We start from the raw sequence: 72,089 nt of genomic DNA on the forward strand, positions 1-72,089 counted from the left end.
TGAATAGATGATGAACTAATTATAAAATGAGATGACAAAAAAAAAAATTAGATGTAAGATCTTAAATAGTTATATTGTAGCTCTAGATATAATTTTTGCATCAAAATATAATAATTATAATTAATATGTAATTAAATGTAGTTGTCATTGGAATTAATTGAAGTGCATTATAAAAATAGAAACAACAAAATCTGAAATAAAATCGATTGCATTGGAAGCTAGCAAAATCTAAAGAGCACTAAAACGAAATTCGAAGCAAGCCCAATCTAGAGCAAAATCTGCATGCATGCATAATGCAACCTGGGAACTAGACAATATAACTGTTAAATGTAAATATTAAATAATAAATCTATTCTTTAATTAATAATGGGCCCCAATAAAATTGAGGCCCTAGGCATAGGCCTTAATGGCCTATGCCTTAAGCCGGACCTGTAACAAACAATAGACATTATATCACTATCACTAATGCACTGCTATCATTGTCGTTGCAATTTCATTTGTCCATGCTTGTCCCTACTCAGCTACTCATTATCTTATATATATTGTAACAACTACTTGATAATTTTTACACGTTATAACACTTAATTGATAATTACCACAATAGTGATGAATGATGGGGCACACCTATTTAATATTTAATTTGGGATGTCTTTTTTAATTTTTAATTTTTAATTTTTTTTCTTTTTTTTTTTTTTGATGTCTGGGTCATGATTCGGTTTCTATCGGATGGGTCGGTTCGAACTATCGACCCGTCGATGCCTCGGAACGGGACAGAGTACAGGACAAGAGCAGAGCATCGGACTGGCAGACGCGCGTCAGCGAAAAACACTCCGCAAAGCGTTGGAACCAACGCAACACGACGGTGAAAACGTCAAAATACTGGCCGTGTCGAGCGGCGGAGCCACCAACGGGTGGCCATCTGGATCGCCTCGGTCGCTCCGCTGACCGACCTTCTTCCCATCGTCCGATCTGCTTCCAAGGATCTAGAGATGGACTCGTGATGCGAGCACGCGACAGAGAAGAACGGACGCGAAGCGAAGGCAGGAGTCGAGAGCCACGATCACAATGAGGATAAGCCTAGCCTCTGTTCCGCCGGATACGGGAGTCGGAGAGGCGATCCGGTTCTTCGCCGGTGAAGGCTCAGTGGGGAATGTCATGACATGGTGGGAAGATGTCGACGGCTCGGTGAAGGGGCAGCGGGATGTCTTCTACGCGCTCTGCGCTTCCTACGCCCTTGTTAGCCTCGTCGCTCTGGTATCTATTATTCCTCCTCCCTTCCTCGAATTTTGGACCTTAAAAATCTAGTAGTTTTTGCGTCTTAAATTTGCATTGGTGCTCGATAATTTGTCTTCAAATTGTGCTTTTTGCCACTCCAAAATAGAATTGTTCACGGTCGGAATTTGCTAAAATCTCAAAGAGGACGAACATTTCTTGTCTGAACAAGGTAGTAGTCCATTGTGAGATGTCAATGTCATCATGAAGAGAGAAATCTAAAGATCGTTCACAAGCTTTGATTTTGGATTATGATGCTTGTTTTATGTTTGTGTAAATGTGCATTCAGTAGTAAAGTTATTACACGTTCCCTAGTAACGTTAGAATGAATTTTATATGTTCGTGTTGTTTAATGTTGAAATGCCCCTAGAATCTTCTTAGTAAAACTCATGGTGCTCATTCCTTGATGCATAAAAGGAAAAGGCTGATAAGCTCTTACTTATGTATGGACTTGGCCATGGTTGCGAAATAACACCTTACAACATCTACGTGGGGTCGGTTATATGAAGCCTTCTATGTCTTTGAACTTACCCTCCTACTATATCTTTATTTATATTTAAATGAACTTGTTTTTTTATTACTAACTAAGTTTTTTTTTCTCCCCCTTCCTCTATTAATGGAAAGTGTAAATGCGTATATATGAGGCAAAATGTATAATGTTGATCAAGGATAGCTACTCATGTCTAGTAGATATCCAAGCACTAATATACATGCATTTATATTTTTTTTAAGGATACTCTCTACATCAATTCTGACACCCTTAAACATGCTATAGTTCCTTGTCATCCATACATAGTAAATTATGGATGACATGGTAAGGTGTCATGCCTTCACTCAGCTGTTGGTCCCTCAATAGTGTTGTATACTCTCACATCGCCTAATGTCTAAGTACGTGTTCATACCATCTTAAACGTGTTTCTCGGAGTTTTCCCTCAATAGGTGCAATCCCGACTATCTCTCTAATATTATCGTTTCATATCTTGTTCATCCTCATATATCCATGCATTCACCTTAACATCCTCATCTTTGCGATTCATCATTTGCTTGTGTGCTTGCTTAATAACCCAACACTCAGCAACATATAATATATCAAGTCTAACTGCCATTTTATAAAACTTCCCTTTAAGTTTTAAATGTGCTTTATGTCAGAAAGAACACTTGGCATCATCCTCCATTTTAACCATCATGCTTATATCCTATGTAAAACATCTCTATTAACCTCGTCATCCCTTTGCAAAAACTATCCTAGATACTTGAAGGTTATAGCTAACTCGTCATTTTCTATCTTAACATTTTCTTTGGTTCGTCTAATACTATTAAATTTAAATTACATATATTTCGTCTTTACTTTACTAAACTTAAAACTTTTTACTCCAGTGTTTTCCACCAAGAATCGAGCTTAGAATTTACTTCTTCACGTATCTCTTCGGCCAAAACAATGTCATTTGTTAATAACATGTACCATGGTAACATCTTTTGAATGTGTCCAATGAGTTCATCCATGACTAGTGTAAAAAAATATGAACTTTGATCCTTGATGTAACCTTATCTTTACATAAAACGCTTCAGGCGAGAGTTTTTACTCTTATCATTATATTGCCATACATATCCTTAATTTCAATATATGCTTTGTTAACTCCTTTCTTTTCTAGAATTCTCCATATAATATCTTTCAGGTCTCTATCATGAACTTTTTTTAGTCAATGAATATCATATGTAAGCCTTGCTTCTTTTCTCAATATTTTTGAATTAGTTGTTTGAAAAGATATATAGCTTATATCATTAATCTTTCAGGTATATCATGATTTTCAGTCATCTTTGTCTCCTTTCTAAATGTTTTTTCTATCACTCTTTTCTAAAATTTTATTGCATGATCTATTAGCTTAATGCCCTTGTAATTTGTACAATTTTGTAATTTATTTTTATATAAGAGAACTAGAATACTTACCTAGGTATTTTCTTTGTTTTAAAATCAGGTTGAATAAAGCCATCCAATGTGATGCTTCCCTTGGCACTTATATACCTTTATTAGAATATCATTCATTCAACTGTGTTCCCATTTTGCATCCATTTGACACTTATTCTACTTATGAAGTTTGAATTCTTCGATCAAAATTAAAATTTCTGTACTCCTTTGACCTTCTTAAGTTTCCTTTAATGCATCTTATTCAGGTAAGATCCTTTGCTTTCATCTCTCTCACTTTGGTTATTCTATAAGTGTTCTTTTTTCTAACACTTATTTCTTTCTTATGTGTGAAGTTGTCCATACAAGCATTTGAAAGTTTCATTTTTTGCTTCGCCCATTGCTTTCTTAACCTCTTTCTTGGCTATTATTACATACATTTTAAAGTTTTTTTTTTGGCAAATATACAATAAATAGGTTTGTTTTTCCATTACTTGCTCTTGAACTTCCTCATGCCACTACTAAAATTATTTATATAATAGTGCTCATTCTCTTGACTCGCCAAGTACACTCTTAGCCATCATTTTTAAATTTGATGTCATCTTATGTCATGTCGTAGACGAGTCGCTATCTATTTCTCCTAATATTTGTGTTTCTATCCTCTCTTTAAAGATATTTTATTTTCCATCTTTTAACTTCTACCACTTGATCACAGGAGCCATGCACGTTTTCCTTCTACTGATATTATACTTAGGGTGGGTATCTAACATCACTAACCTATGTTAAGTGGTTAAGTTTTCTTTGTAAAAAAATTTATCTCTCGTCTTAACCATAAGAAAGTTAATTTGTGACTTATTGTTCCTACTTTTAAACGTAACTAATTGTTCTTCTTTCTTCTTGAAAACGTATTAGCTATTATAAGTTCATATGTTATCGTGGAATCTAATATAGTTTTGTCTTCTTTGTGTCTTAGTCCAAGATCTTGGCTCGCATGTACTGTATTGTATTTCGTATTTCTTGCTCCTATATGTTTATTTAGATCTCTTATAAAAACGGCCCATTTGTCGAAATATTTTGTATTATTACATTTAGGTCTTCCCAAAATTTATATTTAATGTCTTTGTCTAATCTTACTTAAGATGTATATATGCTAATTAGATTAATAGTTTTTTTTGCTACGACTACATGGAGAGCAATAATCCTATCTCCACTCTTAACTATAATTATTTCGTCCCTTGATGAATTATTTACAATAATACCTAGTTCATTTCTCATTTTACTCTTTCTTGTATATTATAACTTAAAATCTAAATTTTCTATCATCTTTGTATTCTACCTTACTCATTTTGTCTCTTGTAAGCATAAAACCTTAATTCTTTTTCTAATCAACGTATCTAGTACCTTCATTGTTTTAACAGTGAGTCTAAATCTAAGACAATCGATATTCCTATAATGTGTGTCCTTATCCAACATAGGGCGTGAGGGCTCTTTCCTACACTACACCCAAGTCTTTTTGGGGAATAGTCTAGCACTATCATAATAGTTTGACAAACATAATATTTGTTTTCTTTTTTACATTGACTACCAACCTAACGCAACTCTCTTTTATGGCTATGACAGAGTTATTCAACATCGGCAAAGTTTCATAATTGACACATTAATTGTTCAAAATCGATGGTTCAAAAATCTTAACCTTTAACTTTAATCGTTAAGCCAGTTATGGTTCAGTTCATAGCTGTCAATTATGGTTTAGGTCATGGTTCACTGTTAGTTACACCATGGTTCACTGTTGGTTACAATTATTACTAGACCTTTATATATTTTTTTAAAAGGTTATGCAGAATAAAACATAACCAAATGTTGTTTGGTTCAATCATAGGTAATACTATAATCTAATTTGATATTTACTATATTACTGAAATGCCCCATTTTTTTTTTTTATGAACGTCCCGAATCATAAATGCACTTACAACCATAACATACTCTCGATTTAACTGAGATACTTGGATAGTCCTTAAAACATTTAACTACTAGCCATACTAAGTACTGGTCATATAGTTCCAGAATTTATTTTACAAAAGAAATCATCCAATTGATGCAGAAATTAAACTGGAAGATCTTCGGATTGTACTGTCGTTGTCCTAAGCTGGCCCACTTGTCAACGCCTCCTGCCTCATTCATCTCATTACCTTAAATAGTTAAATCTGTGAGTCGAGAGACTCAGCATATTCAAACCATATTATGCATTAATTAGTTCTTATATCCATGTGTCCTATCGAGTAACCTATACTAACTAATTTATCCTCTAGCTAATTGTTTTGCATAAACATAAGGAGAGCATAATCGTGAACATACTCCTGCCAAACATATATGTTATCATACTTTTCACCCCACATAAATCATTGTATAGATAAAGCATAACATAGCAAAATATAATCTTAAGCATTACTAATGCAAAGATCTAAAACCTAACAAGAGCATAACATAATCAAGAACAAAATTAGGAAGCATGGAGCATTAACTTACTTTACATAAAGAAAAACATATACATAACTTAATAAGGGACGAACATAACGTAGGTGTGGTAACCATCATTAGAGCCTGTTCATTTGGTCCATGATCATGTAATTAATTGCGCAACAAGCATATGCCTTATGATACAACTCACACTAGTCGAAACCAATGCGTTTCACCATCATTCATTTTTGGAAAGACCCTTCCCGGAGCTCATCCCGAGGCACCAATCCCATATTGTTACCACACATGCACGTATTCCTCTACTTTTCCATATAACTCTTTCATATTATACATCGCAAGTATACATGCATGGTTCTTAAATTGTCTTTGTAAAGAGTACTACTTATAATTTCACTTGGTATCAGTTACACATTGGAACCACATTACACATGCATATTATCATCAATTTCATAACATACATGTCCTTAAAATAACGAACTAATCTAACATACTAAGTTATCAAAACATAATTGAGTGCATATATTAAACCCCAAAAGTCCGAAACACATAGAATTAACATATGACTCATTAAGTTAACATGATGAAGAGAAAGAAGAAACATGGGCATAACTAGATCCAACATCCTAATTCCCTAACATTAACATGTGACTCATTAGTCAGCATAATAAGAAGCAAAAATAAACAAAGGTATAACAAAATCCAATTCCAAAAATTTACATATATCTTAAGCACCAGATGGTTAGTTTCATGGCAACTTAACCCCTAATATCCAAACCTACACATGCCACAAAGTAATCATCAACTTGGGTTCAACTTTATGGTATCAAAATTTCTAGGAGCTAGCATGGTATCAACTTCTGAGTAATAAAAGAGCATGAGGTCTTATACAATCCAAACCCTATAAATCTATAAAAGCTAATATGGTATCATCTCCTTAACACAAACATTCAACCAAAACTGAAACTTATATAGGGTACCTAAACATACCTGAACTTGAAGAACTAAAATAAAACAAGACGTGGGAAAACATGGAACAACGGTAGCGCAACATCATAATGAATAAGACCCTCTAAATAGAATTTAGAACTACTCCCATAAATTTGAAATTTACAAGTTTAATACTTAGAATTAAGCATAGATCTTCTAAGGGAAGACAACTAGAAGCATGGCCAAATTGTAATGCAACATTCATATTCATAACTCTTAAAATAGAATTTAAAACTCACCACAACAAAGCCAAAAGTAGCAAGGTCACAGCATAATTCAAGATTCGATAGTCAGTGGTATAAAAATCATATAAAATTCATCTTTGATCCGAAAAGGGTTCTGTAAATTGGTGATGAAAGCTAACTAAATTTCTTACATTTCAACAGAATATACCAAAGTGAAATTCATTCACCCATTGAGGCTAATTTACACCACAATAAAACTAAAAGCAGCAGGGTCACGACATAATTCCAGATTCGTCAGCCAGTGGTATAAAAATCATATGAAATTCATCTTTGATCTGAAAAGAGTTCCGTAAATTGGTAATGAAAGCTAACTAAATTTCCTACATTTCAACAAAAGATACCGAAGTGAAATTTGTTCACCCATAGAGGCTAATTTACACCACAACAAAACCAAAAGCAGTAGGGTCACGACATAATTCCAGATTCGTCAGTGGTATAAAAATCATATAAAATTCATCTTTGATCCGAAAAGGGTTCCGCAATATGGTAATGAAAGCTAACTAAATTTCTTACATTTCAACAGAAGACATCGAAGTGAAATTCGTTCACCTATTAAGGCTAATTTACACCACAATAGAACCAAAAACAATAGGGTCACGACATAATTCCAGATTCGTCAGTCAGTGGTAAAAAAATTATATGAAATTCATCTTTGATCCGAAAAGGGTTTTGTAAATTAATAATGAAAGCTAACTAAATTTCCTACATAAGATACCGAAGTGAAATTCGTTCACTCATGCAGGCTAATTTACACCACAACAGAACCAAACCTAACAAACTATAAAATCCGAAACTTCACAAGACTTAGAAGCTAAATAAAATAATAACATGGTTGAGAACATGCCTTTAAATCTTAGCTACCAACCCCTCCTTTAGTTGTCTTCGCTTGGAGCTCTAGAACCGATGGAGTTGGGTGAGGGAGGGTTTAGGGCCGGCGGAACAAGTGACGACAGTTGTGCATGCAGAGATGAGCAACATTGGTAGGGTTCGATTACATGGTCAGAACTTGGAGAGCTTGTGTCACATGTGGAAGAGAGCTGTCAGAGGGCATTCAATGGGGAGCCACAATTGCATGAATGACCAATCATGCAGATGGAGAGCACACAAAGGCGACAATCATGCATATGGAGTCACATGTAGAATGCTCCAAGGTATAGAGACAACAAGACGTGTGAGGCAGGGAAGGGTGATAATGAATGAAATTCATTTGGGAGTGTTGCCGCGATGATCAGCTCGAAGAAGAGGTTTATGGTGTCGGCTTTGGTACCATATGTTGAAGGAAATGTTGTTCCCAATTCTCGGTACCAATATATGTGTGTTATTAATGATTATGAAGCATTACAAATATATTATTAAAAGCAATGCTCAGATGTCCATTTATTTCAGTATCATTAATACTTAACTGTTCATTTAAAATCTTAGTTGGGTAGAAAATAAAGTAAAATTAAATTAAGAGTTATACTGAGAATTTGATTTGCATGGAAAAGTCCACGGAGCTGTTAATCCTAGTGAGTGTCAATAACCCCAAAAATCTGTTGATTTCTATAGGAAATTTAGTCTCAATGTATTAAAATTCTTGGCAATTTGTCCCTTGGTTCTGTCCTTTGTTTCATAAATGTATTCCATAACTAGCTTGACATCACCATCAATAAGTCAAAGTACTTTCACAAAAAGAGTTGTGCATTTTATATAAAACTTCATTGATTTCCTATATCTCTGATCACAGCACGATACCTTACACTTTCCTCTTCATAACAAACTTTTAGCAATTAATTAAGAAGCAAAGGTCGATCTAATTACAATTTTTATCTCCACCAATTTTGTATTTAGTCCAAGGTATATTAGAGCAAAGCTCATTCTTGTAACATTTGCTAATTCACCTCCTTAAGCAATCTTCTAGACAACTTGAGGATCAAAGTGTAGCAATGAAAAACATTGTGATTCACCTTGCCCTTGTAGTAATATAAAAAATTTAGTTTTTTCACCAATGTTAGCAAGAATCAGATCTAGATAGTGTGCAGCACAAAAAAGGGCTCTTTACCAAATTGAATGTCAAGACATTGCCATAAGTATTTCTGCATATATCACGCAGTACTTATTTTTCTTCAAGTTTATGAATTATTGTTAGCAACCATGAATAGCTTCTTTGTTGTTTCTCATGTTACATAAAAATTGTATAAATTGATTTCTCACATCTTTTGGAACTTTTGAAGGTGCAACTTCTTCTTGTTCTAGCTAGATTCTTACATTCCAATCTTGTTAGTTTCCTTGATCACTTTTTTTGCAGTGTTTTCGACTGACTTCACTCTTCTTTACCTCTTTGGAGACATTCTGTGAACAATATCTCAAAACCAGAGTCAAAGAATGAACAAAAAACACTAAAAATGATTTAAATCAATGGAGCTGCTAGTGTACAGTAGGTCTGCAATAAACAAAAAAAGAAAAAGATTCCTTGGACTTTCATAATCAATGCATTATACTAAGATACAATGTGTCATCAAATACAAATCTATAACCATCATTTACTTTTAAAACATAAAGATATAGGTTCTTTAATTAGTTACAATGGAAAAAAAAATATTTTAAAAAAATATGAAATCCAATATGAGAATAATTAAAGAAATAAAATACCATATTTGTTAATTTAAAACATATAAAATAATGAGATAAAATCTTGATAGATTTCAATATTTTACAACATCGAGGATGGAGATGCCCCATGAGACCTGAATAAAACTAAAAACGTAATTGAATTCAATAAACAATGCAAAAGACAATAAAATTTAGAAGCATACACAAAACAAGGATGTCTCACCCATCACTAGAAGTTTCACCGAGCTTTATTCAGGTTGAGCATGGATAGTGTCTCTGTCAACTTAGTTGAAACTAGGCTGGGCATGGTCCGAAACTATGCTACCCCATGCCTGGCATGGGCCACATGGGTTGTGCATGGGTTTGGCCTGCCAAGTTGTGATTTTAATAGTAAAATATAAAATTATAAAATATCAATAAATAATAAAATAATAGTTTTTAAATACTTTCTAAAAGATTAAAACTAATGCAATAAGATCATAAATCTTTAAAACTATTTTAAGAATAAAAAGGGTAATATGTAAAATTCCTTATTCATGGGGTGGTTGGTCTGATGTGCATGTCATACTCCTCTACCCAACATAATTGTGTTGTGCGGCTAGAAGAGTTGTCTTTGACATGACCCACAGACTTTGTTACAACCAATCTCCTACTATGTCATGCACGACCATGGTCGACTTAACCCCTTTTACATCTCTACCCATAACCACATTGGTGCCTTAATGGACGTGCTTAATTGAGGAAGGTCATTAGGCTATGAATAAAATTTCTTTAATCTCTATGAGGACATGCTTAAAAGAGGACATGCTAGTCTCTTTAGTGCAGGTCACCAACATCCTGTTAATGTTTATTATGGACGAGGATTAAGGGGCATCATATGCTATAGTTTCTCAAAGAGTCGAAGACGATTAAGGAAGAAGTCTAGAAAATAGTTGCTCAAAGGGACTAATAGTTGAATGTGAACTATCATGTTAAGGAGAAAGAAACAACAATGCTTTTTTAATCCTTGAAAACCCTATGAGTAATTTTTTCCATTGTGGATCAGTTAAATTCTGATTTTTACACTTCATGAATCGCAAATACAGCGGTTTGTATTGAGTTGGTCCAGTTTGTATCGAATTGGATTGATACTTATCCTACTCTAACTCATCCATGTGGCTTGAAATATTCACGTTCGAATCGAATCACGTGATTCCAATCAATCAATGTATGTATTGAACAATTAAGAAGCAATAGTGTTTTTAATGTAGTTTTTTTTTTATTTCAAACAACTTTTCCCCCAAATTTCTCATGTTGTATCATAAAGAATTTATACAAATGTGGTTCAACATAAATTTGGTGTATTAAATAACTTAATATTTTTTACCTTAGTTTATCATGTTATATCATTTAAGTTGTTTAATGATTTTACATTGTTATATTGCATGCTTAAATTGAATGATTTTATGTGGAATTATGAATTGGAGGAATTGAATAATTGTTGATCATTTTTATCAATATAAATATTTTTTTGTATTTCTTTAATACAAACTAGATGTGCATATATATCCCACATTACGTATGTGCTAATACTTGGTCAAATGAACTTTCAAACACCTTTTAAAGCTTTCTTGCTATTCAGATCTCGTGTATTTTGTATCTATTTTATTCACTAAACTATATTCATCATAGTAGATTTTGCTTATACTTACCTTGCATAGTGTGTCATCGGATTATCATGACCAACGGAGACACTAGAAATATGGCTATTTGCTCGAGTCCATATAACGTAGACTTGCCCCCGGGCCGAGTCCGAACCCCGACTAGCCAAGCTGTTTATGGTTCAATGGTCCAATTCGTGAACTTGCGGTTCAACTATTTTTTTTTATTTCATTTATAGATGAATGTTTTTAATAAATTAAAAAGAATGGTATTGGTGGGGCATTAAACCTCGGTCTTCTCTTACAAGGTGAAGTATTCTAACCAACTAGACTACATTAAATTGATATTCATATGTATTAGTTAATTATTTAATAACTAACTATAATTTTCTTTTACAAGAGTAAAAAGTAAATATTTTTTTTAACGGTTGAGATTATTTGACGTTTTTTTATCAAGGATTACGATTTAGTTATTGGTGCAGCGGAAGCGATTCGGATCGCTGGAGGGGAGGCGTGAATAGCGACCTGCAAATAAAACCAATCTATTTTTCTTGCTAAAGATCTAGCGAGGACACACATTAATTAGATAATAACACAAACATAATAAAACCGGCCGAATTTACTTGGTTACAACCCTCGGGTTGTAAGTCCAAGACTATGAAAAGCTCCTCTAAGATCTCGTCGAAAATGACTTGGAGACAGAGAAACCTCTTACACCTATTGAGCACAAAGGAAATAACAGAACTGAAAGACAATGTATTCGAATGTGTGTTATTTTTGTTCTTCGAGCTTCATTTCTATTTATAGTCTTCATCTCGATCTAATCGTTTGTTGATCTGTCACTCTTCGATCGACTGTAGGCTTCCTTGGTCACCTGTATTCGTCATAACTTGATCCATCCTGGCAATGGTCCTCTGACAGTTCTAGATGACTCTTCGCTCTACCGTCCCTTGGAGGCTCTGCGGTCGCTTGGAGGCTTGCTGACGTGGACTTCGTCCTGATTCGTTCAGCAACGCCTCCTGCTGATGTGGCGATGATACCCGATCGCCTGAGAGCTTACAGTCTCTTGGAAATGGTCAATCTTAGACTTGACAATTTTGCTTTGTTTCAGTCACCTTGCTCAGTCTTCCTTCCGACTCTCGTACCTCGGATACACCGAGTCTTTCCATCTCTCGCTCATGTATCCTTCTCGTTTCGTCGGAGTACTCTTTTGCAGCTCATTGTGCCTCAGATGCACAGAGCCGACGACTCCTTTCTCATGTCATCCTTCTTGCTTGCGTCTTCTGCCCCGATTTGTTGTCTCCGATGTTCCTTAGCCATCGGGTACCTGTATGTTCTCCTAAGTCCCTACACACTTAGATATACAAATTAAAACACAATAAGACCTAACTTAAACTTATTTGACAACACATCAAAACACAACTAAGGGTTCTAATATTAGTATCCATTATTCTCTAAATTCTATAAATAAGGAGTTCATTTCATTATTTCCACACCACCTTCATTAACAATCAAAAGAAATCTAGCTAATGACTCATTAACAACGCCACTTCATAAGGTAAAAGGGTAAAAGGTAAGAGAACTACGAGGGCTTTGATTCCCCTTTACCCTAAAGGACTACGTAGACAACTTAAATAAGTAGAAGTTTTTTTTTATGAATTTACAATTTTATTTTTTTTAATATAATAATCTTGAATCGTGACAAACCGTGCATGAACCGTAAACTGTGGTGAACCGTGCACGAACTGTGAACTATAACTGCCTTAGACAGTTAAAGTTAAGGGTTAACCCCCGGAACCGTCGAACCGGCGGCTCCGGGCCGTCGAACCGGTGGTTCCGGACCGTCGAACCGGCGGTTCCGGACCGTCGAACCGGCGGTCGGATCTAATATAACGTACACTCAACCAAGGTAAAAAATCCATAAATTTTCTCTCTTTTCCAAGTGTCCCTTGGTTAGTGCGTGCGGAAGTAGCAAAACAGAAGAAATGGAACTTACAGTAAATCGTGATCTCTCTGTGGGAATTGCTGGCCATGCAGTCCTTGTAAGAGATTATGACTATGTTAAATAAACTGAATTTGTTCAGCAAGATTATCCAATTCAGAATCTCGTGTTTGAGTGGGATGGCCACTTAGCATAGCCAACAGCATCAACTGAAACTAGTATATGCCATCAAATAGCTGATAGCAGCATGTCACAGTGGATTTTGACTCAGATTCAACTCACACCAACTAAGGTTATGATTCTGATTGTTAACTGTAAGAATTACTCAAATTTCCACTACTACCCCTTAGAACTATTTCTCTTGTCTCCTACCTCTTCATTCTTTGGTTCATAATTGGATCCAAAAGTCAGGCTATTGAATACATCCAACAATTGTGGTATTTGCCAGACTACAACTCATTTTGTCTTGCTTAGTTTTGTTTGCCTTTCTCGAAGTGCCTTTAGCCTCAATTTTTCTCAGATATTTCATTCTATGATTTTGTGTCCCCACAGATACAACTAATAAGGATTCAGTTGAGAGTACCAGGGACTGGATGGACGACTCAGAAAGTCTTCCACCTCATGAATTTTGTTGTGAGTGGATGTATGTCTACTTTTCAACAATCCGAGTGTTCACCTCCCCCTTAATTGTTATTTCATGCATTAACTATACTCATAATTTTGCAGTGCGTGCAGTTCTATTTGGTCTCTACCAAGATGTGTTTCTAATCAAATCTAAGGTAAGTTGTTTCTTCTGGAATATAAGGCTTCTAACCCTATGGTACAGAAGCGAGAAGATTATATTTCTCACAGATGATGCATTAGTGTTTAGTTTAACTAAAGATATTTTTATTTGGTTTGGTTAAAGAAATTTGGAATTGGCTTTTGTTATTGTGTGTGGTGATGCAATAATAATGTCCGAGAGTGGTTCATATTGGTGAGGTGATTATTTTGTATCCCTTTATTGTTATAAATGATAGTCTTGTCTGTTCAAACACTTCATGTTGCAGTATTTTCTCTATTATTTTTAATGATGCAGTGGTTAAAGAAATCAAGCTTGTTGATTGTTATGTTATGTGTAATTGTTCTTCACTCAAAGGCCTTGAAACAAGTTTCTGCTGGAACTTTCTATTAATAATTTACTAAATTAAAATTCCAAGCACAATTTTTTTTTAATTGAGTTTCATCATATTTAGACTTACTATTCTATTTACTTTTTGTGGTATAATTGAAGCTCAGGCTCTTGAAATGGCACTTCTAGACCTTCCCAGCCTGTTGTTTTTTTCAACTTACACTTTACTTGTGCTGTTTTGGGCAGAGATATACTATCAGGTAGTTTTATCATAATTCATACACTAGAATCGTCACCCTTCTTTTGATTACCATTTGAACTTACAGATTCTCTCTCTGTGTTTCAGGCTAGAAACCTTCCAATTAATAACCTTAGACGTTCATATCTGATAATAAATGGCGCTGTGTACATAATACAGGTGAACTAACATAGCCATGATCAACATGTGCTAAAAATTAAAGAGTCGAGTTTTTTTTTTCAATCTATTTTATTGCAGATCTGCATTTGGGCATATGTACAAATAAGTCGTAAGCCAGTGTTGATGGAAGTTGCCAAACTCTTCTTATCAGGTTTTCAAATGAAATAAATTTATATGTATAATTTGCTTGCTATTAAATCTTAATTACTGAATATATTTATGCTTTTGATCTGCATATTTGCTTGCTTTCTCTGGTTTTAAAATGGGAAAAATCAAACTGGAATTTATCTTTGTAGCTTTCCGGTGCTCTTGTTTTGAAATGATTGAATTTGTTTGGGTTTCCTTATCTTTTGCAGTTGTTTCTTTCCTTGCTGCTCTTGCATTTCTGATTTATGGTGGAAGGTAATGATTCTTGTAAACATATTTCTAGTTAAATAATAGAAATTAAATCATCAAGTTCTACACTTAGATTTATTGGATTTATTATTAAAGTTTGGGTGCTAAACTTGAAATTATCTTTCTTGCTTTTTGTAAGGTTATTCATTATGCTGAGACGCTTCCCAATTGAATCCAAGGGTCGTCAAAAGAAGTTGAATGAGGTATCTTGAGAACACAATCTTTCTAAAAATCTCTTTTATTCTAATGGTTTTCCATAATTTGGGCTCCCTACAAGAATTCTGCAATCTCTTCTGCCCTTTTAGTAGTGGGTCTAAGTTGTACTAAATAAATTATTTTAATTTTTAAAATTGTAATTTCTATCTGTTTTGTTCCCTATTTTTTTAAAAAAATCAAGTCTTAACTTCCAATGGCAATTACATTGTTCTATGCTATTTGTTCCTTTTGTTACTGAGATTAGTCGTACATGAGGGCATTATTGTACAGACAACATTCCGATGTAATATAAATTTGCAATGATCTGAAGCTAGCCAAATAGATAAAAAGGAGAAAAAGAGTGCATTATTAATTGATAAAGGATTTACTTCTTACCAGGATTTGAAAATTTACCAATTGTGATACCCAAAGAAAATGTAATGCATGCGGAAGCATTGAATAAACAAATCATATTAACACAATAACAATTAATATGGTTAGAAGACCTCATTCCTAAGATGCATCTGAAGTGTCACTCTTCAATCAAATAAGCCTCTACAATTCGAGAATAACATGTCACAAGGATAAAATCTTTACCAATACCAAGATTTCCACAAACTCACAAGTATGACCCAAACAAGAGATTTAATTGGAACTCATAATTTCCCCTAAGGGATTAACTAAAGGAGAGAAAAGATTATCAAAAAGTCGATAGAGTTGAAGTCTTGAAATTCTTGTCCAAGATCTTGGATATATTTTGGGTACTTCTGCAAAGAAGCACAACAATTAGCTTAAGTATGTTGAATGTTAAGTCTTGGTAGCTGAAACATTTCTAAAGGGTTGTATAAGTAATGGCTCAACATTCACAGTTAAAAGCTGAAAGTGACAGGTACAACCAACAGACTACCTAATTTAGTTGACTGGATTCTCAAAATATGAAAGTTAAGAGTCAGCGATCACAGCTTCAATTTCTTCTAGTTGACTGCTTATATCATTCCAAGTAACTAGAAATCCTTACCAATGGACTATTGCTCAAATATAAACATTCTATTTCATAAGCTCACCTAAGGTCTAGGACTTGAGTGGATCAACAAGCATAATTTGAGAACACCTAACATCGTTGTAATGACAACATCAATACATTCTAACCCGAAAAAACCGAATATTACAACATATCAATCCAATACAAGGGTTCATATGTCTTCGATTCTTTCTCTAAGTTTGATGACCGTCCACGACAAGTTCAAAGATATAGTTCCTCACTCAATCCATGATGTCCATTATCTAAGTTCATTGTATAAGCTTGATCTGAAGAGGATCCTTAGCGCAATGGTAAAGTTATTGTTGTGTGACTTAAAGGTCATGTCGAGTTTTGGAAACAGCCTCTTGCAAAGCAAGGTAAGACTGCGTACAATAGACCCTTCCCCGGGACCCTACATTGGCGAGAGCTTCGTGCACCGGGCTGGCCTTTTATTATATAAGCTTGATCTCCAATCTCCAACTCGCATGATACTTTGTACACTTGATGTATATTATCAAATACTCAACTTAGTCATATTGACAAACCATTAAAACACCGTGAAAGGACCTGATGAACTGCCTGTTTATCTTTTGTAGTTTAGGTGACTAACATTCAATAGGTTCCTATTTTCTTATCTTTTGTAGGAAAAGACTTGATGGTCTACCTCTTTATGTCAGTATCAGTCTCTCTGATGCATTACATTTCTTATTTAATTGCTGAGCAGTTCCAGACACATTTGATTTAAATACCGTCCCTATTGACTGCAAATTTTCAAGCCAGATCACAATGTGAGCTGCTCCCTTGGAGGGCAGCTCCTTCCTATGAACAAGATACTAAGATTGAGAAAAATGCAGAAGACTCATTCTTCACTGCTTTTCCAATTTCTATTTAGACTAGATAGCCTTGTTGGGCCGGACTTTTGCTTCGATTTCCTCCTATGGCTTATAGGAATTCTGCAAGATAGAGTAATTACTTTAATGATTTGTGATTAAGTTAAATTGTGTGCAACTAATCTTCAATTTGGAGAATGTTGGACTCACTTTTTTTTTAATAAATGTTGTTCGTAGGTTGGGTCCGTTACAGCAATATGTTGCACATGTTTCTTGATAAGATGCTTTGTGGTAAAAGATATCCTTCAAACTTTGCTTATTTTTTACGCAACTTTTCTCACAATTGTCTTACCAAGTAAAGCACAGAATTCTTTGTAAAAATGGATTTATAAATATGGAGTAACCTCGAAGAATGTAACCAATTCTAAGAGGGTGGCCGCAGCCGCAAAATTCTGATTATGTCCATATTGAACTTGCCAGGTTTCTCTTTCTGTGTTTGACCATGATGCTGACCTTGATGTCCTCGATCATCCCGTCTTCAACTTCATCTATTACATGGTAACTCTCTTTGCGACTTGAGTTTTTTGTGCAAATAACTGTTTTGATGGTTAGTATTATCTGTTGCATCTTTCAGTTGGTTGAGATTTTCCCATGTGCTCTTGTTCTTTTTATCCTCCGGAAGCTCCCCCCAAAGCGATTTTCTGGTGCTTACAATCCTATAAACTGAAGCTCCGCAAGATTTGTAACGATTTTGCCGATCACCCTTATTACCGCCTCAAAATAATTTGTTGTAATTTATTTGTTTGGAATTAGTCTGACATGTTCTTCACCTGTATTACAAAGCCCTGGTACAGTATATTTGCAAATAATTGAGTTATTAAGAGTGAAGGTACGAAGGAACCCTCGCTATGGTGAAACATCAAGAGGATTAGGGTTTTGCTGATCAGCCCAAAGGGTTACTCCCTCTTAAACTGTTTGCTTATTTGGTGCTGGTTATTTTTGAAGTTTTTATTATTATTTTACCCCAATGAGGGATGTTTCTTTTTATTTTGCTCTTGTTCCCAAGTAGATGCAAAACTTGTTTTGATGGAGTATATTGTTGTATTACAGTTTCTCAGACTATCCTTTGGTTCCTAAGATCATATTTACCCTTGCATTGATGTGTCAACTGCTGATGTTGATGTTTAGTCTGGCAAATACTTCAATCACACAGTTGATCGGCTCGCCTAGCTAAATTAGGTTGACCAAGAAACCAGCCTCTAGGCTCAATTGTCCTGTCTAACCTATTTTGGCCATCCCAATTATATGTTTCATTTGACTTATTAGATATAAATTATAAAGCTTTTATATACCTTGGTTGTTTGTAGCATGATTAATCATTGCCCAACTGTTATAATATTTTTTTTATTTGACAAATTTATATAGTTATTATTATTTTTGTACAAAGCCATGGAAAATTTTGCAAAATCATGTTTCTAATCTAACTTTAAAATCATTGTTACAAATAAGTTAGGTAGGTTATATTGAAGGTGTTAATGTAGTAAAACTCAAGCTTCAAAAATAAATTAAAGGTGTTTTGTATCAAGTAGTAGAATTTAGGTCTTCAACAAAAAGTGGGTTTTTTTTTAATTTTTTTTTAATAAACATAGAAATAAAGTGCTCATTTCTACTAAAGATGCTGCATATAAAATAAATATAGAAACAGTTTTTTTTTTCTGAAAAACATCTTATTAGAGAGAAAGAAACAATTTGATGGATGTGATAAAATGATGAATCTTTTAAAATTATTTATTCCCCCTGTACAGTTGATCATGTCATTGTTTTATTTTAAAATTAATTAGAATAATTTAAGATATAAGAGGATAATTATGATTTCTTATATCAGATAGAAAATTAAAATTGCTTAGTGATTGATTATAATTTAAAATAAATTTATTCAAATCTAAAAATAAATAAATTTTTTATATTTTAAAATTTTGATAGAAATAATGAATTAGAAATCAAATGATTAACTTTATTAAAAACTTTAAAATTAAAATCAATAAAAATTAATTTTCATTCAACTATGTCTAAAAATTATAAACAACAATTTTATAAGATAAAAATAAATCAATATAAAAATTTAAATTAGTAATTTTGTATCTCAAAAAAAAAAAATTTTAAAAATCTATTTTGTTATTTTAATAAAAAATAATAATTAAGATACCTATTTTTTTTAGATTGAAAGTGGTTAAGACAGTCCTGGTTAGCGTGTTTCCAACGGAAGAAAAAAAAAAAAAACTTAAACACCTCCTAACTTCCGCAATGTGAAAAAAAAACAAGATGTCTGAGAGAAATTGCCAGTAGAACGATCCATCACTTTACAACTTCCATGGAACCATCCTTCCGAGGCGCACTTGAAATACAGAGATTCACAGCACAAGTTTCCAAGTATCCATCACTTATAGGTATTTGAGCATATCGTGTGGGGAATGCAAGAAATGCAAAACATGTAAGGATTAGAAAAGAAAAGGAGATAAGAGCCTTGTTTTTACCTGTGTCCTCTTGCACTTGCTCTTCACAAATTTTTTACCAGGGTTAGTCATTTAAGGTATCAACTATTTCTAGAGCAACTGAATATCTCTGTTGGATGAAGAGGGTAAAGACCACAAATGATAAAAGAAAAGGTCGGATGTTTGTAATGACCTCGATGTGCAGCTTCCAAGGAAGTGCTTGCAGTCTATGAGACAGTCTGACCCTTCATCCAGGACTTCGACTCAATTGCTTGGGCATTGCTAGCATCGAAACATAGACCAAAAAAAACATCAGACTTGACCTGCAAATGACAAGTTTGAGCTGGACGTCTGAAAGAATGTTCAGAATATCGTATATAAAGAATTAAATTTCCCTGTGTGCAGATAGCAGCTGATGCATGCTTGAATTTTCCTAAGCAATTGTTGAAGAATTTGTTAGAGAAGAACAGTTCTTCCGAAACACAGTGATTACATATGATTGTACATGGCATAAGCAATCTGCATGTGCAATTTAAAGACTTTATGGTTCAGTAGAAGTAATCTGGATCGCAACAAATTTGACTTAATGCCCTCGCCTAAAATTTAATGTTTGATAGAATAAGCATTTTAAACCTAGGTAATAGTTATTCCAAACTATAGTATTTGTTATTTTGGAAAAATATTTTGATGTTATGGAGATTATTCCTTATCTATTACTTGAACACAATTTCTACAAACCAAAGAATCTATTTCAAGAACCGAACCTACATAATACATATTTGTATTGTTTCTCACTGTATTTTATGGGGAAGTGGTCAATTTTATTCCATCAACTTAGCTTGATGTAGATTTTTAGGCATGAAAGTATAATGAACAAATAACATAAAAGACAGACAAGATATACAAATAACATTGACTTACATTTTAGTCAAATGCGTATGGATCGTCAGCATAAGGATTCAAGGAGCCCTCTGAGAACAAGTCACCAATATTTGTTGCATTCGGATGGTTTCCCCCGCTTACCTATGCAAGAAAACAATAAATTGTGGAACAAATGAATGATACAATAAATACATATATAAATTATCGCTCTGAGAAAGTGCGTATCAAATAATCGCAACCAAAATGCTTGTTTTAATCACATTATCAATTGGATTCCAAAGGCCTGTGTTAAAAACATCTACATCAAGCTATATAATACTCTATGCTTCCATCTTACAAATCTGTCTCTGTACAACATAAATTATTGTTTCTGGATGCCCAAACCTTAAAAAAGCAACAGAAGGTGTTATTATATAGGAAACTCTATCAACAAGACCATTGCGAGCTATATACTACTAACCAACTAAGAAAACTAAGTAATTGAATATTTACTAGTAAAAAATATGCTAGAGAATCAGGTACATGTCAGTTTTCAGACAACACTTAATTAAGTGATGGACATTTAAGTGATGATAGCATTCACAATCCATGTAAAAAAGCAATTAAAATTGCAGAAAAATATAACTTGGGCACATCGTTTGCAAGTTCACTTAATAATGAAACCAAGATTGCCCCTCAAATAAAAAAAATCAACACGACAATAATGTCAATAACGAAATGTCTACTTGAATAATTATGTAAATGCTGAAATGATTGCTTTAGGTTAACTAAGGAAGCAGCAAGAACTCATTAAATATACTTAGGGGTAGCTGGATGATAATAAATTCTTATAAAAATACCTCCTTAATCTTTGTTGTGTCATGGACAGCATTAAGGGGCTGGGGGTGAAACAGCCTCTGACTATTTGGCTCCTTAAAGAAGATCAAACATAAACACCCATCAAATAAAAGCATAAACCTTGGCCTGTAAATTTAAAGTGATCCATTGAGGTGTATATTTACCCCAAACATGACTGTGCTCTTTGTCTTTCTGCGCTTCGTAACAGTTGTCCCATTTGAGGTCTCAATTTCATATTCATGGCGGGTCACCTGTTATAATTGGAATCTCCTGAATTCATTTGATAATCAAATCATTGCAAAACAAAAGACAACTTGTAGAGATACAGTTCAGTTTACCTCATTGAAAAATCTACCTTGCATATGTGCACACATATATAAAGATTTACACAGCTATTTTCAAAAGATATTTTACTCAAACTTAGTTATGGAATTTGTTAAGGATGTCAATCTAGGTGTTAAATATAGTTGTCACTAATGAGTATTACATGTAATCAATAGAGATGTGGCGGTGTCCTCTACTACCTAAACTCTTCATCTACCACTTTGTACTTGTTGATTTAAAAATGGTTGTGTCAAACACTTATCCACACCCATGTCTGAAAGGTCACACTTAAAGGACATTTTTTTTTTTTGCAAACTAATTACCATTAAGTTTGTCTTACACATGGACTTCATTAAGTTCATCTTACACATGGACTTCTATACAAAGAATCAACTATATGTGGATCACAGATCTTTATTGATAAACTATTGGAAACTTCATAAGAGAGCTCTAAACTTTGTCCAATTTCTAGTCATAAAGGTGTACTCATTCAAAAGGCCATTTGAAATTGTTCTCATGATTAGGGCATAGGAAAACTTATGGCTATCACAGTAGACAATGAAAGTTCAAACAAGATTGCAATTTCTTTTTGAAAAGGATAATTGACAAGAAGGAAGGTAGCAGTGTCTTATAAGGTTACTTTCTTCATGTGAGGTGTGTTGCTAATTTCATCAACTTAGTTGTCCAAGAAGGATTTAATACCTCACATGCTTTTTCCATTTGTGTCCATGAAACACTAGAATATTTGAGACAATCTTCATCTAGGTTGTAGAATATTAGACCATGTGCTGAGCAAGAAAAAAAAAATACTAAGGCAAAGTCTCTTAAGCCTTGACTCTTGATGTCTTTGCAAGATGGGATTCCATTTATATGATGTTAGGTGTACCTATGTGTACACTAAGATATGACAGCCTTGGAAGATTTCATGAAGATCTTTTATTTGAGGCAGAACCATGGTTTGAAATCTCATACCATGTCAGAGTCAAATCATTCCAGTAATCAATTTGATATTATTAGCATGCAATGTCTCCTATGTTATTATTTCAATTATGTCGATGAGTGTCATTTCATGTCAACATTTGACACTCCTTGGCATGCTATAACACATGTCAAGATGAATTGAAATAATGTTATTATTTTTGTATAGCTTGTAACATCTTGCAGTGGTGGAAGGCAAAATCAATTTAAGTACCGGTGTTACTTCTAGATGAAGTTCTTTATCTTAAGGCGGAAGCAAAAAGATAAGAAGTTCTAGAGAGTAAATTTTGAAGTGAGGAAAGGCAAGAGGATAGAGGGCAAATTTTTAATGTCATCTGATGATTTATCATTTATTATAAAATCTTCCTTAAACATAGTCGATACATTCTGTTGTTAACATGCTGTCTCCAAAATGAAAGATGGACCATTTGTCATTTATGTCCCAATATAATTCCTTTTTTTTTTTTGCTTGGTCTTTAGTAAGTCCAAGCACTTTAAAACTATGCATGCTTGTTTATTTTTTTAATAGACTAACAAATGCTAGTTTTTTCCAAAGAATATGATTCATATTGAAGTTGAATACTAGTTTTGCATTGCTCTAATTAAAGCTAAGCAAAGTCAGTGCTACTAACTTAGTTAAAGCATGCAGCCATCTTATGTTTGCAACTTAAAGCATGAAGCAGATTTGAATGTTTCTGGTAATTATATATTTGAAGATTCAATTGCAAACATGAACTGTATAGAGTTAATGCTAAACTTCATTGTTTAATTGAATAAAATACTATGTCAATTCAGTTTGAACCATACCAAGCTGAACTAATATAATAATTTCAGTTTGGTTTTAGTTTTGTATATACCTTTTTTGGTTTGATTATTTTTTAAAAGAATTTCAGTTTAACTTAACTGGGTTTGGTTTGAACTGAAAAAGCCAATAGAAATATGATCTCAACCCTTGGATTGACAATTTTTGCATGCAAAAGCTGGAGGGATTTTTTGGTGCCTTCTCTCAATTGATCATGTTGATCCTCTAACTTGCCACACTCTTGACCTTGCTATGTGGCATCGAAGTTGAGACCTAATCGGTCTTATCAATCATGCATCTTACCCTCTAGGAGAAAGTATGCTCCCAATGTTCCTAAGGTAGTTCAGCCTCAAATTTTCCTCCCCGTGTGAGACTTCATCTTGGCAACTTGTCTCTTCCTGTGTCACATCACCACTGCTAGTTATGTAGTCCCATTAATTGTGACTAACATAGGACAGTTGCCTCAGTTATGGCAAAGACCTAGTCTTTATTAGTTGTCATAGGGTTGTTGTTTCCAATAATCCACCAAGGGCAATCATTTCTCCACAGTAATAATCATATCCACCATAGCCTCATGTTTTCTAAATTATGCCACTATACATTTGTACATTGATCATAAAAAAAGAGAAAAATAAATAAAAACACAGTAGATTGAAATGATCAATGCATCTTTGTCTAGGAAAGAGCACGTGATGCTTTTTTACTAAATTCATGTGTTAAATAGTCTCTTCAAGAGTTGCTAGCTGACTAGCCAACACACCTAGATTTTCAAAAGTAGACCATCCAAGCCCTAGGAAAAAACTGAAATTTCAGCCTCATTTAACACATTTTTCTAAATAGTCTACGCAACACTTGTACAAAACAGTGGACATAAATAGAAGCCTCAGATAACAATGAAGCATATAGCTATGATGATGAAGAGGATTGAGTAAACTTAAATACCTTCCTCCTGTGCTTAGGAATATTGCGTGAAGGCTTCTCTACTTTCTTCATTATGCTACTCATGGGTGTCCGCATCACTCCTGACAAACTCAAATCCTGAAAATATAGAATTTGATTGCTAACATGCTAAAAACCAGTAACTTGTTGTAATCAGCAAGTTAAACAGAATACCTTCCTTCTGCTTTCTGGACTTGTTAGTGCATGCTTATGTTCTTTCCTAACAGACGGCTCCATCAGCTTTATTGATGAAACAGAGAATTCCTGGAAAGGAAAAATTACATAAACATCATCATTTTAACTTTCAGATCCTGTTGTCATCAACTTTACATAAACATCAAAATTACACTCTCTGTGTTCTTAAAATGCAGGAACAAAGTATGCATCAAAATATGGAGCATTTCTTCCAAAGAACTTTCCTAGATTAACTCCCATCTCTTGAAGACATATTATGCAAAATGTAAAAAGATAATGTTCATAAAGGAGATAAAAGCAGCATGAAATATATAACACTTTTCCTAATCTAAGCGAACAGATAGTCTTTTCAGAAAATCTAAATTAAGTACAACACACAATAACATATGAATAGACAGGAATGAGCAATTGATAATGATTATAAGAACAGAACAATGTGGGACTGACTTACAAGAACAAACAACAACCAAGTCTTTTATCCCACTAAGTGAGGTTGGCTAATGTGGGACTGTCTTAAGATGTAAAACTATCCATGTATCAAGTTCTCGTTAGTAAAAACCTTTTTAGAGTTTGCTTCCTGGTCAACTTGTTGATTTTCACTCATTACTTTCCACTGCAATTGTAACAATGTTCTCTGCTTTTCTTCCTGAATGAATTAAATAAGTAACACATTAGAACCAGTAATTGATTAACAACTATTGTTGGCATTAATACCCTTGATTTCTGCAGTTCCAATTCTTCTTGCAATTTTTTGGATTCATCTTCATGCTGCAACATCATTGCTTTTATTTGAAACTCATGCTCTTTCCTCAATGATGAAATTCTCTACATTAATGAAATCTTCAGCTTCACAACTTGACAAGAAACCTTGCTAAGTAGTTAGTAGACTTGCAGTTACCTCCCTCAGTTCATTTTCGGCCTGTAGCTGTACTCTTTTTAGATCTTCCCTTTGTTGAAGCAGAAGTTTTGATTCCTTCTCCTCAAAATTTTTCTCCATTTGACTTACCTGGAGATAACAAAGAGGGCAAAGAGCATACATAAAAGGAATAAGGTAACACAGTTTGCTGAGAAAAGATAATCTTAAAATTTCAAAACTAAAGACTAATTGACAAATTTCTGGAGAATGAAAAAACAAGCACTCCTAAGATTTATAAAGATAATGTTCTAAATCAAATCAGGAGAAGTTTCTCTTTAGCAAGCACAGAAATGCAAAGTTCCATAGTTTCACAAGAGCAATAAATAAAGAAGATATAACTATGGGATAGAAGTTCTGACACTAGTAGTCTTGAGCAGTGAAAGAAACCATGAGATTACCTAATTTGCTTCAGCCATACACAAACCTTAGGTATATTAAGCCAGCATATGCATTCCCTTCATTTCCATCCTCTTCTATTTATAGTCATGAAATGTTGTTTGCTCTCTTCCAAATATTGTCTCCTTAAAGCTTAAAATATAACTAGAATGAACATCAATAAACATACGGCCAGTAAATGTTTATGTATATTTATAATACATGCTGGAGTAACTTCATGTCTGATATGATTTTTAAGCTAAATTTTATATTGTAAGAGAAATCATCAAAGCTATTGCTTCATAGAAACATGAATAAGTAAACCCCTAACAAATTACTAGTGAATAGTGACCGGACTCAATTAGAATATTGTCCGGATCTTTAGACAACAGATGAAGTTGCATGACCAACTGACTACTTCCCAAGAAAAAGAACATTTTAGCATTCCAATGTTCATTTAGATGTTGAGAAATACCCAATTGGTTTGTCTATACATAGATGATTGAGCCAATTTGCCTGACTAACATGTTTACCCTGACCAACCTAAATTGCCCATGGGACTTATCCAACTTGACTACTCGTCTACCTCATCCAACCCAACTGCTTGGTCACCCTGTCCGACCCAACTAGCATGGTATGCCTGATTGTGCCATAGGGCCATCAAACCTGATCAGAACCTAATCAATGCAACCAGCCAATTTGACTCATGCAATCCAACCAACTCGTTCAGCTTGATTGACCACTTTGCTCATTCATAATATATGTTTTTGGAGGGTTAGAGTAAGAATGTGTATTTTTTGAACAATGAAGTAGTATGAATAGGGAATCACAATTCCATATGAATTACTACTCTGAGCTCATTTGTAATCAAATATAGGAATATATTTTACTAATCTTCACAAGGTTGAGAGGTAGAAAGAAATGCACCATATGATCCATGACAAAGAGAAACAAACACCAAAGCTATTTCATTATCTGGATAGGTGACGAAGGTGGACGAAACTCCTTGAGGGAAAAAGGAGTGGAGAAGATATGAAAGGTAGAAAATTGTTTTGTTAGAAAGCAATTCAGATTTAAAAACACCTTTCAATTCTTGAACTCAACATCCCGAATGGGAGTATTGAATAACAAAAACCTTCAACCAGAAATTACAGACTACTAAAAGCAATTTCAAGCTTTGAGCAACCCTTTTTAATTTAAAATAATAATCCTACCATTGCAGCATGCTCCTCCTTAACACGCATTAAGCATTGTTGTGATTCTTCTTTATTTTCTGTAATTTTTTCATTGCATCTTCTTTCTGTTTCCTTAATAATCTTGTCTGCCTGGAATTTCAGCAACCAGATATAAATTTCAAATATTCATCTCATCTAGATGAAGAACCTTAGGAAAGAGAGAAAACACGCCTTCTCCTTTTCAGCCATAGCAACATCCAACTTTTCCATCTCACAGTTCTTCCGGATATCACTGATTGCCTGCCAACTTGATCATTTAATGGTCGATACCTCAACAAGATTGAGAATATAAAACCCTTCAAAAGCAGTACCTGGTCATTTTTTAGAGATAGATCTTTCAAATGCTTTGATAACTCCAGCTTCTTTCCTTCAAGCATCAAATCATACTGTTTTTTTGCTTCACTTAGCTTGATTTCTGCTGAAACTAGAGATTCTTGAACCTGAACATTCATAGAGTCAATATATGTTCCTAAAACATAATGAAACCAACAATAGTATAGATTTTGTTGCCTCAGCTTTTTGCTCTTCCAATTGTTTTTCTCTCTCCATAAAACTTGTAAGAAGTTGTTCCTTCTCGTCTAGAACTTTATGCAGCTGACTGAGATCACTTTTAAGTGAAGTAATCGTATGATTGTGCTTAGAAATCTCATTCTTAAGAGCTTCTGACTCTTTAGCTCCGTCCTCTGCCACCAACTGCAGCTGATCCAGTAAGTCACGATTCTGTGCCTCTAAACGGGAAATATTCTCCGACAAATTTTTCTGAAATATTCAAAATGCCACATTTTATTAAATTAATACTGTAACTTACCATCAGCAGTAAATTAAAATGTCAAGTTTCACAGACCCCCTTTGCCTCAGAAATGGCATTAGATTGTGATAAATCCTTGATTTTCTCCATGAGTTCTTTAGTCAGTTTTTCTGAACTACTCTTATTTGAAAGAAGATCCTTAATTTTAGTTTCCAAGTCCCTGATATTTGCTTCTGCCAATCGACACTCATCTGCATGTTGTACAATGGAAAATTCTTGGGCTTTCTGCAGCTCCAAAATTTGATCTTTTTGCTCTTGATTGTTAAATTTGACAGTGTCATTCTCTGATCTGCACTTTTTAAATTCCTCATGTAGCTTATCAAACTTGTACTGAGCACGCTCACATGTTAACTTCTCCTTCTTGTTAACCAAATCACAATAAACTCCAATTGAAGAGAATAACATAGAAATCTGATTTGTGAGAGATGCACTCTCAGTATGTAGTTTAGCTATCATAGTAACTAAACCATTAAGTAGCTCTCTAAGTTCTGCAAGATCCTGTGATGATTTCTCTATTGTTTGTGCAAAATCTATGTTGGCACTTTGGAGAGAACTCTTTTCCTTTTCCAAGTTAGTAATAGTAGTTCTCAAGCATCTGCAGGTATCTTCCTTCGAATTCAATTCATTAACCATCTCTTCTAATTGAGCCTCTAGAGACTTCAAGTTAGCCACTTTGTCTTCAATTATCCCATGTAGTTCTTTGATTCCAACATCTACAAGCAATAGCAACATTGACTCATAGTATAATTTTTCATAACTCAAGAAGCACATAGAAATTATGAAAAAATGCAAATTGACCAGGATAAAATCAAGTTATTGTGCACAATAAGGATTCTTATTGTTGGCATATTCTCTTCATAAATAAATCTACAGAAAGTGACAATAAGCTTGCTACACGATAACATTAATTTTTTATTTGGAAAATTCAAAAGACGTACGGTATACCTTTTTCCAGCATGGCATTCTTGGTTGCATCACGATGGTCTTGAAAGCATTTTTCAACTTCCTCTTTCTCATGCTTAAGCTCCAAAATCTCTTGTTTCCCTATAAAGGCAAAGCATTGTGCATATCACATTGTAAAATAGTAGTAATAATCAATTATGTATAACAAGTCTCTATTGTTTAATGCCAGATGGCATATACATATATGTACTGATAGGAAACGGAATTGCTGAACATATAATGAAATTTTTCTCTCCTGTATGAACAAAACTATACAATCATTTTTTAGACTGCACAGATGGGGCTAGTTTTCAGAGACGCACTAACACAAACAAGGATAACACATCAACAGAGGAGCATTAAGTAAATGGTTTGGTGGCATACCTTAATGTAATTAAACAAATTGATAGTATCACTTTGATATGTAGAATTTACCTGTGACTATCTTAGTGTTTGCGCTCTCTAACTTTGCTGATAAATCATTCAAAATTTTATCAAATTCATCAAGAGCTTTTGAAGTGTTCTCAAGCTTTCCTTCAAAGAATCCCTTAGTCTCTTCAGCTGTAACAGGAAAATAAAATTCCAAGAATAAGATGAGAATGATAATAACTAAATGAGTAGAACCTCATCAACCTGGTTATACCTGCACATGTTTGATCAGCCAAGTGTTGCAGAGTTTCAGTTAATTGATCACATATTGTATTGGTTGAAGAGAGCTTAGAGTCTAATCCACCCCAGAGCTTTGTGTCTTCTTTTTGCTTTACTTTAAGCTTTGCATTCTCGTTTAATGATTGTTGCAATTTGGTTTCTAGCACATGTATCTGATCTGATGCCTTCCTCAGTTTTGTTTGCTTTAATATTAAGCACATAGAGAGTTAGGCCAAAATGAAATTACCACAATTCTCATGAAAAAACATGAAAAAGGAAGGCTTCCCACAACTTTAGTACAGAAAATTTCAGATGATGTAGATCATGCCTATTCTAAATAAAATTTAGCACTGCCAAGGCTAACCATTTTCTACCAAATCAAAACTAAATTTAAGCGAGAATGAACACAAAGTTATTATGTCATGAGGAATCATTCAAAACATCTAAACCACAATCCTATTCCATCTGAATAATGAATTTCAGAAAAGAATAAAGTGACAGGAAAAAAACTATAAGAGGCAAATTGTTAATGCATAGACAAAATGAGTAGAAAAGGGAATATCAAAATGAAAAAAAAATATTAAGAATGTATGTAAACGTAAAACTGTGAAACACTCTATATTCATGGTTTACAATTTCGAATCGTGCCAAAGTTTCGTCAAGGACAAGAACAATATGGTTTCAGTACCGTATCATGTTGTGCCAATACAATTTTTGTACTTTTTATTTTTTAAATATTAGTAAATATTAATAAAATATATTATTAATATTTGATTGTTATAAATGCTCACTATTGATTTTATTTCAAGCGTTTATTGATGAGTTCATACTTTGATATTTTTTCTTAAGATGTTTAATATCTACTAAATTTTGTGACAACTACAGCAAGGTACAAATTCAAAATTTATATTTTTATTATTATTGCATATAATAAAATAGTTTAATCACTTGAAGTACATTGAGTTCGAGAACATGTATGTCTTGAAGATGGGTCTTCAACTTCAAATTACCATAAATTTGGAGGTTGACAATTATGAATATTGCTTATGTTATACTTATATAGATGTATAGTAAACTCAAATTCTCACAACTTCACATTATTCTTTTAATTTAATGTAATTTTAATATATTTTTGTATTTTAAAGACATTTAAAATTGTCAATCTGATTTACGAATGTAGATAACATAAAATTTTATATTATCCAATAATAAAAAAAGGTAGATCCGCTACCTTAGCGACCCCCCTAGTGTCGGCCCCTCGAATATGGAGGGAGGTTCATGCGGGTACACAGGCCATAGGCGCATGGATGGGTAAACCCCAGGTCGTCAGTTCCTGAGAATCGACACTTGGCCATTACGCCAGAGATACCATGCGCCCACCGTCTGCGCTACGCCCTGGGGGTTTTAAATTATATTATCCCATAAAGAAACTATAATATGATGATTTTGACTTATTAATATAATATATAGTATTTGAATGTTCAATAATTATTAGTTAAATATGTGTTTATTTTGTATATTTTTATTTAAAAATAGTTTCTATATTGATTTTATATAAAGTTTTCAACCATTAAACAATTTAACATTGTTAGACAAAAACAAATAAATATATTTCTTTTTAAAGAAAATTAATATATCATTAACTCAAATTAAAATTGATACATTATAACATTCTACATTACTAATATCAAAAGGAGTGTCATGAATAGGATAAAAGCATTGGTTCTTGAAATTTCCTGATTAGATCAACCCCATAGTCTCCAACTTCCAAATCAAATAATTATCCCATGACATGCACTATTGATATTGATTTCTCCACATGTCCATTAGCATGTTTCGATTCACCATTAGAAGTTAAGACTTGAACTGGCACCATTAAAATCAGAATTAGTACATGCACAAGAAAAGGATAAACATATGTCCCCAAGCTCAGATCTGATGAATCACCAAGCCTATAATAAAAAGACTGAGAGTATGAAGAACTTCAATCAAAATCAATTTCAATTAAACTCTCTCGCATATCTCAATAATCATGAGTTTCCCTTTGTCTGTTACCCTTGTATTGGCGTTGATATTGACTCTTAATAGTTCTAGCGCCATGATCATCATCTTGGATTGCATATGTGTGACCTTGCACACATGTCCAAGGTTTAAATATTAAAGTCGAGGGAACATAAATTTCACAATCACCAAGTGCATCACCACTATCATCACCTTCGTGAGACTTGCACTACTATTGACAACGTTGTTATTATTTTAAACTTCTCGTCCAACTGCAGTGTTAGAAGGTAATGATGTTTCGTCACTCTCATCATATTCTTGCTCATCAATTGCATCGAGTAGATTTTCACCAATCCTCAATTGACCCCTTCCCTTATAATAGTAGTTTTGCCTTTTTCTTTCTCTTTAATACAAATTGCAAGAGCTTTGCCTTTATCTTTATCTGTAAACTTTAATTGGGGTTGGGATTAGAGTTGGGATGTGTGAGAACGTGTGGACCGAGATCCAAAAAATCAAATTCTCGATCACAAGCTTCATCATCATCTTCCTCACTAACATCTCCTCTAGCTTGCACTTTTTCAATCTGCTGGGTAAGAAATTAAGATAAGTAATGGATTCTTAGCCTCAACAGTGCTCCACCAATCCATCATTGGATCATCCTCAACTTGGACAAATCCAATATCAAAAGAGTCTACATCACTAGACTCTTGTTCTTCCTTCTCTTTTGTTATTGTGCTTAGTTGAAAATACATATTATAATGAATGTAGACCATCTTCTCCAAGCAAAGAAAGCTAACTAATTTCTCTCGCAACCACTTGAAGACGTCTGCAAGAGAATTCATACTGCAGCCCCTTTTCAAATTTGGGGTTAATCTTTTGTATTGTAACCACCACTCAGTTGTAAGATAAATAAGAATAAATTTAAAATAGTATTCATATGTGTTGAGTAATAATTTATGCTATATTTACTTGCTTCCATTTTACATCTATATGGCATTGCCAAAGGATCGCCCAAAGAACCATATGCCTCTCGAAACAATCAACTTTCATTAGAAGCCTCAACGGTTAATTCTTTATTTGCTTGTAATCTTGATATTACATTTCTAATGGTCACTAATAAATCGTCATTTGTGACTAGACTATATCAATATTGATATGTCGGATTGAAATAATAGCCTAAAATAATTAAACATATATAATTATTAATAGAAATATTAAAAAAACTTTATTGTTAAAAAATAAGTACTTGCCAAATGAATATGTTTTTCCATTTGGCTATCCCATCTTCCAGTGATAATATAAATAGAATGTTGATACTTGGTTGGCGATTGTAAACTCTTCTTAATTTTCTTTTTTGCTTAGATAGTAAACATTGTCCATTTGCGACTTCTTATCCATATCAACTTTGTGTAGAACGACGTACAAGGACTCTACTGTCATAAAAATATCTACAATATAATCCTAAAATCTAACAGATATAGCATTTTTTGTGTCTCCCTACCTCAGTTGTGCTAGAGTATTGAAACACTTCTCAATTCTCAAAAGTGAACATGGTCTTCAATCCTACTTTTTTTCTGAAATGACTTTAACAACAGAAAGTGAACTGCAAACCTAGTTGTAGAATCTCCCCATCAATAAATTTTCTCATTAATATGTGAACCCAATGATGATTATAGAGAATTTTGTTAATGACTGACCTCTTTTCACTACCTTCTTCACTATATCAAGTTTTCCGATATCTTCCATTATCAAATCAATACAGTGTGTTGCACATGGTGTCTAAAATAATATTTGATGCTCTTGCTCTTTCAAAATTGGCACCATTGTCAATAATCACTTGCACACTATATGTCTACACATATCTCTTGAACTACATTATCCATCAAGCAATCTATGTAATATGCATCATGATATTTTGAAATTGCATCAACAGATTTATGAAATATCACCTTTCTATTGCAGTATAGCAAAAAGTTAATAATGCTCATCCATGTAAATCATTTATAGCTATCACACATCAACATAATCTCATATAACCCTCGTTGCTTTTTGCATGATAAGATCTAAATTTTGATATCCTCCACTTGTTTGTCTAAATATGACCAGCAATTTCATATGCGATCGGAGGTTGAATACCATGACTAAATTTTTAGATGTTACACACCATGCTATGATAGTATATATTGTTGTTGCATTGGGAGGATTTTATTGAAATGAAAAAATTTAACAATACTTAAACCGATCAATTTCTTCTTCTCCCTTGTATAGGCGTCATCAATCTTAATATATATGCTAGCTTGGTCTAAGAATGTCAGCAAATCAAATTAGAAATATCAATTGCACGCCTTTGTCCCATAAAAGGAAAGAAATGACCAACACCACCTTGTGTTGAGTAACACAAACACTTGCATTCCTCTCCAATGTTGCTATAGAAATTGAGTCACTTCCACTAGCACAAGTTGAACCACTTCCACTAGCAAAAGTTGTTGTCACATATGTTGCTTATACTCATATTAAGTTCAAGAGGCACTAAAAACTAAAAAAAGTTCTTCATTTTTGGAATACCTTCACCTCAACCTTTAAGTTCAACATAGACCAATTCTCCAAACACTATCTGTCAAAAATTTTGCATTGTTATTGTTGTTTGTACCTTAGTTTTTTTTGTCATTAAGTTCCTCCTTTATTGCAGGACCGATTTCTTGAGAAAATTTTGAACACTTAGAAACATTCGAATATCCACCAGCAAGTTATTTTAGACATGTGACCGCATCGATGTTTCCAATCATATTGCAATACAAACATTGGCAATAAAATTGCTTTTTGAGTTGACATGCATGTCTCTAAAATGAATCATAAGATTGTTGTTTTGGTGTCATTTTATCTATACATGTATCAAAAAGATAAAATTATTCATAACAAACAAATACAATAAATATTCACAATTTATAACATTGACAAAACTAACATAAGAAATATTACCCTATTCATAAAAATCATAAAATAATAAGAATATCTAATTTTAACAAAAATACTAAATAAATAGAATAAATATCTTCATACAAAAACATTATTTACAACTTTGAACAACTATTAAAATGACAATAAAATTTTCATCTAAGATTTGTTACACTTATAAACATGTAAATAAAACAAGACTAATCACAAATATAAGTAGTGGATATCAACATGATAATAAGAAAAACATAAATGAATATAAAGAAAAAAAATATAAATTATTAAATTTAATTATCACTAATTTATAACACAACTTTTACATTATTTTTGTAGCCTTATGTTAGCAAATGATATTATTATAATTCAAGGGCAATGACTCCAGTGATTCACTTCTTAATGGATTTACTGATAGTTCATTTACTATACTTATATCATTGAAGATATTGATACGTATTGATTAAATAATGATAATTAAAAAAATTATCTTAGTGGGCCATAAATGATGATAACAACTTAGAGTGATAGTAGTAGCTCTAAATATTGATAAAGAACTAAAATGAAAATAGTAACTGACTATAGATATATTTATATAACAATATATAAATAAACTAAATAACTTAAAGAAGAATTTAAAGTTGTAATATGAAATCGTGACTTATTATAGTTTCTTGACCTCCTAAATGAGATTAAATTCTTGCACGTCTTTTCTAATTACCTACTTAACAAATTTAAGTGTAATATATGCTTTCCTTCACCTACAGTTTCACAGGCAAAGGCACTCTTAGGATATCATAGTTGGTTTTAATTACCATATAAAAAGATCTTGACCTGCTAATTCCTAATTTGGTTTTATTGGTTATTACCTACTTAACAAATTTAAGCTTAATATATGCTTTCCTTCACCTACGATTTCACAGGCAAAGGCACTCTTAGGATATCATAGTTGGTTTTAATTAGCATATAAAGAGATCTTGACCTGCTAATTCCTAATTTGGTTTTATTGGTTATCCTGAGTTAGTGACTATTTGTATGCCTCTTGGTTCCCTTTTATCACACTTATCACCATGTAGGGTACCATACCTTACACGCGTGGTGCATGACAAAAATAGTTGATATATATATATATATAGCCTCTAGTTTTGTAAGCAAAAGTACCATTTTGAGATTTACTTGGTTTCACTTAATACTTAGAGTTGCTCAAAGATCTCGACCTGAGTCTGGATTTGATTTTTTTTTGTTGTTGTTGTACTTTTGTTTGATCTTATAGTCTTTTTACACCGTAAAATTTTTATGTATTTGTAGAAAAGAAAATATAAATAAATAAAGTTTGTCAACCTTCTTAATTATCTTGAGTTAGTAATTGGCTATGTGGGTCTTGGTTCCCTTTTTTTTCACAGTATCACCAAGTGGGGTACCTTCTAGTAAGTGAAAATTACACCCACGGGGTGTGATATCAAAATGCAATTGAGGAAGGGGAAAGGAGAGTTTGCAAGGGTGGAGAAGTGATTGTGACTATGATAAGTGGAGATTGCAAGTAAGGAATAGAAAAAAGGAAATAGTGATAGTGCTTAGGAAGGGGAGTCCTAAAAATGAGAGGGGTGGGCGAATATAATAGGAAAGGTAGTGGATGGAATCAACAAAGGCGAAGAAGATACAAAAATTGGGTGGATGGGAAACATTGATCATTAAATTAGGATTTCATCTTTAATACCACTTGATATGGCACAACGAACGAGCACTTCTCACCTAAAGAAAAGGAAATGAAAAATATATTATCTCAAAACTTCTCCATGCATAGGATCCTAACATCTTTAATAGATTGATAACAAAACATATTTCTCATCTTATTATTATTCAATTAAAACTCTATTAAGACTTTTTCTTAAAAATACACAACCTTTAAGATCTCCACATTTCTAAAAATACAAAAATTAAACAAACTTTATTGTTCTACAAATTATAAAAATTAATGATTTGAATAACTTTGAAAAAATTTAAATAAAATTAAAAATTTTAACTACATTAGTTATCCTTTTGGGCATTCCAACATAGTTAGGCCTATGTTGCAAGCCAAGTCTAGCAGTCTAATAGCACTCTAGAAGTAGTGACACCATGCTAGCTAATGTGATTTGCTGACATGAGCTCTTTTTAAGACAACAAAATTTGATGTGATTTTGAACAAATGGAATTGAAAACATGAACATGTAGAACTTTGGAGGGAAAATTTCTAGAGGAAGAGAAAGCCACCAATGGAGGTGACCACTTATTTTGGAGGCTTTCTAGCCACCAAAAATAGCAAGAAAGGAGATCTAGGTCATCCTTTAAAGTGCTATTATGGTGGAAACCATCTTAGCACCGATGTTGAGTGTCTTAGGTACCATCTTTAAATTTAGAGTGAAACTGGCATGGGTTGAGATATTTAATTGTTATTTTCAAACTATTATATGATGCTTGAATTTACTCTAGTTATGGTTAGACATGAGCTAAAAAAAATTCTTTGCTCCTTGTTTTGATGATTCATGGATTCCTCTTCTCATGATTTTTAATCCTTGTTATTGCAAGGGCTTTCTGGTGTTCATAAAATGTTTACAAATTCATTTTCAGATGCATGCTTTGATTACTTGATTGATCATGGTTTATGTGTCACTATTTTCACCATGCTTTAAAAACTTGAGCCATATTGGAATTTCACTTTATGATTGGAACAATACGATTTTGGTACCGTATCGTGCCATGCCATATGGTTTCGATATTTTTAAATATCAATATATTAATTAAAAAAAAATTACCCTAAATATTTTAAAAAATAAATAATAATATTTTTTAAAAAAATATGGGATCGAGGCGCTCACATATGGTGAATAAATTATTATATATTTTCAAATTTTAAAAAAAAATAATATATATGTATATTAAGTTAATGTGATAATTTTTTAGGGTTTGATTATACATGTTTAGATCATCCTTATTATAGCTAGGAGTTGATTGAAATTATTAATATAAGTTTAATTTCTCCACCCGCGACCCCGCGGGAGGTCACCGTGAGCCGCTATGATCTCGCAGTGTCGATGTTGGGAGGCAGACAGAATGGTGAATTTCACCGTTTCGCCTGACACAATACAAAATTTTAAACCATGATTTTCACAGCATGTTAAGCTAGCGTTGCTTGGCACTAACACAGATAATGACATACGATTAATTATCTAAGTACAATTATTTCATACTAGGTGGATCCTCCACCTTAACAGTCCCCCTAGAGCCAGCCCCATGGGTATGGAGGGAAGTAAATTCAAGTACACAGGTGGGCAATTATTTCATAGGATTTGGACCTATTGTGTCCAACTTGATTGGTATTTCGAATCATGTAGTCTAGAGGTGGTGAGCCAATCACTATCATGGCATGTAATCTAGTGTGCAAAGACTGAGTAAAGACTAAAAATGTTATGCATATATGCCCTATAGTCCTTGCCCAATAAAAAGAGAAGAAAAAAAACATCTTGTGTCCTGGTGGTAGTATGATGTGATATGCACCTGATGGTAGTATAATCATGTAATATTATCCAGTTTTCATGTTCAATCTTATTTGTTCTTGTTATTTTTGCCTTGTTCGCATTGTCTATCTTATTCCTAGTACATGTAGTAGTTACTCAGTTTTTGACAACTACTACCAAAGAAGTGATGCATCCTTAGCAGTGGGTGTTGGAATACAACAACAGTCCTAACACAACTCTGAGTTAAAATCAATAAGCTTCGATTTAACAGTGTTGACGCATTCATTCTCTAACCTATCTTGAAAGCTTTTTGTTCATTAAAAATCTAAGTTTTGGAGGTATAATAACGAAATTCAGTTTGACTACTGTAATGGATGAATAAGGGTTCTTCCCTACTATAGGAATTAGGCTATCACCTCCCACATCTTATTATTACAATTCCCTAACGTGAATGTAGTTTTTTCTTTTCTTGTATTTGCAAGCAGACTTTCTGATACAGTGTGAATTCAATCATGTTGGCAAAAGGGTCATGACATCACATTTGAATATAGTGATCATCTCGGTAACATGATGTGCTCCATCAGATACGGGATCTATTTTCTACCATTCTTCGTTTAAATTTTTTCTCTCTCATGAGATCAAAATTTAAACTTTTTCCATACGATGTATGTGAAACTATTTGCATTTATGAGCATCATAAAATTTCCATCGAGCAACCCAAATATATTGCTCTTATAGTGCTCAAATATACAAAGAACAATCATATAAAAACCAGAGTGACTAAAATTAGAAACGTAAATGAGCAAAACGCATAGAAATTAAGAATAATACATCAAAGTAAACGAAAGGAATAAATTAATTAATCAAGGAGAAGTGTCATATACCGCCAATTCAAGGTCAGTTTTGACGGAAGCCTGATCTTTGACCAACTTTTCTGAAATCAAACGACACACAAAACGAAGTCGTCAGAGAGAAGCATCTGAGAGCCAATGCAAATCCAAATGAGCATCAAAAATAAGAAAAAGAAATACCAACCCGCAGTTAGCTTCAAATTCACAAAGCTACCGTAAGAGGTCGAATCAGAAGAACCCCTGGGATTGGAGACAGCAGGAGCCCTTGCGGATCCTGCAAGTGATCCGGCCAAGGATCGAAAGTTCTCTAAACTCTTCAACGAAGACAGCCCTAGGCTCTTCATCAAGCTTACGCGATGAGACTTCGCGGCGAAACCCTAAGGTCACGAGTCGATGTCGTCAATCTAGGAAGGAGAGTTCGCGATTAGACCTCGAGGGTTAGGCAGAAGCGGAACGAAGAGAAGATGATCTGATCGTTTGGCCTTGAAACCGCAGATATCTCGGTGATTTGAGAAGAGAAACCCTTGAAATTTCGTTCGTCGCGGGGAAGCGATGAGAGCTGCGAGCGAAGAGAGTGGAGAAGCAGGAGAAGAAATGTGACCGTTTCGAATTAGTGCTCGCTCCGCATCGCTATTTTTAGTATTTATAGAAGCGGCAGCTTTGAATGCCGATTTGAAAATTTTCTTTTTGCTTCAAATTTTATCGTTATTTTTGCTTCGCTCCGACAAAGTTAGCGTAGTGTCAGACTTTTCCAATTTAATTGTGTTTTTTTAGCTTCACCCCTAAAAGATTAAGATAGTGTCGACTCCTTCCCTTTAGGATAATGTGAAGTCGTCCCCTAAGTCACATATTGGGCCATAATATTTGTATTTATTGAGATTCGAATATCGGTTCTCTTAGTTATTGTTTTTTTTTAAAGACATTTTACCACTGTATTATACCCACGAGAGCACTTACTTCATTATTTTTTTATCATTCACATATCTAATTCTTTAATTAACCATCAAAATAAATTAAAAATATCAATCATATTGACTATAATATTCATATACTTTATTAATGATAATATATGATATATAAATATCATTACAATATAAAAAATAAAAAAAACACATAAAATATATAAAATACTAAAAAATAAATAAGTATTTACTAATAAATAAATAACTATTTTTTAATAATAATTATTCTCTAATACGCCTCTCAAGATGATATCCCAGAAATGACACCAATCTTATTGTCGAGGTCGAGAAAGTGACTTGGTAAGTGCATCCGCCAATTGATCCTCAGTAGGAATATAAGTAACTCATAGTTCGGAGGCATGCACCAGATCACGAACAAAGTGATAGTCAATAGCCAGATGCTTCATCCCAGAGTGAAAAACAGGATTAGCTGAAAGATAGGTGACACCCAAACTATTAGTGAAGAGCACAACAAATGTGGTAACCGGAAGAAACAGGTCTGTCAAAAGTGACTTAATCCATTTGGATCTCAGATGTTGCAGAGGCAATAGCACGATATTCAACCTCAGTCGAAGAGCACGCAACCGTGAGCTGTTTGGTAGATTTCCAGGAAATCGAATTAGTACCTAAAATAATAATAAATGCACCCGTAGAACACCGATTATCTGGATCTCCTGCCCAGTCCGCATCGGAGAAACCATGAAGAGTAAAAAGTATATCCACAAGAAAACGAATACCAAGATCCCTAGTACCATTGAGATATCTAAGTAGACTCTTCACAGTGCCCCAATGCATCTCTAAAGGAGCATGCATAAACTGTGAGAGCTTATTGACCGTAAAGGAAATATCAGGACGAGTCATACGGAGATGTTGTAAGCTCCCAACCACTTATTGGAACTTAGTTGCATCAAAAAATAAAGACTCATCATGTAAGGTAAGACGAGAGCCAGCAGCAATAGGAGTGGAGACGAAATACTAGATTTATGAAAGGGAAATGTATGACTCTTATTGATAATGCACGAAGTGCATGAAAAATTAGACAAAGTATCCACAGGAAATGAGAGACCCAAGGATAACAAAAAATGTTGCAAAACATCTAATGATGGATGACCTAAACGACTATGCTATAAGGAAATAGATGATGAGACAGACACAAAAAAGGCAGAAGGGGATGATAGTTGATCCGGTGATAAGGGCCCACCCCTCAAAGGGTCATGGTCACGGTGGAAGTCAAAGTCTAGGCGGTCGACGCCCATGTGTCGCTTGTCGGTCGGACAACTCACTCACCCGACCGAGACAAAGAAGTACCGATCAGATATCACCACAGCTCGGTCAAGCACCGAGCTTCCGACGCTCAAAATTGTTGGTGCGGGAAGCATCTGACGATCGAACCTGAGTTTTGATAATGACAAAGGATTCAAAGTTAAGGTGTGTTGTGATCTAACGTGCTTGATTGAGTGTTTCAGGTAAGTCCTAACTGTGGTTAGGCAAGGTAAAAACCTTAGGGGGTGGTAACCCTAGGTCATAAGAGGTTGTAACCCTATGCGGAAAGTCTTGGTGGGTCGAGTGCTTCAGGAAAAAGTCCTAGGGGAGGTAACCCTAGGTGGAAAGTCCTGGTGTCGCGAACCAAGTGAAAGACTGGACTAGCCGAGAAGCGGAAGTCCAGCAGAAAGTCCGGAAGCATCGAGCACCGAGCAAAAGTCCAGTCGATCTGGAGGATCGCACTGGTAACAGGTAAATCTCCTGAGTGGAGTAGGTGAGGACGCGTTCCCCATAGAGGGAACAATAGGCGTCGGGTCGACCAAGGGTTTTCGGTCGGAAACCCGAAGTCAGACCCAGACAGTCCAGTGACTGTCAAATTTATTTCTATATATTATCTTTTGTGTTCTAACTCTGTTTTGCAGGAAACTAATACTTTTGTGCAAGGTTAGAACTGACCGGGATCGGTCGACCGAACCTTGTGATCGGTCGACCGAACCCCCAAGCTAGCAGATCAGGTTTCCAGAGGTTAGACCGGGCTCGACCAGGGATCGGTCGACCGGACCTTGGGATCGGTCGACCAAACCTGAGATAAGTGTCGACTGGATAAGGACGAGGTGAGCGGGTCAGAGGAGACTTATCGGTCGGACGGACCTTGGGATCGGTCGACCGAACCCGGGGATAGAGCTTGACCAGATCGAAGCGGAGCGACGTATAGACGGATCAGATGCAGTGGAAATCATCTGATCGGTCGACCGAACATGAGGATCGGTCGATGGATCCGCTTCGGGTCAAAGCTGATCCCGAGACTTGGGGATCTGGATCAGACTTGCAGAGTCTATAAAAGGAGGCTTAGGATGCAGTTTCGAAACAACAACTCTCAGAAAGAAGAACATGTGCTCTTGTGTGCTGCTCCGTACGCTTCAACAAGACCTTGCTGCTCCAATGACTTCAAGCTCCAAAGTTCCATATTTACTGTTCATTGGTATAATTTTTCTTACTGCACTTAACTATAATTAATCTTGTAATCATCGATTCTATAGTTGTTGTCCACCGAAAGCGGTCAACGACCGCAGGCCTTCGAGTAGGAGTCGAGCTAGGCTCCGAACGAAGTAATTCGACTGTGTCTTCTGTGTGTGTTTGCATTTACTTTCCGCTGCGTTTAGTTACTCGAATGATTTCCGAAAAATGTGAAAGAGTCGCGAGCGCTATTCATACCCCCTCTAGCGTTTTCGATCCAACAATTGGTATCAGAGCGGGAACAGTGCAACCACTATTCAAAATATTTTTTTTTTGTGGTATTTTCAGATTTTCGGAGTCAAATTAGAATTAGCTTACTAGCTACATTCTAATTGTTTTATCGAGTCGGTTTTGCACGAGATTGGTACAATACCACTCGAGCTCGTTTTCCCTTATTTCTCCCGCACTGCTAATCCAAGACCTAGTCTTGGAACATTCTTTATTTTTTGTTGTTGCATATTACAAATGGCCCAACAAGAAGGTTTCAGTACCGTTCGCCCCCCACTTTTCTCCGGAGAAGACTTCGGATATTGGAAGGGGCGAATGGAAACCTTCCTGAAGACGCAATTCGATACGTGGATGATAATCAAGACCGGACTACAACTCCCATCTGACGAAGACGGCAAGCCGACACCCTGCGAAAAATGGGAACCGACCACAATCAAGAAGGTGGAAGCCGACGCCAAAGCTACCTGCACCCTCCAGTGTGGTCTTACCAAGGAGGAGCTCAACAGAGTCGATCCATTTTCAACCGCAAAGGAGCTGTGGGAGAAACTGATAGAACTCCACGAGGGCACCTCCGACACCAAGGTAAGTAAAAGAGATCTTTTACTTAATAAATTATATAATCTGAAAATGCAGGAAGATGAGACGACAAGTTCACTGCACGCAAGAATTCAAGACATCCTCAATTCTCTCCACGAAATCGGGCAAAAGGTAGAGAATCGGGACGTCATAAGGTACGCACTAAACTCGTTTCCAAGGAGCACATTATGGGCATCAATGGTAGATGCCTACAAAGTCTCCAAGGATTTATCTTCAATAAAGTTAGATGAATTATTTTATGAGTTTGAATTACATGAGCAGACTAATGCACAGCCAACCGAGAAGGGGGTTGCTTTGGTTGCAGGTACCAGTCGAACGCATGAATCGAGATCACGATGAAGAACTAAACCAGAGTCAGAAGAAGAACCCGACTCAGATGATGAAGATGAAGAACTAACAACCGAGCTCATGAACCTTGTGAAGAGACTCTACAAGAAGAAGAAAGACTTCAACAAGAAGGACCTAAAGAAGGCAGTCCAATCCAAGGAGGTCCAACTAAGTTCTAAGGTAAAGTTCGAAGTGATCTGCTACGGGTGCAACCAGAAGGGGCACATCAAGACCAACTGCCCTAATCAAAAGGATGCAAAGAAGCAAAGAAGGAAGAAGGCCTTAAAGGCGACATGGGGCGAATCTTCCTCAGAAGACGACGACGACGAACTCGATCAGACGAGTTTACATGCGCTGATGGCCCAGGACCAGATCGACGAATCCGAGAGCGAGATCTAGTCGGAGGCCGAGTCTGAGCGAAACCACGGATCCGTATCTGTTTCCGAAGAGTCTAATCCCCCTGTAAGTATCCCTCGCCTCAACAACTTAATTAATTATTTACTGTGAAAATTAGCTAAGTCGAACCTTATAGTTAAGTCATTTCTAAAGGAAGTAGAAGTCCTTAAAGAAGTGACTAACTCCAAATCTCTGACTGAACTAGTTCAGACTGGAAATTCAACTCAAGTCCAAAAACTTGAGGAAGAGAATTCCAGCCTGAAAACTCTGTTGGTGCAACCTTAGGTCAAGGTTGACCTAGTTGACCCGACTCGAGGTGACTTGACTCGAGTTGTATTTTGATGTTTGACTTGGGAAGATTGTCGGTGCAACCTTAGGTCAAGGTTGACCTAGTTGAGTTGCATATTGATGTTTGACACTCGTGAGAGAGTTCTATTCTTGATGTTTGACAAGAATAGGTGTTTGGGAGATTGTAGGTACAACCTTAGGTCAAGGTTGACCTGGTTGACCTGATTCGGGAAAAGTTCAAGCAGGGAGCTTGGCACGCGAAAAGTCCAAGTATGGAGACTTGGCACTGGAAAAGTCCAAGCAGGGAGCTTGGCACGCGAGAAGTCCAAGTGTGGAGACTTGGCACGGGAAAAGTCCAAGTATGGAGACTTGGCACTGGAAAAGTCCAAGTATGGAGACTTGGCACGGAAAAGTCCAAGCAGGGAGCTTGGCACGAGGGAAAGACCTAACTGGGATGTTAGGCAGGTGGAAAAGTCCTGGTGAGTGAAGCCAGGCAGTGGGAAAATCCTAACTGGGATATTAGGCAGTTGGAAAGTCCTGGTGAGTGAAGCCAGGCAGTGAGAAAGTCCTAACTGGGATGTTAGGCAGTGTGGAAATCCTGGTGAGTGAAGCCAGGTGGAAAGTCCTGGTGAGTGAAGCCGGGCAAGGGAAAATCCAGATAGATCAAGGGTAATCGGACATCTGGTGTTGAGAAGTCCAAGTGAGTGAAGCTTGGCATATGGAGTCGGAGAGGGCTCGGTAGCTCGTTCTCCGAGCTAGGTTAGAGAGGGCACTCTAAACCTAGGAGTTGGATCGGTCTGCAGACCGATCCAGTGGCTTCGATGTCCGGATCGGGATGAGGTCAGAGAGGAAGGATGGAAGGTTAATCGTGAGGGAGGTGCGAGTCAACAGTGAAGCCGGGAATCGCGTCGATCGGCAGGACGGGTGTCTCACGGTGCTCCCGACCGATCAGAAGGCTTCACTGGCTGGGAGAGGAGGAGAAGGCGTGCCTGATCGGTCCCCACGACCGATCAGGCAAGCCCCAGACCGATCAGGCTGAAGCCTGATCGGTCCAGGTTCTAGCCGTTGTGTTGCAACGGTTAGTTTCTTCGCTGTCTTCTTCGCAGGTATAAAGGGGTCGAGAGCTGCTGCTGCATTACTGCTTCTTCCTCTTCTTCTCTGCGACAGAACTGCTGTTCTGGTGCTTGAGCTTTGTTGAGCTCTTCTTCGCAAGCTTCGTGTGAGCTTTATTCCACGACTGGATCAGCTGCTGCTGAGTTGCTTGTCGGCATCCGTCCGTGAAGTTGTTGCTTCATCTGGGACTTCAGTCGACAACGAGAAGGCAAGCTAGTGTTGTTGCATTCATATTGTCTTGTATTTCTTGTTGTATCTCGTGTACTCTTTGCTTGCTATTGCAAGATTTTGTGGCGAGATTTCTCCACCCAGAAGGAGTATATTTTAGCCAAGTTTCCGGGGATTCATCCACCGACGGATTGACAGGGCTCGTCCACTTTACGGACACGCTGAGGAGTAGGAGTATCATCTCCGAACCTCGTACATCGCTGTGTTAAGGTTTGATATTCTTCCTTTCGTTTCTAGTTTATTTTTCCGCTGCGCTAACGAAGTGTAGGAAGAAACGCGAGCGATTTGGGGTCGGCTATTCACACCCCCCTCTCTAGCCGTACAAAGGATCCTAACAAGTGGTATCAGAGCAAGGTCGCTCTTCATCGGATCAACACCCGTGGGAGCAAAGCTAGAGAATGGATCTCTATGGAGAAGACATCACCATTCCACCCTTCTACGAATGCGGTGACTTCGCGTATTGGAAGGTAAGGATGAAGTACTTTCTTATGACTAACATAATGAATTGGTTTTGTGTACAAGAAGGTTTTATTCCTCCGGTGGATAAGGAAGGAAAACCACTTGAGAAGAAGGAGTGGACAAGAGAACAAATTCACAAATCCGAAATCAACGAAGAGGTAACGAGAATAATTGAATTTTCATTGCCTACTAACATCTTGTGTAAGATAGGTTACAACAATGCCAAGGAATTATGGGATAACTTGGCCAAGTACCATGAGGAGAGCTCCACTTCAAGCCATGAAGAGGAGCCTAGTGAGCCAAGTAGCTCACATCATGGAGGGAGTGAATTGGGAGTTGAGGGCTACTCAACATCCAAGGAAGAAGAGGAGGAGAGTTCCTCTTGTTCAAGATTGGAGCAAGAAGAAGATTCTACCTCCGGAAGGGATGAAGAAGAAAGCTCATCTCCACCCTCAACCCTAGGTAACTCAAGCAATTTAAGTTCAATTAAATTACACATTATGTGCTTTGAGTGTAGGGAACATGGACATTACAAGAGTAAGTGTCCGAAGAGGGTAAGAAAGACTCCACCGGCACCAAAGGTCAAGGAAGCCGGAGTCCCAACACGCAAGGGCAAGGAGCACGTGGTGTGCTTCCAATGCAAGGGGACATTATCGGAGCCAATGTCCGAGAGGGAGGCAATCTCACAAGGACAAGAGATCGAGCACATGTATAGGGGGAGCTAGGGCAAACCCTAAGGTAATCTCTAAGGCACATTCTTGCAATTCTAGTAGGATGCATGCTAGTAGCCTTATTGCTATTGTCAAGAATGATAAGCATGTTAATTATAGAAATCGATACACATGCTTAGGTGCCAAACATGTGAGCCTAGATAAGGATAACACTAGGAAAGCCAACCCTAGAATTAACTCATCTAAGGCTAAGGAAAATCTAGGTAGAAATCCCAAATCATCTAGACATATGCCTAGGAATACCTCAAAGAAAAATGACAAATTAACACTTGAGGTATTAGAGAGGGAAAATCAAGTCTTGAGGTCAAGACTTGATAATTTAGAAAAGGCTCTTAAAAACATGGAGAAGTCATCTCTAGGGTTTAAGAGTCAAAAACTCAAGTCCAAGGACAAGAAAGGTTTGGGTCACAAACCTAAGTCCCAAGTGGTCAAGCCCACTTATCATAGTGTTCCGTTCGATTATGGAACAAAACCTAGGGCTAGGAAGACCATTACCAAGGTCACAAGGGAAGTCACCCCTATAGTTGACCTTGATGAGACCCAAATGACCAAGGCTTTAAAGCCTAAGAGGGTCATTAGGAGGGTTGCTAGGGAAGTTATCCCTAGTGAATATTTAGTGAACCCAATGAGCTCTAATAGGTATTGGGTTCCTAGGAGCATCTTCTCTACCCCATAAATGGGTTAGAGAGTGTCAACTCCAATAAGAAGGGTAGTTAACCCAACTTTGAGGAATTGACACTCAAGGAGCATTTTCAAGGTTTTGTGAACCTTTGAAAATGAAATGGAATTATCATTTACTCCTTGGAAGAGTAAAATGTGCCATTATGGAAAAGAATGATTTTAATTGGCACAATTTGGGAAAATCTAGAGAACTCTCGAGGAAAAATGAAACATGCCAAGTTTTGAGGATAAATTTGATCTTTAAGTGGCATGAATTAATCTAGAGTTCAAGAAGTGTCAAAATTAGGATTTTGGCATTTTAGGGCAATCAAGGGTTAAATTCTAGGTTAGCAAAGTGGTTAAGGATACTTAGATAGGTAATCTAGGTATATTTATTTATGCTAAATCTTGCCATAATTGTTTGCCCTCACATGTCATGACATCATGTTTAGTTTTATTATCATTTGAAATGTCATGATAATGCTTAGGCTAGTTTATATGTCATGTTTATTTAAGTTTCAAACTTTATGCCATGACATCATGACATTGGCACATATTTTCATTTATGAAACCATTTTATGCCATGTCATCATCTCTTGCATTAATGATCAATGAAATTGATTTAAGGATGAAAAACACATTTTGATATTGAGATCAAATTTGTGTTTAGAAAATGCATGAGAACTTAGCCTAAGTTGACCTTAATCCATATCTCACATCAAATTAACTTGAATGTGGTTTGATACACCTTAGATGTGTGTGAGATATTAGGATCATGAGTTAGGATCAAGGTGCATAGTCCTTGTACCTAGATGACCCTAATTCAAGAAATTGAGGATCATAGGGAAAGCTTGTGTACAAGTCATGTACATCTAGCCCTAAGATTATGGTCCCAAATTCAAATGATTTTAAAAGCGTTTTAAAATTGATTTGAAAAACCTTGATGAAGCTTTCCTAATGATAGCATTCATCATTGAACATTGTGATACAAAGTTGAGTTAAACTTGAACTATTTCAAAGTTTTTGAACTTTGTATCAAGATTGAAAAATGGAAACTATTTTCATAGAAAACTATTTTTCCTTGATAGTGTATGATATGAGGAATGTATCCTCAAAGTTTCGTAATTTTTGGAATTTTCTGTAATTTTCTGTGAGTTTCTGAACTTCTCCCGGAGAGAAAATCAGAAATCTCTGATTTCAGTGGCTGGATCGGTCCGGGGACCGATCCAGGGAAGATCTGATCGGTCTGCGGACCGATCCAGAGTATTGTGGATCGGTCTGCAGACCGATCCAGTGAGTTCCAGTAGCACGAGTGTGATCTGGTGAAGGGCTGATCGGTCTGGGGACCGATCAGGGCGTGCCGAATTTCTGATTTTTCAGCTGTTGTCTGAAATTTCAGTTATGGAAGTGGTGTTTTTGGATTTCTAAAGGTTTGGAACTCTCAAAGACATTGTTGGTGCAATGGTCAAAGGGGGAGTTGACCTTTAGGGGGAGTTTTACCTAATTGTCAAGGGGGAGTTGACTTTTAGGGGGAGTTTTTACTCCTTAAGACTTTTGAGGATTAGTGATATGGGATTATCACTAAGTTGACTGTTGAGTTTAGTATCAAGGGGGAAATTAAGAGTTTCAATGAAAGGTATGGGACTTTCATTAGGAAGAAACTTTTGACCTTGATACCCTCCTTTTTCTTTTTGATGTGTGTCTAAAGGGGAGAGTGTTCATTGGAGAGTTATTGGAGAACCCAAGTTAGGTTATCGGGTTAACCTAAGCTAGGGGAAGAATGTCAAGGAATGTTCGAGGAAGAACATTGGAATTCTTTTTGATGTGTGTCAAAAAGGGGGAGAATTATTGGAGAACCCAAGTTAGGTTATCGGGTTAACCTAAGAGGAGAATGTCCAGAGAATGTTCAAGGAAAGAACATTGGACATTGGAAGATGAGTGGAAAACCTAAGTTAGGTTATCGGGTTAACCTAACTTGATTATGGGTTTTGTCAAACATCAAAAAGGGGGAGATTGTTGCCGTACAAAGGATCCTAACAAACTCAAGTCAAGGATCTGGAGAAAACACTAGAACAGTTTTCTTTAGGTTCCAAGAATCTTAACCTAATTCTTGGGACACAAAGAGTCGTTTACAATAGAACTAGTCTAGGATTTAAATCAAAAAGGAAATACAAATCTTGTTTATCTATTGTACAAAAAGCAAATAGAAAAACAGTCCAAGCATGGGTCCCCAAGTCCAAATTGATTAATCAAATTGGACTTGGTCAATATTAGGTCCTGAAGGATCAAATACACTACATCGACAGACCATATCGAGACTATGATCCAGGGGGAGCAAAAAGAAAAACGATATTAATAAAACGAACATAATTTCAAACTCAATTAAATTAAAAAATTAAATTAAAATTCCAAAATTCAAAATTAAAATTAAAAATTAAATTAAAATTCAAAATTAAATTAAAATTTTGAAATTAAATTAAAAATTCAAAATTAAATTAAAAATTAAATTAAAATTCAAAATTAAATTAAAATTCAAAATTAAATTTAAAATTTGAAATTAAATTAAAAATTAAATTAAAATTAAAAATTAAAAATTTGAAATTAAATTAAAAATAGAAGGAGGATCTAGAATATCTGGCACCCCCAACTAAACTACCCGACTGGGTAACCGAACTTAATCTACCCGAAATGGGTAAACAAGAGTAGACTACCCCGCAGGGTAATTAAGGTTAGATTAAAAGGAGTTAGGTTTAACTTGACCCACGGTACTGGTGAAGTATTGGATGATAGTACGTTGGGGAAGCTTAGTCATCGCATGTCTAGGAAGATATGGCTTCGACCTGGTGCATTTGGCTAAGTAGAACTGACCGAAGCTACCCTTTATGGATCCTAACTAGTTAGACCAAGGTTTTGTATTAAGTTCAATGGGTATGACTATTTGGAAAACCTCGAAGGTATGGTTACTTTAATGATGTCCTTGTGACTCACTATAGCCCAGAAGTTTATCCAAAGAGCGTCTACTTGTTGAACACAAAGCTAAACCTAAATTTAACACAAAGTTAAACCAAACTCTTAAATTGAACCTCAATTCATCTCACAACAATTATAGGAGTACCTGATTGAAAATTTAGATCGAGTGATATGACTAAGGAATTTAAAATTCAAATTCAAATTAAATTCATAACTATAATTAATTCAAATTAATATAATTTTAAATGAAATTAATTTTAAAATCTTTTAAAAATCATTTTAAAAAATCTTTTCAAAATTAATTTCAAAATTATTTAAAAATCTTTTAAAACTTAATTTCAAAATTATTTAAAAATCTTTTCAAAATTAATTTTAAAATTATTTAAAAATCTTTTAAAACTTAATTTCAAAATTATTTAAAAATCTTTTCAAAATTAATTTCAAAATTATTTAAAAATCTCTTAAAACTTAATTTCAAAATTATTTAAAAATCTTTTCAAAATTAATTTTAAAATTATTTAAAAATATTTTAAAACTTAATTTCAAAATTATTTAAAAATCTTTTAAAACTTAATTTCAACATTATTTAAAAATGTTTTCAAAATTAATTTCAAAATTATTTAAAAATCTTTTAAAACTTAATTTCAAACTTAATTTCAAAATTATTTAAAAATCTCTTAAAACTTAATTTCAAAATTATTTTAAAATATTCTCAAAATTAATTTCAAAATTATTTAAAAATCTTTTAAAACTTAATTTCAAAATTATTTAAAAATCTTTTCAAAATTATTTAAAAATTATTTTCAAAATCAATTTCAAAATTATTTGAAAAATCTTTTAAAACTTTTTCAAAATTATTTAAAAATTATTTTCAAAATCAATTTCAAAATTATTTAAAACCCATCTTAAAGTGGCCGACCACTTTATGTGTGTGAGTTACAATTTTTGTGCTCATTGACTCTCCTTCTTCCTCCTCTCATCTTCTTCTCTCCCTCTCCTCCACCTTGGCCGAAACCTTCAAGAGTGCTAGCACACTCTAAGGTTTCTTCTCCATTTTTGCTCGTGTGGATACACATAGAGGGGTGTTCATTTGACACCCTTGAGATCCGGTGAACTTTGGACGAGCGGGATAAGCGAAGGGCTTCGCATCAAAGATATAACTTCTCTAACATGTAGATCTAGTGTAGATCAAGGATTAGAAAACTTGTACATGTAAAATTTTAATCTTCGCATGGATCCGGTGGCATGGAACTTCGGGGTTTCCGTAAACGCAAAAAGCGATTTTTGCGGCCCGAAAGTCCCAACAATAAGAGGCCTTTGGGGGGAAGATTAGACTAATGGAGTAACACGTCGTCTCTTGCGTTGAAGGCGCAAGTGCTGCTCGAGAGTCGGAAAGGAAGCCTACTCATTGGCAGTTGCCTCGATAGGAAGAGATTCATCTTCGAGGGCCTCAAGGTCCCCCGACTATTGAGAGGAGGCCCCTGCTGAGGCCCTGGCCTGGGGAACCTTCTGGCCAGACATAATCTCTCTGCCTTGCTTCTACAGGATTACGCTAGGTATCGTGGAGAAGTCGAGGGCGAAGACTCGGAACATGACGACTTCTACAGACAAAAGAAAATACCTCAGTTAGTGAAGATATGAAAGAAGATGTGGGTAATCTTACTGAAAGGGGCGCTCAAAGGTGTCTGGATGGGGCTCAGCCTGAAAGTGTACAACACACTCTCCTATAGCAGAGAAGAGAGTTGAAGTTGCACTCCATCCAATTTCTCAAAAGCTGTGAAACAGTTGGGCTAGTGCTGATGATCACTCAACTCAAAAGGAGAAGGAAGATTGGGACGCCATTCAACAAGCTAAGGCAAGGACTCAGGCAACTGGACATAGAAAAAACTGGACTTCCAGCCTTTATTGAAAGAAGGCATACCCTCAAAAAATGTATACCTGGTCCTAGATTACACCATGAAGACACTCAGCTCTGATCGCTTAAGGAAATAAAAATGGTGAAAAAGTTGAGGAGTCAAAGGAATCTCAGACAGGTGACACAAAATTACCATTCCGTACATGACACGGAAGGTATTGGGGGCGAACTGGGATAAGGGGATACCAAAATACTGACTCAAAGAGGAAAAGAAGGAAGGGACAGGAAAGTGGAGATCGTCGAGAAGCTGGTCTTTGAAAAAGGTCACGAAGCCAGCGGGAAGAGGACAAGGATGGTCACCGGGTCCCAGAAGGCGAAGCTTGTATGTTTCAAAAAGCTGCAAGCTAGATTGAACTGACCTGAGGTCACTCCTATCAAAATCAAAACTAAAATATGCGCACCACAGTGCTACTATTTCTCCGGCCATTATCAATCAAAAAAAAAAGGAGCGGAAGATGAGGGAGGAGAAGCACTTACAAAATAGATGCACGAAGGGGAAGGCGAATGAATAGAAACAAGCAAAGAAGGAAAGGTCGAAGGAATACGAAGCCCTGATGAACAGCTACAAGAGTCTTTTAGGGGTTTTAAACCAAACCCCTTAATGAACATTGGGATTTGAGCCGGACAATCAAAACAGTGGTGCACGAGATAGTCGTCGGATCAAGGGAAGGAAGCGTCATCGGGTCAGATGCAGAAAGGGTGCGTCAAGAATCATATCAAGGGAAGTTCGTGGGGCCCGTGTCAGCTTCCTATGAAGTGACATTTATAATGGAAAGGACAGGGAAATCATGGAGTTGATATGGGAATAGTGGAACCATGCCTCACTGGGAGCATGCCTCGAGGACTAAAAATTCCATGCGGCTACATCGAGAAATAGTGTAGGAGGTGGCGGGAAGTGTTGATCAAAATTTGGCGCCTCATCCCAACCTCGGAATCAGAGTAAGATTCAAATTTAACTAATGTCTTATGTAATACGCTTCATGATCATAAGTGAATTGGACAAAGTCCGCGGGAGCATTTCCTTCAATCTCCAACGACCTCTTAGTCGACATTCTAAACTCTAGCCCCAGCACGAGTTATAAGTGAGCATACTTTCGCGCCCCAACGACCTCTTGGTCAGGACTCCAGACTCTCGCCCTAGCACGAGTTATAAGTGAGCATGCTCTCACGATCAACGACCACTCAGTCGGGATTCCAGACTCTCACCCCAGCGCGAGTTATAAGTAAGCATGCTCTCATGACCAACAACCTCTCGGCCGAGATTCCAGACTCTCACCCGAGTGCGAGTTTTAAGTGAGCATGCTCTCACGACCAACGACCTCTCGGTCGAAACTCTAGACTCTCTCCCCAGTGCGAGTTATAAGTGAACATATTCTCATGATCAATGACCTCTCAGTCGGGATTCTAGACTCTTGCCCCAATGCAAGTTATAAGTGATCATGTTCTCATGATCAACGACCTCTCAGTCAGGATTCCAGACTCTCGCTCCAGCACGAGTTATAAGTGAGCATGTTCTCATGACCAACGATCTATCGGTCAGGATTCCATACTTTCTCTCCAGTGCGAGTTATAAGTGAGCATGCTATCATGACCAACAACCTCTCGGTTGGCATTTCAGACTCTCGGCCCAGCGTGAGTTATAAGTAAGTCTATTCTCAGGACCAACGACCTCTCGGTCGGCGTTCTAGACTCTCACCCCAGCGTGAGTTATAAGTGAGCATGCTCTCACGACCAACGACCTCTCGGCCAGTGTTCTAGACTCTCACCCTAGCATGAGTTATAAGTGAGCATGCTCTCACGACCAACGACCTCTCGGCCAGCATTCTAGACTCTCGCCCCAGCCCGAGTTATAAATGAGCATGCTCTCATGACAAACGACCTCTCGATCAACGTTCCAGACTCTCACCCGAGCGCGAGTTATAAGTGAGCATGCTCTCATGACCAACGACCTCTCTGTCCGGACTCCAGATTCTCACCTCAGCGTGAGTTATAAGTGAGCATGCTCTCATGACCAACAACCTCTCGGTCGGGATTGTAGACTCTCGCTCCAACGCGAGTTATAACTGAGCATGCTCTCACGATTAACAACCTCTTGGTCGGGATTCCAGATTCTTGCCCCAGCGCGAGTTATAAGTGAGCATGCTCTCACGACCAATGACCTCTCAGTCTGGATTCCAGACACTCACCGCAGTGTGAGTTATAAGTGAGCATGCTCTCACAACCAATGATCTCTAGGTCGGGATTCCAATCTCTCGCCAGTGCGAGTTATAAGTGAGCATGCTCTCATGACCAACAACCTCTCGATCGGAGTTCCAGACTCTCGCCCCAGCGCGAGTCGTAAGTGAGCTTGCTCTCACGACCAATGACCTCTCGGTCAATGTTCTAGACTCTCGTCCCATCGCGAGTTATAAGTAAGCATGCTCTCACAACCAATGACCTCTCGCCCGGTGTTCTAGACTCTCGCCCAATGCGAGTTATAAGTGAGCCTGCTCTCATGACCAACGACCTCTCGGTCGGCATTCCAGACTCTCGCCCCAATAAGAGTTATAAGTGAGCATGCTCTCATGACCAACGACCTCTCGATCGGCATTCCTGACTCTCGCCCCAGCGCGAGTTATAAGTGAGCCTGCTCTCATGACCAACGACCTCTCGGTCGATGTTCCAGACTCTTCACCCAACGTGAGTTATAAGTAAGCATGCTCTCACGACCAACGACCTCTCGGTCGATGTTCCAGACTCTCGCCTCAGCGTGGGTCGTAAGCCAGTGAGGCCTCCACCAACTACCTCTCGGGGACAATTAATGTCGCTACCGTCACTCAATTCGCGGAGCATCTTCTATTTTAAAACACTTTTTTTTGTTAAAGGTGTCTGCATGAAGCAAGGGAGTTCTAGTAGGAAAAAGGTAAAAGGGTAGAAATAAAGACTGAAACATGATTAGACCTGCATTTAATAAATTACAGGGAAGTGCCCCTCAAAATCTCATTCTTGAATCAATAAAAAAATTGAGGTCATCTAAGTGCTTAACATTCTTTTCCGGTGCCAGTCGTGAGTCGGCACCCCGGGCAACAGTGTTATGCTCGACCTGCTTTCTCAAGATGGATTTGAGCCTGTTCTAACTAAGCTTGAGTCAACTGAAGAACGCATCATTGTTAAGTGATAGTTTCATCTTTAATCTTTGCTTCTTCCTGCATAAGGGACATGGAAGAGGCGTGTTTCTCTTTTAAATAGATCATGAATTGAGCATGACTCTCCAGATCTAAATAGGCTTTCTGTTTCAGCGTCACCTCATCATATGCATGCAATTTAGTAGCTAGCCAGAGTTCCACAATTTCCTTGCGAAGGGAAGACTGAAGATCCCTCTCCTGTGTCATATCGACTAATGTCGTATCCTTTTGGGTAAGCAGTTGGGTCATGTGAGACAGTTGCTGGTGAAGATGTTGTAGTTCACTAAACTTAGGAGTTCAACACCATCATTGGTGGACGTCAGTTAAAGGAGAGTACATATCTTTGGGTAGGAGTCAACCCCTTTTAAAGACGAAGAGGAGAAAAGTCGACTATGGCAGAGATTAAAATGTCCCTTTGCTCGAGGTTGATTAAGCAATTAACATGTTACAGTACCGACAGTCTGGGAAAAGAAGCAATATTTATAGTCATAAAGGCGAAGTAAATGAAACTCGAGTTTGGATCTAGTAAGTTGAACTTAAGCCTCCTTCGACTAGACTTGGAGGGGAGGCTTGTGATACGGTGCATGAAGGTGGGGCACGATAAGGCCAGGCAATCAGAAGTTAAGGGGACGTGGCAGTCAAGGGGACATGGCAGTCAAGGTGACGCCGAGCTAAATATAGATTATTCTAAGGTGTGAAGTTATACAGGGATTAAGAAGAAACAAGAGAGAAATAATGAAATAAGAAGTAGCTCAAGATAGGTTTTAAAAAAAAAACTTCTTGAGAAAATAAGAGCGGGGAATAAAGAACAAAAGAGATGTAGTTGTAACATGGCTTAAGCGAAACCAATTGATTCAATATCAAAATAACTTGTCTCCAAACATCATCTAAGCATAGGTTTATATAGCTCTCAAAACCCTCAAAAAAATCTAAATAGAAAAATAACTAACTAGACTTATTCCCTAAGATTTAGGATAAATTAACTATCAAGACTCGGTTCCTAAGATTTAGGACAAAATTAAATATAAAAAATAAACTAAACTTAATACTTAAAAAATCCCAATTTTGGATTCTCTCCTGCATCAGTCGCCTAGTGTTGAAGAGAACTCGTCCTCGAGTTTAGGGTAGGTGTATTTGGCTCCAGAGCACAATGACTTAGGTGTTTTACATTAAAAACATCAGAAGTTTTTAAATGGCTAGGAAGTCGTAACATGTAGGCATTGCCATTAATCCTTTCTAGTATCTCGTAAAGTCCAATCTTTCGATCTTTGAGCTTGTTGTATTCACCAACAAGGAAATAGTCACGAGTTAATACATCCCAACCCATATCACCAATGTCAAAAAGAACCTGACGTCGATGTCGTTCTGCCCTAATCTTATATTCGGTGTTGCTTTCTTGAATAGCTTGCTTAACCTGCTCAGCCTTAGGGTTAGGATTCCAGACTCTTGCCCCAACGCGAGTTATAAGTGAGCATGCTCTCACGCCTCCAGACTCTCACCCCAGTGCGAGTTATAAGTGAGCTTGCTCTCATGATCAACGACCTCTCGGTCGGGATTCCAAACTCTCGCCCCAGCGTAAGTTATAAGTAAGCATGCTCTCACGCCTCCAGACTCTCGACCCAGTGTGAGTTATAAATTAGCATGCTCTCACGCCTCCAGACTCTCGCCCAGTGCAAGTTATAAGTGAGCTTGCTCTCACGATCAACGACCTCTCGGTCGGGATTCCAGACTCTGGCCCCAGCGTGAGTTATAAGTGAGCATGCTCTCATGCCTCCAAACTCTCGCCCCAATGTGAGTTATAAGTGAGCCTGCTCTCATGATCAATGACCCCTCAGGCAGGATTTCAGACTCTCGCCCAACTAGATTTTCATTTATTTGCTAAAATATAGGGGGCACCCCTTGAAACCTCATTTTCATATTAAGGGCATCCCAGTAGTCAGAGTTCCTTTCCAGTATCAGTAGCCGGTCGACACCTTGGACAAAGGTGTCCCACATGACCTTCCTGCTCTAAGTAAGATCGCGCCTGAATCAGCTCCACCTTGGTGGATTGAATAATTCGATGTTGTTGAGTAATGGTTTCATCTTTGAGCCAGTTTTCTTCTTGAAGAAGGGTTATAGAAGAAGCGTGTTTCTATTTCAAATAGATTACGAATTGGGCTTGGCTCTCTAGGTCTGCATAAGCTTTCTGTTTCAACGCTGCTTCAACCTGGGTCTGAGATTTAGCGGCTGACCAAAGTTCCTCAATGTCTCGGCGGAGAGAAGACTGAAGATCCCTGTCCAACATCATCTCGGTTAAAGAAGTATCCTTTTGGGCAAGTAACTAAGTCAGATGAGCTAGTTGTTGGTGTAGGGGTGACACCTCATCAGACTCAGAGATAGATTCCATGGTCAGAAGAAGTCAGCAAGAAAAGTACAATGGTGTAAGGGGACTCAACCCCTTTTAAAGAGGAAGATGTGAAGAGTCGGCATGGAAGGGTTTGTGAGGTCCTTTCCCCGAGGTTGATTGGGTGATTAAACAGGTTACACATCCAAGGATCTGGGAAAAGGAGCAGCATTTAAGGACGTCATGGTGGAATAAGAAACTAGAGCTTGAGTCTAGTCAGTTGGACCTGAGCCTCCTTCGACTAGACTTGGGGGAGGCTTGTGATACGGTGCATAATGGTGGGGTTCGATAATGTCGGGCAGTCAAAAGTCAAGGAGATGTGGTAGTCAGAAGTCAAGGAGACGTGACCGTCAGAAGTTAAGAGGGCACGACGGTCAGAGGTTAAGGAGACGTGGCAGTCGGTAGTTAGGGAAAGAAGAAGTAGGACCGTGAGACGACGTCAGCAGCATGTTTCCCGGTCGGGTTCTTATAGACCAGGACCCTAGACCTGAGACACCCTGGTCTAAGACATGGGAGGCCAATCGGGATAATATCTAACCTGGATCTGACTGGCCGGGTTCTCACGGCTCGGTTATATCCAGGCCTGGTTTATCTCAGTAAGCTAACTCCCTATCGACTCTTGGACGATCTCACCATAGCTCCCGACCCCTCAAGGTTTAGGCTAGGTGTTATACCCGACAGATTAGCCTAAGCTATCCTATTCATACTCGGTCATGCCAGAAGGTCGAGATAGAAGATGCTACACGACACACGACAGCAAGGTGAAGGAATCATAATCGTCTGTCAGAGAATAACTGTTGAGTGTCAGGGAATATTCTAACGGTTTGCGGTCATCTGCGAATGAAACCTTCCTTCAGTCTACAGGAGGATGTCACATGTCCTCCATCACCCGACAGGTCCTGATACCCAACATTCTCTGACATCGGTCAGCCTTTAGATGTACACACGGTCATATAAAAAGGGAGGCCCTCTCCCTTACGCAGGTACGCTCTCTCGCACATTCGCACTTGTCTTCTACTTTTTTTTCTCCTTCGTATACTGTTCTTCTAGGAAAAAGGTACCTGACTTGAGCATCGGAGGGCCTACTCTGGGGACTTTTTCCTTGGTTTCTGGCCTCTAACGCCCCATGTGCTTGTCCGAGTGTGCGCAGAGATCAGGTACCGCTGACTCAGTCATCGTCGTTCGTCATCGCCATGTGGGGGTCCATTCTGGTGGATGCATACTAGAAGGGTGTCTCAATCGCCTCTCCGTCAACACTAGCAACAACTCATCCGACCTTTGTTTGTCTCAGATTTTGGACAGGATCAGAACAGATTCAGATAAGGAAAGAGTGAAGAAGCTTATAGAAAACGATCGTCGGAGAAGAAGAGATAAAGCGTCGCAGAGAAGGCTCGAAGATGAAAGCGCAAGGAATGAAGACGACGATGACATGAAGTAAGGTTTATAAACCTCGCGGTCGATCGCCCTGAGCCGTTCAATCCAGGGTTCGAAAAACCAGGAGAAGACCCAGTTGTAGAATTTGAAAAGGTATTTATCACCTCGTCAATGGATATCTGCTTGTCACATCAAACGTGTGGTGGAAGAAAGTGGGACACGTAACATTCAACTATCAGAAGACATTAATGAGGCTTAATTAAAAGGTATGGCCGTGTGTTCGGTCAAAATGATCAGAGATTTGCATGATCTTCAAGAAATTTAGATGACGTTAGCTACTATGAAAGGGCGCTCATCCGAGGGAGCGCAGGGAAAGGAGAAATTTCACCAAGTGTTATCACCTATCGTCCCAATCGGCATAGAGAGTGGGTTATCACACAGCCGAGCAACCGATGCACCATCTGTCTTAGGTGGTATGATCCGAGCGGCATCTACAAGCATAAACCCATGAAAGGGAGCCGAACAACGAAGGCATGTGATCCGATCAGAAACTTGGGAGCACATATAGTCCGATCATGCATGGAACTACCGAAGACTCTACTGGTCCAGTCAGTCGAACTTGTAGCCTCCTTCGACTAGACTTAAAGGGGAGGCTTATGATGCAGTGATAAAGGGGGCCCACCCGGCATGAGTCAACTACCGAGGTGGAGGTCAAAGTCAAGGTGGTCAACGCCAGGATGTCAAAATGCTTGCATACAGTGGGCGAGCAGAGTGATGTAGTTAGATTATATATACTTTTATGCATGTTTTGATGCACATTCACATATTTTACGCATGCTTTATCTATGCATTTTTATACCTCTTATCTTACTTTCATCATAATTACTCTTCTTTATTTGGAGATCTGCTCTTTGTGTATTTTCTATTGACAAGAGTTAAATTCGAAGAGAAAATGACGTTCGTGGTTGATCCGGACAGCAAACAAAGGCAAACGACACTTGCCGTGTGACTCTACACGGTCGTGTCAAAGAAGCAAGGAGAAGGATGCCTCTCGCCGTGTGAAGCTACACGGTCGTGTGGCTTCACCAGAGAAGGAGCAAGGCACAACCATGTGAACCCACATGGTCGTGTCACCCCACCAACAACAACTAGGGCATGGTCGTGTGGATCTACACGACCTTGCAACATTTCCAGAGTGCAAGAAGATTTCGACTGTGTGACCCACATGGCCGTGTAGCACATCCAGACCCAATGCAGAACACGACCGTGTGAGTCCACAGGGTCGTGTCACCCTGACCAAGAGCAAGGAGAAGGAGGTCGTGTGGAGGCCACACGGTCGTGCCAAGGGTCGTGCGATGTCTATGCCTTGCTCTATAAAAGGGGGTTTCTTCCCCTTTCTAAAAGGAAGAAGGCTCTCCCTTGGGTGAGATCCATCTTGGTGTCGATCCTCGACTTCCCCGAACTTCATCCAACGATCTGAGGCCATCTCCATCTCTGCATCAACTCCGGAAGCTCAGGATTGGATCCCAAGATCAGTCAACGCCATTGGAGTAGATCCGAGGCCATCTCCATCTCTTCAATTAGGGATTTAAATGTTTGTGATCTTTATGTCTTTGGATCTCTATCTTAGTGCAATGGAGTAGATCCTTTGTTCTAGGATTAAGAGAGTATTTGTGGTGTGATTTGATGTAAGAACTCATGGATATGCTAATTTCCTATCTAAATGATGTTAGCACATTTTGTATTTATTTGATCTTATGTGAATTCATGTGTTTGTACTCAATTATCAAGTTTGATTGAATGTTTGTGTGTGCTTGTGGATCTCGTAGAGGGATGCCCTAGATCGTATAATCGAGGGGCGTTAGTGACAGGCAGATCCTGCTAATGGACGTCTAGGGTGTCATCTTGAAAGGTGAAGCAAGTCTCTATAAGGAAGTGGGATGGTTAAATGAAATTATCACCTTCACTCTATGTACATTGAGTAGTGCATGTGTTTCTGTGTTGTATGATTGAGGGACGCTAGTGACAGGCAGATCCCGCTAATGGACTTTATAAGAATCATACCTATTTAATTGCTAGTGATGTTGATCTAAGTCCCTTGCTAGTTGTCCTCTGTAGGGGAGAACCGGCTACTTCCTACAAATGCATGTAAATTGAGGATGTGAATTGGTGAACCATGTTACATTGATGAATATCACAATAAAACTGAGCTCCTAGAACACTAACAAAAACCAAATTCCTCATTTACTTTTCTTATTCTAAGTCTTGTTTCTTTATTTAGTACCTTTCTTGTTTTAGTGTTTATAACTAGTCTCTGTGAGTTTGATATCTTTTATTACTGATGACGAAATTGTGCACTTGCGGTATCGTAACAAGTTTTTGGCACTGTTGCCGGAGACTGCGCTTATAACATTAGCGATAATCATTTGAGTTAGACTAAACTTTTCTTTCTTTTCTTTTTTATACTTGTAACTAGTCTCAAAAATTTTATTTTTGCAATTTCATCTTGCATTTCTTATTTCTTGCTCTGTAATTTTCTTCCTTGTCGATTGTGTTCTAATGTTGTTCAATCCTACCTACATATCTAGCTTGGTCAAATAAATATAGTGTTGTTACTATATTTTTTTTGTTATTTCTATATATCTATCTTGTTCTGACTATAATCATTTAAATGAACATGTTTAAATTGAACACTAAATTGAAAGCTCTATTTCAAAAGTTTGACTAAATTTCTGTGATACTCTTTTCTGTGAGATTTGTTGTGTAATTAGTCATATATATGATAATTGTCCAACATTGTTTGACCATCCATATAGAATGCATGTTGAAAGAAGGGGTGTTTTCTCTAACTTTAATCAAAGGTCATAGCAAAATTTTTATAAATCTTGCAAAGAAATAGGTCATTGAATCAAAAGTTACTATAAGCTACGCAATTTGGGAACATCAATAGATGAACTCAATAGAAAAATAGTTGAAATGACCTCATCAAATTCACACAGATATGGCTCCGACTCGAAGAACCACCAATTTTCTTTTAGCTTCAATAAGGGACAAGGCAACTATGTAGATGTTATGGAAGCTCCATCGTCATCTGCGATGGATAGAATTTTGAAAGGTTTAGAGAAGCTTCAAACTCTTTAAGCTGAATCACGTAAGGACATCAAGAAAATAAATGATATGCTTGATAGTATAGACTCAACAAATAATAGAATTTTAGCTAATCTTTTAGCTCGGAAAGAGTCTATAATGAGAAAATACTGTGATGAGTTTGAGGATCATGAATCTAAGACTTTGATAAAGGAGTACACCACTTTAATTCCATTACTTCCTACTATCAAAGATCCAGAAGAGCCTTCCCTTTCTACATCTGAACCAATTTACAGTCACGTTGTGGCAGGATGAGTAGGGATGACCCAAGAATCACTCCCCTTAGTCACACAACCATTAGTCACTTTAGATGATGTAGGACATGAACCAGTTAATATTGAGAGTGTAGGGACTTGTGCAATAGAAGCAAAGTCTCAAGAATTACCTCTTTTAGTAAGACCACCACTTGAACCAGAACCTTCCTTATCTAAATATCAAACCATGTTCGATTATTTACTTACATTAGTGATTGGTAAAAGTTAAATTTCAATTGATTTATCTACTATTACTAATCAATTCTTTTTTGAGTATGGTAGTAGTAGGACATACGTTGCATAGGAGTCACAAAGATAAAATAGTGTTGAACCTTTGAAGGAGGACATATTTGTTGAAACGCTGAGAGCCCTTGGTAAGAGGGTTCTAAAATATCTTACCCCTCCAAGAGCAAGATTTCGATAAATCTAACGAGGTGGTCGAGATAATGACCTTAAACAAGCGTTTCTTGGGAGGCAACCCAAGTTCATTTTCCTTGTTTTCATTTATATCTTTAGTTCTTTCTAGTTTCATTTCTTTCTTTATAATAAACCTGTATTCTCTACTTAATTTTTGTTGTCTATCTTCTTTTATAGAACTCAAAGATTAGGAGTGCAACTACATGATGGAGAAGTTCATGACATAGGCATTTGACATGCATCATTTGGTAACTTCTCTTATTTTAAATCTCTTTCACATTGTTTCTAGTTTTCATTGGAACAATGAAAAGTTTAAGTCAGGGGGGGGGGGGGGGGGGGGGTGGGGGTGTTTGCACAATTTGAATTTTTTGCTTCTCTTTTATATTTTTAGCACTTTACTTTCAGCATTTTCATTTGTTTTGTTTGTTCTGCATTTTCTTTTTGCTTTACTTGGTTTCAGTTTCTTCTTATGCTTTTGTTTTGTTTGCTAGACTTATTTTTTATCGTCACTTGACTGTCTTTTGAAATGTTTTGTGACATATCGAGAACATCATTCCTAGCCACTGCTGACTTGTCCAATAGCAAAATTGTTTGCACGTTCATTTCTTGATTCATGTTGTTGTGTACATAATGCTAGTATGTTTAGTGTACCTCTTTACTCTATCTCAAGTAGCATGAAATGAGCTAAGTATTGTGTGGAGACAAATTTGAGTTTTGGCTTAACCTTAAGGATCTTATTTTCACTTTACTTAAACTTGAATGGTTGATATCATTGGAATAGTTATAATTCATCTTATTTGTTTAGTACTTTAGTTTCTATGGTGATTTCTCAAACTACATTTTGGTTACTGGATGATACTTGAATCATGTAAATTCATTTGGAAAAATCAAATATCCTAACATTTGCATGTATGTACATTTATGTTTTAAAGTATTGCACCTTGCAATCACTAAAATGATGAATAAATAAGGGATATAAAAAATAATTGTTATGAGTGGAGACTAGCAAGTAACCCCTTTAAAATCGAGTTAGGTTACTGGGGAAATAACTACTATGTTTCTCTTGATATCGAGCATGCCTTTGAGACCTTAGGTGGATTGAGGAATATGAACCAAGTATGTGGCAGGTAAGTGCCTATCACCAGGAACATTTGTAACTCGATTGGATGACGACCTGACTAGGACAAAGATTGAAACTTGAAGAGTTTGGGTCACTCATTGCACTGTGTATAAGAAACTTATGCTTAGGTCATACTTGAGTTATCTCTACGATCATACTCACCAATGAAACTTGTGGATAGAGTTAGGAAAGTGCAATAGGGATTATGATGCATTATAGAGCACATAAGTTTAGATTGTGGCATTTTGCTTGAGGACAAGCAAAGGTGTAAGTCTGGGGGTGTGATGTGCGTAGATTATATACACTTTTATGCATGTTTTGATGCACATTCACATACTTTACGCATGTTTTATCTATGCATTTTTATACCCCTTGTCTTACTTTCAGCATAATTACTCTTCTTTATTCGAAGATCTACTCTTTGTGCATTTTCTATTGACATGAGTCAAATTCGAAGAGAAAACGACGTTCGTGGTCGATCCAGACAACAAACGAAGGTAAATGACACTGGTCATGTGACTCTACACGGTCGTGTTAAAGAAACAAAGAGGAGAATGACTCTGGCCGTGTGAAGCCACATGGTCGTGTGGCTTCACTAGAGAAGGAGCAAGGCACGACCGTGTGAACCCACATAGCTGTGTCTGTTGGTTAGTCCTAGGAAAATGTACCGGTTCCACTGTACAAAATTTTTTGTACAAGTGTCGAACCTTTCCTTAAATAACCTATTGTGTTCTTTAGAAATTAAATTAGGAATCGCAGATGGAACTTAACATCATTGATTCCAAATTTAACTTATCTGTTCTTAATGGTTTAGATTTGAATTGCAAGCGGAACTTAACACTATTGATTCAAATCCACCTATGTTATTAAATCCATTAAATATTAATTTCCAAAATTGGCTTCCAAGACTGCATGGCGGGGCACATGACCTTCTTGGATATGGGAGCAACCACCACCGCCTAGACAAAGCCTTTTAAGGAAAGCTAATATTTAATTTCCTTAAATAACTCTAGGTTTAACCAAAAAGAACAATCGAATCACAAATTTGAAAAATAAAACAAAAGAAACACAAATTCGAAATAAATCCGAAAACTCTAGAATCATATGCCTCTTGTGTTTGGTATTTCCAAAAATAACTATACAAAGAAAACTAGAATGATGCGGAAAACAATTACTAGTTATACCTTTCTTTGTAAGCAAATAACCTCTTGATCTTCTACCGTATTCCTCTTCTAACCTCGGACGTTGTGTGGGCAACGATCTTCCGAGATGAGAACCACCAAGCACCTTTTTCTTTCTTCTAGGTTTCGGCCACCAAGAGTCCTTCTTGATGGATAGGTTCGACCACCACCAATGCTCCAAGGGATGCTAGAGACTAGGCTTCCTTTCTCTCCTTCTTCTCCTTGCTTGATCCGGCCACCAAGAGAACTCCACCAATAAAGAAGTTTCAGCCACAATAAGGAGAGGAGAGAAAAAGAAGAGGCCGACCACACCACCAAGGAAGAGAGGGAGGAAGAAAAAGAATAGAGTCGTTAGCCATGAAGGCACCTCTACCCCCTCTTTTATATTGCTTGGTCTTGGCAAATAAGGAAATTTTAATAAAAACTTCCTTAATTTCTTTGCCATGAAAAAGAAAATTTTAATTAATTAAAATCAAATTCCTTTTTTCAATTACAATGGCATGCCACCTCTTTAGTTATAAACAAGGAGAGTTTTAATTATAATAAGAATTAAAACTTCCTAATTTGTCTCCGGAAATTTATAAAAAATTTCTCCAATAATTTTTCCCTTCATGGTGGATTATAAAAAGGAAATTTTATAAATTAAAATATTTCTTTTAAACATGTGGATGATTTCCAAAAAGGAAAGTTATCTCTAAAAATTAAAATCTCCTTTCAATCTACAAATAGGGAAAGATATCAAATATTTTCTTAATCTTTTGTAGAAACTAATAAAAGAGAATATTTAATTTTTAAACTCTCTTTAAAATCATGAACATGGTTAAAAAGGAAAGTTTTCTCAAAATTAAAATCTACCTTTCAATCTACAAATAAGGAAAGATTTCAAATCTTTTCTTAATCTTTTGTAGAAAGCTATAAAAGGAAAGATTTAAATTTTAAACTCTCTTTTAAAACCATGGAATCCACATAAGAAAATTTTAAAAAATAAAATTCCTTTTTATTTTAATAGGGCCGGCCACCTCATGAACCCATGAACCATGCCTTTGGCCGGCCCTAGCTTGGACTCCAAGCTAGCTTGGTCGGCCCCCTATAGGATGGGTAAGAAGGTGGGTATAGGTGGGTATAGTACTCTATAATTAAAAGGCTACGATAGGGATCGAGAGGAGAAATTGGTTTTGGTCTCCCGATGAAATTAAGCATCCCGTGTTCGCCCCGAACACATAACTTAATTTCATCAATAATAATTTATTCCACTAAAAAACTATTATTGAACTACCGCACCAATCCCAAATTACATTTTGGGCTCCTTATTATGAGTGTGTTAGTCTCCTTGTGTTTAAGATAATGAATGCCCACTAATTAAATGAGTTACTGACAACTCACTTAATTAATATCTTAGCCCAAGAGTAGTACCACTCAACCTTATCGTCATGTTGGACTAAGTCCACCTACAGGTTTAACATGACAATCCTTATGAGCTCCTCTTGGGGTCATTATCAACCTAGATTACTAGGACACAGTTTTCTTCTATAATCAACAACACTCACTATAAGTGATATCATTTCCCAACTTATCGGGCTTATTGATTTATCGAATTAAATCTCACCCATTGATAAATTAAAGAAATAAATATCAAATATATGTGCTTGTTATTATATTAGGATTAAGAGCACACACTTCCATAATAATTGAGGTTTTTGTTCCTTTATAAAGTTAGTATAAAAAGAAATGACCTCAAATGGTCCTACTCAATACACTCTAAGTGTACTAGTGTAATTATATAATTAAGATAAACTAATACTAATTACACTACGACCTTCCAATGGTTTGTTCTTTTCCATCTTGGTCGTGAGCTACTGTTTATAATTTATAAAGAATCGATAACATGATCTTCTGTGTGTGACACCACACACTATGTTATCTACAATATAAATTAATTGAACATCTACATTTGGTATATATAAATGTAGACACTTGACCAATGTGATTCTTATAAATATTTATACAAAAGCTAGGCTTTTAGTATACACTCCAACAATCTCCCACTTATACTAAAAGACTATGCTGCCATAAACGCTGCCATACATCTGATTCCCATCCATTCAACATGTCCATCAAAAGCTCTTGCCTTAAGGACCTTAGTGAAAAGATCTACAGGTTATCACTTGATGCAATATATGCGGCAACAACTTCTCCTCGTTATACGATGTCTCGTATTGGGTGGTACTTGCGCTCTATTGTGTTTACTTGCCTTATGGACTCATGGTTTCTTCAAGTTTGCTACTGCACCACTATTATTACAATAAATTGTAATAATTTTTGGACAAACTAGAAATCATATATAAGTCCATCTTGAGGTTACTGAGTCACTCAGCTTCTATGGCTGCTGATAACCATGATTTTGGTTATATTATCTTAATTCATAATGCACATTTTTAATGGTCTTTTTATAGCTTAATCTCACATTTACATCATATTTCATAATTGCATATGATTTTGGACCTAATTGCAAATTAGCCTATTTTCATGGTATGTGATGCTAATATTTGTTTATTATTTTGTAGGCATCAAAAGGGTCATGGGCCCCATCAAATCAGACCACTCTTGGGCTCAAATCAAGGGTTAATCAAGTCGATCAAGCCTTGGAGTGTTTTGGACCGTCCATTAAAGAACAAGCAGATCTAGGCCATCCAACCTAATGAGGAGCAGATCTCATCCGTTGATGAAGTTCCAGAGGTTTTGATCCAGATCTGAAGGCATCACAACCGTTGATCAATCCCGAGCAATCTGGACCGTCCAATTTAATTGAGGAGTATTTAAACCCGAAGAAGCTACAGTGCAGAATCGGGCTCGGCGTGTTCGCGATTTTGCTACAATGCCATCTTCTTCTTCCTTGCGGCGCCGTTGCTCCCATTCCTCATATCAGATCCGGTTCGTCTTCTTCTTCACCGACAACAACTTCCAGCTGCCGGTGTTCATCTTCCGGTGATCAGAGAGTGTTGAGAGAGGTTTCTCAGGCGCGACTCAGGTTCTGCTCACTGCCGCGATCCTGTTGAGGGAGGTTTCCCGAACGGCGATCTTCGCCTCAACTAGAGCTTAGAGGGAGGTCTCCTGAGAGCTGTTGGACCTTTTCCGATCTTCATTCCGCAGCAAAACTGGGTCGATTTGGTCGATCGATCTGATTTGCGACTAAACCGAACCTGAGCTCTGTTCTTCAGTTGATGGGATTACCAGATGAATGTGAGCTCGAATGGAGGTTTCCAAGAGCTATGAGCATCCCCTGATAATAGAAGGTAGCTTGTTTGATTGTTGTTGAATGCTTAAGGGGTTCCGAGAGCATTTCTATTTGTGTTACAGCAGATTGGAGGAGTTTGAGCTTGGATCCGGTTTGAGGAATGCTTAGGGTTTAGATTTATTTGTTTTGTATTTGAATTGTTGATGTTCCTGCTTAGATCATCAGATCTAATTCATTTACCTTATCTTTCTTCTTTGTTTCAGTTATATGCAAGTTCACTTTTGATTTTCTGCTTTACAAACCCCGTTCTTATTTCTAATTGTAATTTTGATCTTCTATGAATTTTATTTACAATCTGAATCTAATGTAGTCAATTAATTGTAGCTAACTAATTAGTTTGCAATCTAGTGTTTGTTTGAATTCCATATTTCAGACTCTACAATTTGAGTTAGTTTTAATTCTTGTATTGGAGAAACTTTTGCTCTTTTCAATGAGAATGTTGTCAATGAGATTTAATTGTGTTAGTGAAAGAATTACTTGATCTATGAATGTGATTAAGAGTTGAATGCTATATAGGTTCATGCAAGATTGAGTTAGGGTTCAAGCTTTGAATGTAGAAACTCTTGTTTTAGCTATTGTAGCTGTGGGTACTGCGGCAGTGAATTGTAGGAATAGAAGTTGACTCATTTGACTCAATGTTGCATTAGATCTCGAATTTAATTGAGGCTCAATTGGTTAGAAGGAAGTGGATCATGTTTAGATGAGAGTTATCTTTCTTTGATACTATTCTTGATCAAGTTGAGATTAGATTTTGATTGGAACCAATAATATGATTCATACACACCTATTAGTTATCCTTGGAAAAATACGACTTGGGACTCCTTACTACACGTGTTTCATTTAGTTTATGTGAGTTCTAATCTTTATTAATTTGGGGTGCCATGTGACATGCAAAATGGTCCACACCAGCTGCCTCTAAGGCTGCCACATACTCAACTTCCATAGTGGAGTCTGAAAAGCACCTATGCTTAACACTCCTCCATAGTTATGGCTTTATCTCCTAAAGTAAACACAAAACCCTGAGATCGACTTACTATTGTCCCTATCTGATTGAAAGTCAAAATCCGTGAAACCCACAAGGATCAAATCATCTGCTTAGTAATCTAGCATATAATCCCTAGTCATTCTCAGGTACTTCAATATATGCTTTACGGCAGTCTAGTGTCCCGGCCCTGGGTTACTTCAATATCTGCTAACTATGCACTGGGCAAAACAGATATCCAGTCTCGTGTATAGCATACATTAGGCTTTCGATAGCCGAAGCATAAGGAACTGCCTTCATTTTCTCTATCTCCTTTGATGTCTTCGGAGACATCTCTTTAGATAAAGCTACTCCATGCTGAAAATGTAAGAAACCTTTCTTGGAGTTTTGCATGCTAAAACGAGCTAGGATAATATGAAGCTTGGGATAAGCACAACATTCTTTTCTTGTGATCCCTTTGATCCCGAGAATATGTGCGCACTCTCCCAAGTCCTTCATATTGAATTGTTTAGACAACCATACCCTTACTTCCGACAACACTTTGATATTGTTTCCAACTACCAAAAATGTCATCTACGTATAGTACAAGAAATACCACCACGCTTCCATCACACTACTTGTATACACAAGACTTATCTAGACACTGAATAAATCCATAGGTCTGGATTACTTCATTAGTCCAGATGTCCAAGACCTTGAAGCTATGCTTCAGTCCATAGACTGATTGAACTTGCACACAAGATGTTCTTTGCCTTTTGCAATAAACCTCACTGGTTGCTTTATATGGATTCTTTCTTCAAGACTTCCATTAAGGAAAGCTGTCTTGACATCCACTTTCCAAATAGATAAAAGAATCCGGATATACTTAAGCATGACTACCGGTGAAAAAGTTTTCTTTTTCAACAAGCCTTGCTTTGAAAGTTTCCACCTTCCTGTCTATCCCTCTTTTTCTATTGTAGACTTATTTTCACCCAATAGCTTTTACACCATTTGGTGGTTCTACTAGCTCCCAGAATCTATTAGAATACATATATTCTAATTCTGTATTCATTGCTCTTTGCAAAGATGCTGCATCTTTATTTTTGGAGTGCTTTGTCATATGTCCGGGGATCAGGTTCATGTCCACCAGGGATCAAGTCCAAAGACTCTCCAAAAACATGAATCTTTTAGGTTGCCTAACAACCCTCCCACTATGACGAGACACTTCCTGTAATTGTGTATCATTTGTGATACGTGTTGCAGTTTCTTGTGATATTTCATCTTGTACAGTTGGTACTAGATTAGACGTGTCCTTTATTATTTTCTTAAGAACAAATTTACTTATGGGCTTGTGGTTCATCATATAGTCCTCTTCTAAAAATTGGTCATTGATGCTAATAATGACCTTCTGATTTTTAAGACTATAAACCTACTTTCGTTTATCTAGGATAATCCACAAACAAGTGAACTCCTGTCCAACTTATCATTGTCTTTCTTCAACATATGTGTTGGACTACCCGAATCCGAATATGCTTCAAAATAGACTTATACCTATTCAGCAATTCTATATGAGTAGAGAGTTCTGACTTGGAAGGTACAATGTTCACTTTCGTTTCCAGTGTATATCCTTAAAACGAATTTGGTAATTTTCTAAATAACTCATCATTGATCTAATTATTCCATAAGAGCCTTATACCTTCTTTCTACTACACCATTCTGTTGGGGTGTACCAGATGCAGTTAGTTGGGATTAAATCCCGACTTCTGATAAGTGACTCCTAAACTCTCCTAAGAGGTACTCGTTACTACGATTTCACCGTAGTGTCTTGATACTTTTACTTTGACGTTACTCCTCATCAGCCTTAAAGCACTTAGACTTGTGACGCGTCAAGTAAATGTATCCTTATCTCGAATAGTCGTCTATAAAAGAGACGAAATATTCGAAATAACCTCTTGCCTGGATAATCAAAGGTCTACACAAATCAAAATGAACTAATTTTATCATATCTTTGGCTCTAAACCCCTTAGACTTAAAAGCTTCTTGGTTATTTTAACTTCCAAGTAAGACTCATAGGTTGGAAAGTTTTTCACTACCAATGAACCCAAGAATTCATTGGTTATTATCCTTTGAATCCTACTTAAGTTAATATAACCTAGCCTTAGATGCCAAAAATATGATTGGTTCATTTCCGAAGGTTGCTTTCTCTTAAAGTTAGAAGATGTGTTATTAATTTTCATTTATTGCATCGTGGGAGTTATTTGATTTATAAATTGCCAACCAACGTATCAGAACAGATATCTTTTCTATTTTCTCGATAACAACTTTGTTATCGAGAAAATAGACACAATATATATTCTTTAATAGTTTAGAAACTGAAATCAGGTTCTTTCTAAACTTAGTACGTAAAGAAAATTTCTGAAAATCTATATTTTATTCCTATCAGAGGATAAACATCTCCCACTGCAATAGCTGCTACTTTTATAGTAGTGCCCATGTGGACGGTGATTTATATAGTTGTCGGGTTTCCTAGAACCCCTACAATGAATTGCAGACATGATCAGTGATTCATGTATCTACACACCAGATACCGGTAGATAACACCACTAAATATGTTTCAACAACTAATAAAATACATCATTATTGTTCTCAGTTCTGAGAGGATAGTCTACCTTAATGTCCAAATTTTCCAATCATTACAATTGGGACTACTAAGTCTATT

The 72,089-nt window shown here is 36.6% G+C and overlaps 2 protein-coding genes across 4 annotated transcripts; one reads left to right on the forward strand and one right to left on the reverse strand.

Annotated features, from left to right (window-relative positions):
- Window positions 1-729: 729 nt before the first annotated feature.
- Window positions 730-17,976, forward strand: LOC122034732 (tobamovirus multiplication protein 1-like). 2 transcript variants are annotated; one of them, XM_042594070.1, is made up of 11 exons: window positions 732-1,254; window positions 13,612-13,702; window positions 13,786-13,838; window positions 14,338-14,430; window positions 14,517-14,588; window positions 14,667-14,739; window positions 14,945-14,990; window positions 15,124-15,187; window positions 17,268-17,321; window positions 17,511-17,588; window positions 17,665-17,976. In XM_042594070.1, the coding sequence occupies exons 1-11, from the start codon at window positions 1,066-1,068 to the stop codon at window positions 17,755-17,757; spliced, it is 906 nt and encodes a 301-aa protein (XP_042450004.1). In that variant the 5' UTR covers window positions 732-1,065; the 3' UTR covers window positions 17,758-17,976. The 2 variants fall into 2 exon arrangements, with proteins under 2 accessions (XP_042450005.1, XP_042450004.1); XM_042594071.1 differs by lacking the exon at window positions 17,268-17,321 and having other exon boundaries at window positions 730-1,254.
- A 1,431-nt stretch (window positions 17,977-19,407) lies between these two features.
- Window positions 19,408-39,317, reverse strand: LOC122033482 (synaptonemal complex protein ZEP1-like). Of its 2 annotated transcripts, none has more exons than XM_042592514.1 (19): window positions 38,886-39,317; window positions 38,735-38,784; window positions 29,399-29,606; window positions 29,191-29,316; window positions 28,759-28,857; window positions 27,850-28,526; window positions 27,516-27,764; window positions 27,317-27,445; window positions 27,177-27,245; window positions 26,985-27,095; window positions 25,378-25,485; window positions 25,194-25,304; window positions 25,039-25,125; window positions 24,459-24,548; window positions 24,288-24,383; window positions 21,406-21,492; window positions 21,244-21,315; window positions 20,444-20,545; window positions 19,408-19,804 (listed from the first exon to the last, which is right to left on the reverse strand). In XM_042592514.1, the coding sequence occupies exons 1-18, from the start codon at window positions 39,043-39,045 to the stop codon at window positions 20,447-20,449; spliced, it is 2,628 nt and encodes an 875-aa protein (XP_042448448.1). In that variant the 5' UTR covers window positions 39,046-39,317; the 3' UTR covers window positions 19,408-19,804; window positions 20,444-20,446. The 2 variants fall into 2 exon arrangements, with proteins under 2 accessions (XP_042448448.1, XP_042448449.1); XM_042592515.1 differs by having other exon boundaries at window positions 19,408-19,845.
- Between the last annotated feature and the right edge of the window lie 32,772 nt (window positions 39,318-72,089).

Source organism: Zingiber officinale, chromosome 11B, assembly GCF_018446385.1.
Source record: "Zingiber officinale cultivar Zhangliang chromosome 11B, Zo_v1.1, whole genome shotgun sequence".
In the NCBI taxonomy this organism is placed as follows: Eukaryota; Viridiplantae; Streptophyta; class Magnoliopsida; order Zingiberales; family Zingiberaceae; genus Zingiber; species Zingiber officinale.

Excerpts from the sequence above, each read along its gene's own strand:
- LOC122034732 (XM_042594070.1), top strand. The coding sequence starts at position 1,066 with ATGAGGATAAGCCTAGCCTCTGTTCCGCCGGATACGGGAGTCGGAGAG. Across the intron at positions 1,255-13,611 it reads TTGTTAGCCTCGTCGCTCTG|ATACAACTAATAAGGATTCA; the intron begins GTATCTATTATT and ends GTGTCCCCACAG. Across the intron at positions 17,589-17,664 it reads TCAACTTCATCTATTACATG|TTGGTTGAGATTTTCCCATG; the intron begins GTAACTCTCTTT and ends TGCATCTTTCAG.
- LOC122033482 (XM_042592514.1), bottom strand. The coding sequence starts at position 39,045 with ATGAAGAGCCTAGGGCTGTCTTCGTTGAAGAGTTTAGAGAACTTTCGA. Across the intron at positions 27,096-27,176 it reads CTATGGCTGAAAAGGAGAAG|GCAGACAAGATTATTAAGGA; the intron begins GCGTGTTTTCTC and ends CTGAAATTCCAG. Across the intron at positions 25,486-26,984 it reads AGGAGGAGCATGCTGCAATG|GTAAGTCAAATGGAGAAAAA; the intron begins GTAGGATTATTA and ends TGTTATCTCCAG.